At 41.0% G+C, this 65182-nt stretch overlaps 3 protein-coding genes across 4 annotated transcripts; 1 reads left to right on the forward strand and 2 right to left on the reverse strand.

Moving 5' to 3' along the window:
* The first annotated feature begins 11545 nt into the window (after window positions 1–11545).
* On the forward strand, window positions 11546–14960 carry LOC131220960 (LOB domain-containing protein 4). Its single transcript, XM_058215988.1, has 2 exons — window positions 11546–11779; window positions 13630–14960. Exons 1-2 carry the CDS (start codon window positions 11603–11605, stop codon window positions 13957–13959), a joined length of 507 nt encoding a protein of 168 aa, XP_058071971.1. The 5' UTR covers window positions 11546–11602; the 3' UTR covers window positions 13960–14960.
* Window positions 14961–38599: 23639 nt separating this feature from the next.
* Window positions 38600–41966, reverse strand: LOC131220961 (photosystem I reaction center subunit III, chloroplastic). 2 transcript variants are annotated; one of them, XM_058215989.1, is made up of 2 exons: window positions 41166–41964; window positions 38600–38732 (listed from the first exon to the last, which is right to left on the reverse strand). In XM_058215989.1, exon 1 carries the CDS (start codon window positions 41864–41866, stop codon window positions 41168–41170), a length of 699 nt encoding a protein of 232 aa, XP_058071972.1. In that variant the 5' UTR covers window positions 41867–41964; the 3' UTR covers window positions 38600–38732; window positions 41166–41167. The 2 variants fall into 2 exon arrangements, with proteins under 2 accessions (XP_058071972.1, XP_058071973.1); XM_058215990.1 differs by lacking the exon at window positions 38600–38732 and adding an exon at window positions 39024–39045 and having other exon boundaries at window positions 41166–41966.
* Window positions 41967–44457: 2491 nt separating this feature from the next.
* On the reverse strand, window positions 44458–60281 carry LOC131220962 (uncharacterized protein At4g15545-like). Its single transcript, XM_058215991.1, has 10 exons — window positions 59796–60281; window positions 59066–59134; window positions 54768–54821; window positions 54612–54675; window positions 52276–52350; window positions 51840–52082; window positions 51264–51309; window positions 51092–51170; window positions 46394–46527; window positions 44458–44839 (listed from the first exon to the last, which is right to left on the reverse strand). The coding sequence occupies exons 1-9, from the start codon at window positions 60102–60104 to the stop codon at window positions 46435–46437; spliced, it is 1032 nt and encodes a 343-aa protein (XP_058071974.1). The 5' UTR covers window positions 60105–60281; the 3' UTR covers window positions 44458–44839; window positions 46394–46434.
* Window positions 60282–65182: the final 4901 nt, after the last annotated feature.

The following is a 65182-nucleotide window of genomic DNA, read 5'->3' on the forward strand; positions in this document are numbered from 1 at the left end:
ATACGGCTGATTTTAAAGACATCCAATAACTTAAAGAGGATTCACCAAATGCATGGTGTGGATGTTCAACAAAAGTCACAGTGGGGCCCACAGAGCTCGACCTCATTGAAAACTGACATGAGGTCGACTTCATAGAGCCGTCTTCCATTTTTCTCATTAGATTTTTTTCCTGAAGTATCCATACGTGGACCAGAAATTAACCGCTAAGATGATTGAGTGGTGGTGATTTTTACCATGCCACGTGTTGAGAACATAGGCAACCGCGTTAGCGTGCCTCGCGCCTGGCTATTCGCTGGGTCACTTTCACTAAAATGCAGAGAGATCGTGGGTGAATCTTTCATAATATCAACCTGGTCCAAGTACTTTTTGCCTCAAGGTTATCATAGAACTCAAAACAAAAATGGGGAAGCATATTGGGTGGTGACCCAACAGGCCAACACCGCCGGTATCCTCTGTCACCCGATTCTCTAAGGGCCACTGCGATCTATGTGTTTTATCCATGATGTTAATTTAATTTTTTCAAGCTTATTTTAGTGTATGAGCCCAGAATTGATGTATATCTCTATTATATTACACTTATAGTCAGTCTAGAAATTAACTGTTAATAAAAGAGTGACATGTGGCATCGCATGAGAAATAGAAAGTGAATGAAAAGATCTTTAAGATATTTAGAGCACTTTTTGCGAGATTACAATTGGCGTAAATTTAATTTTACACGTCAGAGGATGGTTGAGGTAGTGCTGCGGTCAAGTTATAAGCGAAGAGAGAAATATAGTCGAACTGTTTAAGAAAAGAGGAATAATGTATTGGTGGATAGAAAAGGAACCGTCATAAAAAGAAATGTAACAAAAAATAAAAATAAAGATCTAGATAAAAGATGGATCTAGAAAGATTTTTCAACTATCATTACCATTGCAGTAATAAAAGAATGATTTGAAAAATAAGCTGCAAACTCTATAAATAATAGAGCAAATCAACAAAAAAAAATCACAATCAATCAATCCAACACAACAATCAATCAAATCAAATCTATTGATTTATCTTTTATCTTAGTTTATCTTAGGAGTAACGATGCTTCAGTAACAGTATTTCTTAGCTATAATCTCTAGCTGTAATCCAAATTCACGCTCATATGCTAGACTTGTTCTTTACCTTATGTCACATAGTTCTTTCAAAAGATGCATTCTTGCATTTGCTCCTATATATGACCAATTGTAATTTTTTATTTTGTTTGATTGCATTGGTATTTTAAAAATTCTTTTTTTATGAAAGGCATAAAGTAAATCATCTTTGGATGAAGAACTCCGCCCTTTGATTATTGCTTAATCATTATCAAATTTGCGGACGGTTGAGTAAGAGAGTTATCTTCTTAGAATTTGATATATACGTTCATTTTGGAAGTATCTTTTTATTTCAGTACTTAGAGTCGAAGTTGATCGATTTGGATCAAACCGCTATATTGATTCTAGTACGCCGCACACACCACATGTGACAAAAAGCAAACTGAAGTGTCAATAATCCCGAAAGGCCCACCATGATATTTATTTGTCATCCAATGTTCATTAGCTTATACAGGACCTAGATGAAAGGAAAACACAAATATCAGCCTTATCCACAACTTCTATAACTCCTGCAAAGTTTTCACTAGTAGGCATTAAATTTCTATTATTTCTCATGTGGAAGGATTCATGTCCTAAAATGAGCTAGTAAAATGGAGAAACAATATAGATAAAACACATATATTGTTGTGGCCCCCCAAAATCCATCGGGCACCACCGTATCTACTTTTGAACGAATGGTAAAGAATTCACTGTTGTGTTAGTTGAGCCGCATCACTGTAAAAAATGAGCCACACAGAACATATTTGAAAGTGATTTTGTACTTAAACAAGTGAGCCAGTCAAACATCACCAGGACAGGACCTGGTCGAGTTCACTCCCCCAAAATCATTTCATCTAACTCTTAGGTGGGCTACACATAAGACTTCAATGGGATGCAATCATTAGTTTAGTAGAGGGCCTACCTTGGTGTCTATATGCCATCCAATCCATTAATCTTATGTGCCTCGTCAAAACAAAAGAGTTAAACACAAGAAAATCACAGTATTCCAAAAATAAGGTGGGCTGTGTAACGTAAATGTAGAGATTCTACGTATAATGTTATGGGTAGTCCACTTGAGTGATGAAACAGCCTGACTTTTGGGATCAACGCCAAAAGAAAATTAGTGTACTTGATGGACGGTGTGGATTTCTTTTACGTTTCCCCGCGAGAAAGTAACCCCCAGAGGTACCTATGGGACGCACTTAAGCCTTTTTCCCATCCCATGATCAATGGTTCTCATTGCTCTGGCAGCACGCCCAGAGATAATACAGCCATCTTTTCTTGCGGACGTGTAACATATATAGAATATCATGTCTGTACAAAAGGTGGGCTACACCATGATGATCTCCTTGTACGAAAATCAAGCTGATCCACTCATTGGGTGGGCCACACTTCCATTATACAAAGACCACCGGCTGTCCATTGGTATTGATGCTGTGGCCTGCTGTGTCTTGTTTGGCCTGATTTCCATAACAGGAAATCATCATGGTGTGTCCTCCTCCATCTTGTACGGATAGGACATTCCACACATGTGACAGGATGGCAGAAATGAATGGCTGTATCATAACTTACCCAATCTAACGGTGATCATCGTCTAATTTTGATCAGCATCCCTTATATTGCAGCTCCCACACCCATAGACGGTCCAGATCCTTCGATCCCACTGGCGATGGGTGAAAAGAGAGAAATTATGCGATGTGGGAGACATGATTAGGTAATCAGACCGTTGATTCAGCGGGCCCCACCAGGGATTGAAGAACCCTTCAAAATCTTCTAGCCCGACCGTTGCTGTATACTCGTAGGCCACTGATAGAAGTGTTAGGAACCATCCCTCATATCAAGGGTCCTGATCATCTAACCGTGAGGCCCACTTACAAGACGAACAAAAAACATCACCATGGGCCTAGCAAAATTTCAACAGTGGAAATCATTATCCCTACTGTTTTCAATGGTGTGGCCCACTTGAGCTTTGGAGACGTTGCATATGCCCAAAATGATCCTTAAAAGCGGATGGACGGCGTGGATAAGGCACGTACATCCACGGTGGCCCCATAACGTACTAGTTACTCAGCAGTCAATCCGCTTCCACTGTTCCCCTTCCGATCCATCTGGACCGTACAGTTGCTGGAAAAGAAAGGATGGGACGTTGAAATTTCTCGCGATAATTTAAAAACTCACGAGTTATCGTTTGCCGACGGACTATCAGTCTCCAACTACCCTAATTATCTCGGGCGGTTGACCGTTTTTCACGTTACCTCTCCCAAGGGCCCGACAGAGCCACGTGTCAATGCTTTAATTTTCTGACTTTTTATTATTTTTCTTAAATAATAATTGCATGTTTTTTACCATGTCAGTACGTGAAAGGTTCGTGGCTCGGCTTGGAGGTAAAAACAAGAACCGTATGATCCGGGGCCTGTATCTTTGCACAGTACATACGGGCTGTTAGATCTGACAAGTGGGGTCCATTTTAGGAAATCCAAACCGTTATTTTTATAGATCCTACTGTAGATGAAATACTTACTCAAAACAATATAGTAAATCATTTATTTTAATAAGAGAATGTCACCATTCAGATGAAAATGGTCTTGATTTTGGTTTCCTTATTTTTTTTCATTAATATATGGAAATATTTCATTGAATGATATATCTACGGTGGGATTAAACAGACCAATGGTCTGGATTTCTTAAAATAGGTCCTACTTTTTAGAACTGAGAACGCATGTATAATGTGTAAACATACAGAGAAACGTCTAACGTCTCTTATAACGGCTACTCGTGATGGATAATTCAACTCTTCCCCCCACATGCTACCGTGGAAAACTGGTGAATATCCGGACCGTTCATCATGTCGGTCGACTGTTTCTATTTTTGTAGCCCAAGTACAGGACGAGTCAGGACAGCAGGGTGGTCCACCCGTGCGAAATGAGAACCGACAACACAACCAACAGTACCATGACTTCGGACCAGCCACATTTTCCCGGGAGCGGTTTTGGTGCGAACCAGGACTCACCCAAGACCGTGCGGCCCTTACGTGGGGCCCACCTTGATGTATGTATTATATATCCACACCGTCCATCCGTTTTTTCAGATCATTTTAGGGTATGATCTCTGCAATGAAATAGATTCAAATTTGAGGTGAACCATACCATAAGAAACAGTGATGACTGAAACTCCCAGCGTAAAAAAAAAAATCCTATAGCCCGCCATGATGTTTCGGTTCTGTTTATTTTCCATCCAACCTTTTATAAGGCCACGTAAATCTGGATGAAGGGAAACAATAAACATCCGCTTGACCCAAAACTTTTGGTGGCCCACAAAAAGATTTTAACGTTCACTTCCCAATTTTTCCTATACCATGGTCCACCTGATATTTGGATCCGCTTCATTTTTTGCTTCATACCCTAAAATGATATGAAAAACAAAAAAGAAAAGGGACCGAGGGTGTGGATATAGAATACATGTATCAAGAAGGCCTTGGGTCATATCATCTTAATTGCCATTAGGCCCACCTGATATGCTTTTGGTTCACTCTCTTGCTAGGTTATTAATTAAAATAGCCTTCAATTATAATATTATATAAGCGATAACCTAAGATTTGAAGCTATTATTATTTTAATCCTTTGGATATTATTTGATTTTTTCAAGACAGAAATGCCCCTTTACCGCATATCCTCTCTTAAAGTAGTACTTTTTTTTTTTTTTGGCAGAAGTTGAAATATCCTTTTGAGAATAAAGGATTAGGTCCCACTAAATTAACAATTAAGGCCATTCTTCATCCTATTTAGTCCGTTTACTTTTATTGGACAACCATGAACCCAAAATAAGGTCATTTAAAAAAAGTTAAAGTTGTTTATGGCCCGCAAATACATTAACATTATGTATTAATTCTAAATTGTTTCCTCTGATGCGGTCCATCTGTGATGAATTTTTTCCTCAAACTTCGACAGATGTCATGAAATTAAAATTCATTTCATATAGACGGCTTTGATCTGCTCTAAGATGATTTAGTGAGCCCCCACATAAAATGTGGGATGAGTTCAATAGGTGAGTCTCTTGCGCATGAAAGGCCACTGCACCTTTCTCTTCTTTCCTTCGTTGTTCTTTTTTTTTTTTTTTTCATGAGAAGAGACCACATGAAGAACCGAAGCCTCTTCGACGGTTAGTAGTTGTATGGACCAAAACTGCAGTCCCCTACAACAACAAAAAACTCTGGCTAACCTCTAACTAAGCTTTGGCAAAACTCCATGAGTAAAAAAGAGAGTTTTCTGAAGTTATGGGCCTAAATCTTCGATATAAAAGCTATGGCAGCCAAATGTGAGTTTTGTATATGTTGTATTTGTTTTTTTATGGAAATCAATTGTGGGAGTTTGTAAAGGGAAGGAGGGTGTAGTGGTTCCCTTGGTAGTTATTTTTTATTTGGTTGGCTATAAATGATAGAGTTTGTGAAATGATGGATGAATATCATAATGGATAATAGCGTCCAGATGAAGTGATTCCAAAGCCATTTGAATGTTTATCGAATTACCCTTCGAACAAGTACAAAATCACTCAAATCGGATATGTAACGTGGGAGTTATGATTGTTTCATGGGATAAAAAATCTACGGTGAGTATTGACGACTCATAATAACTTTAAGCTCACTTTTGGATAACCAAATGGTGTCCAAATAAAGTTATTCTGAATCCATTTAAAAGTTCATCAAATTATATTTCTAACAAGTACGAGATCACCTAAATTGTACATATAACGAGGGAGTTATAACCACTTTTGTTATATTAGGGATCAATAACGCACACCAGTGATCCATGGTCCTTAATGAACTTTGTGCCCACTTTTGATAAATTAAATTATGTTCAAATGAAGTGATTCCAAAGATATTTGAAAGTTCATCCAACTACATTTCCAGTGATTAGAAGATCACCCAAATTGGACATTTAACAAGGGAGTTATAATCATTTTTATCAATTTGACGATCTACAGTGCGTATCAGCGATGCACAATAAGGATCGCTGATATTAGCTCTGGTCACCGATATTCACTGTATATTGCTGATATTTAGTGAGGATCATCGATATTTACTGTGGATAATTGATATGTACTGTGGATCGTCGATCCAATGAAAATGGTCATAACTCCCTCATTACATGTCCTATTTTGGTGATCTTATACTCATTAGAAATGTAATTTGATGAAATTTTAAATTGATTTGGAATCACTTCATTTGCACACCATATGATTGCCCAAAAGTGGGCTTAAATTTTTATCATAACTTTCTCACTACATGTTTGATTTAGACAATCTTATACTTATTAGAAATGTAATCTAATGAAATTTCAAAAAAATTTAAAATCATCTCATTTGGACACTATTTAATTGCCTCAAGCTACTATGGGTCACCAATAATCATTGTGGATCCCCAGTCCCACGAAGACAATCATAGATCCTTCATTACATACTCGATTTATGTGATTTGTACTGGTTAAAAATGTAATTTGATGAACTTTCAAATGAATTTGAAGTCACCTCATTTGACACTATTTTTCCTTATAAATTTATCAATTTCAACATTCATCACATTCATGTATTACAACATTCTACCATTATAAAATTTATCAATTTCAACATTCTTCAATTGCAAAAATTCATCCGTTACAACATTCTTCCATACTCTCCTATATTTCACAAACTTTTATCATTCATATCCAACCAAATAAAAAACAACTACGAAGGGAAACACCACACCCTCCTCTATTTCACAAACTCCCACCATTGATACCCACCAACAAAATAAATACAACACACAAAAATTCACATTTGGCCACCATAGATTCTACGTCGAAGATTGTGACTAGAGAACTTAAATAAAAACTCTTTTTTTTTTGTGCCCAGACCTTTGCCGGAGGTTGGCGGGATTTTTTTTCGTCGTCGTCGAGGAGCGTAGTGTTCATCCATACAACTACTAACCGTCGAAGAGGATTCAACCATTCATCCTCCTATGAGAACAAAAGGAAGAAGAAAGAAGAAAAGACAGAAAGGCTTTTCCACGCAAGGGCCTTATCTTTTGAACCCACGCGAAACTATTTGTGGAGCTCACTGGATTGTCTAAAAGCAAATTTAACCTGTTCACAAGAAATGAGTTTTAATTTCATGCTATTTGTTGAAATTTGAGAAAAAAACTCATTACTAATGGACCAAACCGGAGGAAATAGTTGAGAATTAACATACAACATTAATACAACTGGAGACCACAAACAGCTTCATTTTTTTAAAATAATTCTGTTATGGGTTCACAATTGTCCAATAAAAATATGAACGGATCAAATCAGACGAGGAATGACCTCAATTGTTAATTTAGTAGGACCATACCCTATTTTCAAAAAAAATTCTCAACTTTCGTGAAAAGCTACCGTTATATTATACGATCACGAACAAAGAGTAATTCCGTGGTAAAAAAAACTTAAATAATATCCACAGGGCTAAATTAATAATGACTTCATATAATATGTCATCACCTTTATAACATTATAATTAAAGGTTATTTTAATTAATAACCCCCCTCTTGCGTGGGACGTCGGTACTAGACTGATGATAGGCCTTGGAGAGTGCCTGAAAGAAAAACAGGAATGTCTGCTCGTCAGGTGGTGGACCATGGCTGTCGTATCAACGGCCAGCCGACGGTCTGACTCAGCATACAGGTGTCGCCCACATGGTGAGTCGACCTCCCTGTGTTTTGTGTCAGTTTATCTTTATAATGTTGCTTACCATTTGTACGGTACAGATATCCTGTAACAACGGCACGTTGCTGGAAATATTTGGTTGTACCATAAATGCTCATAGACAAGTCTATGGTTATACAATGAAGGAACAGGCCACGTTACTGGGGAAACAGATTGGCTACTCCCCTTCTACCAGCCCATGGCTGATGGTCGGTGCTATGTGGGCCCCACCATGATGTATGTGTTTCATCCATGCCGTCCATCTATTTTTATAGATCATTTTATGGTACGTGACCACAAATGAGATATATCCCAATCTCAAGTGGACCACATTATAGGAAACAGTGTTGAATGAATGTCGACCATTAAAAAAATTTTGGGGCCATAAAAGTCTTGGATCAAGTTGATATTTGTTTTTTCCCTTCATCTGGGTCTGTATGACCTAATCAACAGATTGAATGTCAAATAAACAGTACAGTGGGCCTTAGGAGGATTTTAATGGTGGATATCCAATCACTATTGTTTTACTGTGATGTGGTCCATATGAGATTTATATCCCTCTCGTTTTTGGGATCAAGCCCTAAAATGACCTGTAAAAATGGATGAACTGAATGGATGCAACACATACATCATGGTGGGGCCCACGGAGCACCGACCACGGGGAGTAGCCAATCCGTTTCCCGTTATTGGCATGTGAGGACTACCTGTCCACCCAACAGTATGATTTTGAGGAGAAGGAACAGACCACACCAGACCAACTTCATGGACGGTCTGGATCTTGCACGGTATGTAAGATTGCTCTCTGATATAGATACTACTCGAATGGTCTTCCAATACTCTAATATGCTATTAAGAAAATGAGTACAACAATAATTTCACAATAAAATATTACTTTAAAATAATTGTCCATTAAATAAGGAATAATAATCTCAAGTTAAAGCCCAATAGCAAAAGATCATTGTGGGTGGGACCCAACGGGACCCGAATCCACTATTGTTGGCTGTGGTTAAAACGCGTGACCTCTATAAGGCCCACCAGGTTACACGTGTGACATCCACTCCGTCCATCAACTTATTCTTCTTAATTTCACCTTACATCCCAAAACCCATCTAGATCCAGGATTCAAGTGGGCTACATCATGTGGACCAATGTAAAATCACGACTTAAAACACACTGGGTGGGGTGTCTGAGTTTTATATCAGATTGGTGATTGGGTTTCTTTGTTCATCCTGGTTATTTGCAACTGATGAACGGGTTGGATGGAATATACACAGCACGGTGGGCTCCAACACAGACCCATGTTTTGGGTCCCCTTCCCTTTTCTCCTGTAGTGTGGCCTCTCTTAGGCTTGGATCGAGATGATTTTTTATCCCATCCCTTAAAATTGAATAATTCACATGATGGACGGATTGGATGTTACCCGGACAAGATGGTGGACCCGTGAACTCGTGTGTTTAGCTTTTACCCTGGAGGTACAAGTGTATTTCATCAAAGTGAAGAAGCATCTTGGCCACTTTCGTCGGCCTTAAAGCACTTGATGTGACATATGGGCCATGCATCTGATCACCGTTCATATCAAATAGTGAATTGTTGCTCTGTGTTTATAATGTATGCACAGAGCTTCACCTTAGATATGATCCCTTTCATCCATTTCGGTACGTATATCTATCAGATTATCTTCACCGTCCAATTAATAAACACTAGTGGAGTTGATTTGGGCAACCAATTCTCTATTTGTGGGGACATTGTGTGGGCGATCCAAACCGTCCATCTAATGAATTGGACCACTGATGGGGCTGCCTTAAAAATCTTTTAGATTGGAAGATCCTAGCCTTTCCATCAATGGTCCATATTCAAAGGAAAATAGTGCAACATTCAAAGGGTTGGAGTCTCCCAATTGAAGAGTTCAGTTGGTGAGACCCATCGAATCAATGGTTTGGATCTCTGTGATGTGTATCCAAACGTAAAGAATCCTTGGCGTGCAAGTAGGTAATTTTAAGCTGTGGGCCATTGTACCATGAGAAAAACTTTGATACTCGGGAGAGTTTGATGGATGATACACATGCGCTTAGAAATTACATACTGACCCTACAAGTAATTCAAATTAAATTGTCCAAATTCCCAGATAGCATGTGCCGTGAATTAAAAATTACATTTATTTGATTAACTGGCCATACGATTGGACACTTATTCGACGGTTGAGAATGAAAGCATAGACAAATCAGACGCTAGGATTTCTAAACCAATCTGTTTTTGGGACACTATTACCTGGCAACAACATATTCTACAATTCAGTGGATTTATTTTGAGTTAACACATACCATATATATATACCTTTACAAAGTGCCTGCGTAACAAGTGTCAAGCGCGGCCAGAGTATCAAATAATTACACCAAGGGTTTGGTTCCTGACCTAGGTATTAACTTGCCACACGTGTGTGAGATCTGAGCCATCCATCAGGTGGGATCAATGTAAAATCACGCTCTTGCCCAGGCTGATCTATGATCGTTCTCTACCACATGTTATTCTCACAAACGTGTGGCATTTGTTGCACCACAGGATGTGCAGAGTGGGGCCCACCTGATGTATGACTGGGGAAGTGGATTGGTTGTGACCGAAACCACCAAGCTAGGTAGTGTTGGGAGCTGTGGAGCCCACCGTGAGGCATATGTTTTATATCCACGCCGTCGATTCGCTTTATCAGCTCATTTTAGGGCACGAAACTAAAAAATGAAGCAGATCCAAAACTCAAGTGGGCCACACCAAACCACAGTGGATAATGACACCCAACGTTGAAACCTTCCCTGCGCCCACCGAAATGTTAATTTACCATAAAACCTGTTGATAAGGTCACACAGGCCACACAGATACGGATGAAGGGAAAACAGAAATATCAACATCACCTAAGGCTTTTGTCACGACGATGAAGTTTTTAATGGTAGGCGTTCAATCACCACTCTTTCCTATGGTGTGGTCCACTTGAGATTTTGATATGATTGATTTTTTGGATGATGCTCTAAAATTATCCAGAAAAACAGATGGACGGCATGGATAAAACAAATACATCAAAGTGGGCTCCACAGCGGCCAACACGAGATGGTGTTGGGTTAACACCCAATCCGCTACCTATCTCTCGGACATGTCCCATATTGCGACACGTGGCGCGTGTGAGACACAAAGTTAGCCATTAGCGGAGCCGAGCGGAGCCGAAAAAGCGGAAAGTAAGAGATGGATGGGGTACAATCTCACTGCACTTGTAAAAAGGAAAACATTACATGACTGAAAAAAAGAAAAAAAAAAAAAAAGCCAAATAAAGGCGCCAAAGATCTTGTCAACAGCGATGGTTTTGTCGAGCAAAATCTATGGTCCGTTTCTTTAGTGGGCCCCACATGGGCCCCACCTCAGATATCGCTCTCATACTACTTCTTCTAATAGACCCACCTCCTCCCTCGTTCTTCCTCCTCCTTTCCATCCTTCACTCTCACTTTTACTCTGCTCTCTCTCTCTCTCTCTCTCTCTCTCTCTCTCTCTCTCTCACTTAGATTCTCTCTCTCTTTCCCTCCCAACAGCTCTCTCTCTCTCTCTCTCTCCCCCTCTCTCTTTCCCTCCCAACAGCTCTCTCTCTCTGTCTCTCTCTTTCTCTCTCTCTCTCAGAGACTCTCTTTTTCCCTCCCAATAGCTCTCTCTCTCTCTCTCTCAGACACACACACACACACACTTAGACTCTCTCTCTCTTTCCCTCCCAACAGCTCTCTCTCTCTCTCTCTCTCTCTGTCAGAGAAAGAAATGAGGGAGTCGAGTAGAAAGCAAGGGACATCGTCGCCATGCGCGGCATGCAAGCTCTTACGTAGGCGGTGTGCGCAGGATTGCGTTTTCGCGCCCTATTTCCCTGCGGACGAGCCACAGAAGTTCGCTAACGTGCACAAGGTGTTCGGTGCCAGCAATGTCAACAAAATGCTACAGGTCTTCTCTACACCCCCTTTCATTCACTCGCATTTTCCAACTTCTACGAGGGTATTTTTGTCATTTGGTGAGAGTACAATGGTCATTTCACCGTTTGGTACATGTTTGACACACTCAAAAATCCCACTTGAGTGTGATGCGAGAGGGTGACCAAATACAGAGGGCGGGAAATCCTGATATGATACGTTGGTATTTTGGTAATTTGGTAAGGGTAGAATGGTCATTTCGTCCTTTGAGAAATGGGTCCCACCATTTCGAACAAATCAGACTTCAAATGGTGAGGTTGAGGATATTCAGTGGGTTGGGGTTGGAAATTCCCACCGTTTGGGCTTAGAGGGCATTTTGGTAATTTGGTGAGGTAAAATGTCCATTTTTACCATATGGGAAAACGGGTCCTTGAGTATTCTGTGTTTGGCACACTCAAAGTTGCCATCTGATGGGATGTGTGTGAATGGACCAAATTACCCTCGTCTCTTTTTAGGTATTTCGGATTCCTTTAGGGGTACTTTTGGAAATTTAGTTCTTTTGTGTGAAAATGACTCAAAAAGATAGATTGTCCAAAACCATGTTCTTTTTTTGAAAAATGGTCACATGGGACAACGTTTTTATAATCTTCAAAATTTTAAATTAAGTGCAGCATGACACAATGACCAAAATACCCTCTTCATTTCAACAAGAAGACTGCATTGGGAGGCTGGGGACCCACTTGTACGGCACATGTGTATGATGATCCGAACCATCCATCTCATGGGCCATGCCACTGATGGGCCACCAACCAAAAGTGAGCTTGATTGGATTATCCCAACCGTCTAAAATAAGTGAACATTTTCTCACTGAATATACAGTGTTGCCTTTTACAATTGTCCATTCATACAACGTTAACTAGAGAGTGAGAACCGTCCAAACACTATAGCCTTTTGTCGACTTCCAATTCACTAAGATGTAGTGAATGAGTGCCTTGATCTTGTGGGGCCCACTGTCTGTGGGTTTACTAATGTGGGCCTTTAAAGGGTACTTTGGTCATTCTCTTTGCGAGTGACGACTGAGGACTGAGAATGCTGCGGTGCTTTCGGTTCAGATCTCAAGATCCAGTGGCACTTTCGTAGTTTTGTACAATATAGAGGGTCCACTGTCGAAGAAATATTTGAACATGCTCCCCCAGTTTTTTTGAAGTGGGGCCCTCTTTTTGTAGATTTTATACAAAGTTCGAAAGTGGTTGGTTCTATGCATTGACCAAAAGTGCTTTTGTTAAATCATGATGTCACTCAAAGATCATTAATAGCGGTGGAATAATCCGGTACAATCACCTGCACTGAATTATAGTGACGCACTGAACTGAAAACAGCCAGATCTTGACTAAATAGTTATATCATCTGAAGCCCACCACTTGCTAAGTTGGTGGGCCACACATCTGACTGGTTTTTTAAGATTGGACGGTCAATACATCCAAAAATTGTCAAATCAAGATCCAACGGCTTCGGGTAACCGCTTAAAAATTAGGTAAACGTTAGTGTCATGACTGATTAGTTTCCGATGTACGGGTCTAATTACTGCCATTGCTGGGCCGGGCCGGGTCCACAAGGTCCAAAATAAGCTCGCCTAAGGCTGGCCCGAAAAGCATTAAACCATTTCACCCACACGTATTCAAAATCCGCACCGTTCATTGGGTTGTACCCCACTTGTATGTATTTTTCCAACCAATCTGGCCCGTTTATAAATGATCATGAACTCAAGGCCCAGGCCTAGGTTTCATCTTGGCAGTCCAGTACATTGACAGCCCTAGATCCCATCTTGGGGCCCACTATCCATTTGGGCCTAGCATATTAACCGTTGGCTCGGTGTGTTCGCAGGAGTTGCCGGTTCACCAGCGTGGCGACGCGGTCAGCAGCATGGTGTATGAAGCAAATGCGAGGGTGCGGGACCCGGTTTACGGGTGTGTGGGGGCCATCTCATCTCTACAGCACCAGATCGACGTCCTCCAGACCCAGTTGGCGTTAGCCCAGGCCGAGGTGGTCCACATGCGGATGCGCCAGGCCACGTCGGTGTCTGGCCTGGCCGGGAACTCCGGCGACAGCGGGTCGCCGCCTTCGAAGCTAGTGGCCCCACACAATAGGACCATGTTCGCCCTTGATATGATGGTGGACCAGGCCAACATGGGCGAGTCCCTGTGGTCATGTTAGACATAACATATATTTACTTTTGGGCTTTGCTAAGCCCACTAGCACTTCTCCTTGTGGCTCACACGTGCTATCCAGGTCTTGTGTGGAGCATCCCAACCGTGGATCAAGTGGATCCCACTGTATAGATAACTTGTTCGAGATTCAGGCCGTTCCATCGTCACGTGGGCGACACATGTATGGAAATAGTGGGTGCTTTAGCATTCACCTTTCATACATTGGCCAGGCCAATGTAGATGGGCCTGATTTCGAGCCATGTTATCTATACGGGTTTGGGCCCGTATAATTCACGTGTTGGATCTCACACATGTGATAGGTTGGTGCATGTGGCTGCAAGTAGAAGTGCGTGTAGGCTTGGCAAAACTATATATTTACTTTAATTGCAATGGGGTTTGCTAATTGTACACGCGTGTGGGAGAGCCTTGCCCATCCACACGTGGGCACATGTGCCAATATCGAGTACGTGTGCAAGATCAGATCCTTCCATCAGTTTGGCAATACTGTTTTAGATCTAACGGCTTAAAACCTGTGCCATTTCACTTCTCTACTGTGCCACACATACAAAACAAATGGACGATTAGAAGATTGTGGCTCATCTAAGGAGTAAAACTGGCCCATTTTTTAAGCAGGAGACCTAAGCATTGTTTTCAACCAGATTAAAGGCTCAGATCTTACGCACGTATTCTATATTTGCACGAGTGGTCATGTGTGTCTGGGCATGAGTTAGCAAACCTCTAATTACTAGGGCTGCCACTGCTATTACAAAGGGCTTTTTTTTGCTTGCCTACGATGCATCTCCATGGGACCGAGGGATCATCGTCCCTCAGCCGTCCATTTCGTTTGGGGAGTCTTTATCATTAACAATATTGTAAATATTGGTTTAACATATGAAGATGGATTACTATAGCTATTGATATAGAAAGAGCTTGGATTTGTAGTGGTAGAATGAGGATTGTATGTGATGATCCCTTGTTTACGTGGACATGTTATTTATTGGATGCTTAGGAATGTCCCATCAAAGTGATTTCTGTTTTTCACCTGATTTCACACCCGTCATGTGCATGAAAATAGAGTAAATAATAACTTACCAAGAACATCATTCAATGTAAATGCGGAATCATTCAAACGGGTGTCATATCCACACATATCCCGTGTAATAATAATAATAAAATTTATGTGCGTATGTCGGATGTAGGACGTACAGCAAAAATTTAAAATTATAATCTTTAACTTTTGCTATGGGCCCATGTACAACAAACGCACATGACAATTTTGACGGATTGCGTGTAGATACCTATTAAATGCAACTAGTGTCCAGTAAGTACACACTAGCCTCACATGGTGTTGCCATCCAAACATTAATAATCACATTTTTCTCAAAGCTTCTCATTTTCTCAATGATTCTTGTGACCTCATCGCAAAGGATCTCGAACTATGGTTTTTTGACTTGGTGACTCATCTTGACTCATTAGACTTTAAGTTGCATCTCACCTAAGTTAGGGATGAATCAGTCCGACTTGATTGAGTTGGGTGTAAATAAACCCAGCTTACCTGAGTCATGGGTGTGACTCATGCTACACACCCATCTAGTCCTGATCGAGTCTGAGTCAACTCGGATGACACGAACTAATCTCCTATTGCGTGTCGGGTTGACTCAAGTCGATTAAGTTTTCGCTTGGCTTGACTGGATGCTTGATGGGTCGGTTCAAAATCTCTTTGAGTCGAGTCAACTCAGCTTTGTTCTGAGTTAAAGATCTAGGATGGAAATTAAGATGGGAATGCCCACCATTAAAATCATCTAAGTTGTGTGTGGGGCTCACAAATGGTGGGTATATTCCATCTAATCCACTCATCTAAAGTACTACACTACAATGAACGGTTTCCAAATAATGACATTCTTAGGCTCATATTAATCACATCACATGAATTTAGAGTTTTTAGTCATGATTTTACACAATTTCTTATGGTGTGGCCCACCTAAGTCTTGGATCAGACTATTTTTTTAAGGATCTACAATGAAAATGTGATGGCACATCTGATGTATGTGTGTTGGATCTCATGCACATTCTCTCCCACATGGTGTTTAGTTGTAGACATGCCCTCCACCAAGTTAGGCTTTGGCAATGAAAACTTGCAGGTAAATCACAACGATAATTCATTAATAGAAATGATACTGCAGATTCAAAAAGTTCTTTTAGTATGCCAGTTATTGATCTCTCACTGAAGTTTTACCATATTTCAATTCTACTTGCTCTACTTTATCATCTTTTCGTCCATATGAACATTTGAATATGAAATGAAATGTTTTTAAAATTTTCTTCTTCTACGTCATTGATAGGTGAAAATGATGCATGCTTGGACAAGATTTCCTAAAGATTTTATTTTTCAAGAAATGCATGGGTCCCATGGACATTGATGGATCCCCTTTGGCATTTTGCATAAGGTTGCCACAAAATGCGCCAGTTGGAATGTGACATGTACCTGAAGGGACCATGTTCTCTCGAGGGATATTTTCGCAGAATTTTGTCCAAAAATAGCTTATTAGATTGGGAAAAAAAAAATAGAAGAAGAAGAAGAAGAAGAAGACAGAAAAAGTGGGTCCAAACCCAACAAGAATGACTTAGAACACACCCTTCAAAAGTGATGTTGGACATTTAAATGTGCTTTTGAGCCAAGCACTAGTTCGCATTTTGAATTCAATACAATTTTAAACATACCCATTTATAAACTCCCATCTAATCTCACATTCTTCAAATGAATCGTTACATATACATATGTACATAGGTCATATCGCAGATACCATCTTTCATTGTGAGCCGTCGGTGGGCTAAGCTTTTGAAAATTCGGTGGGCCATCCATGGGATTCCCCTGCACCACTAAGGACCTGTTTGGGCAGGCGGATTAAGAGGGATTAGGAGGGATGGGATGGATTTTAAGGTAATGATGGTGGTGTTTGTAAGACCCGTATCTTAGTCCGTACTGTTCCGTAGGTTTCCGTGGTCCTCCCGGTCGAATTCGGGCGACCCGCGACGTGTAAACTGCATTTGCGCGCAACCCTAAGTCATTTCCCGTAGATCTGAGTTAGCTCAATCCGAGACTTATACTATTGCAACCGCACTGTTGCCGCGGTTCGAACGGCACGTCTTGTATACCGTTCCGATACCCTGGCAGGGAGATGTGGACCCACGTTTAGTTCGAGAAAAACACCACGCGTTTACAATCCAAAGAGAATCTCTACAACATGTCCCATCAATCAATCAATCACCTCATGTCAAGTACAAGTGCAACCCTAAAGTCAACTCTCTCTCACCCTCTCTCTTACACACCCATACATGTCAAGTACACTTATCACCTCACATCCATCACTCGCATCTATCACCTCTCCCTTACAACCACGATCTCTCTGTCATTTCTCAAACTCATTTTCCAAGCAAGAAAAGTGGTGCACGTCCAAGCTCTTCCAAGAAAGAAAAGAATGTTGTGTGGCCCACTTTCCACCCCAAAATCCTTCATCCTAGCCCTTCATTTTTCATCACCCTCTATTAAAGTGAGACACAAGGAGATTGGCATTCCATTGGACTAAGAAGACCGAACGGTGGGTGTTCTATATGCCTAGATTTTTATATTTTGATGATGGGCCAAGTGGGGCCTACCGATTGATGGTATGAATCTCACTTTGGACCCTAGGTGTGGCCGATGGCTCACCTTAATTCTCATGATCACTCCATGATGGGGCCATTTTTCATGGACCCCATCATGATGTTTATTTTCCTTACATAAATAGGGTCATCTAGACCTTCCATTTTGGTGGAGAAGGAATCTCCACCATTGAATCTTGATTTGGTGGGCCCACATGTATTGGGACCCACTTGATGTATAATTGATTGCAAGGGAGGGCCATAGTGGCGGAGCCCTCCATCATCACATGACCTTCTCTCTTTCTCTCTCTCCCTCTCTTTTTCATTTGTTTTTGTGTGTGATGATGTAGCCGTGTGGCCCACTCGGATGGACCACACCTTAATGTATGTCTTACCCACACCATCCACCCATTTGGTGGCCCACCTGAGTAGGGCCCACCTTAAACATATGTGTGCACCCAAACTGTCCAGCGTCCAGGGACGTTGGATGTGAAATGAAAACAAAAATAGCAGTTTGATTTAAAACTTGGGGTGGGCCACTTGTGTAGGCCCCACCTTGATGTATGAACCCAATCCATGCCGTCCATTCCATTCCCCAGATCATATTAGATGTTGAGCTGAAAAATGAAGTTAATCCGATTATTTGGCAGGCCATAGCATAGCAAACAGTGTTTTCTACCATTGAAATTCACTTTAAATTTTCTACACGTCAAAACATACCGCATATTGGGCTTATTTGGTCTGTCTTGAGCCATGGAATATAATGGCTAGATTGAATTTTCCAGATACACGCCCTACCTAGGAAAAACCTTAGAAAAATGAAAAAAAAAGATGCAGCAGCGTCCTGCTGCTGCGTAAGCATTAGGGAGCTAGGGACGTGGGTCCCATGTGTGGCCCCCACCGTGATGTGGTAGAACATCCACACTGTGCATTTGGTAGGCCCCTTAGGGCAATGGGCCCCCACCTAAAATCAGTCGTATGAGGAACTCAGGTGGCCCACATCATAGGAAACAGTAAGGGGTTAAACGCTTACCATGGGAACCCTTTTGTGGCCTAAAAGTTTTGGATCATTATTAAATTTGTTTTTCCTTTTCATTCAAGTCCGTGTGACCTTAGCAACGGATTGGATGGCAGAAAGACGTTATGGTGGGCCCCACGTGGGACCCACTATGGTGTATGTGTTTTACCCACAACGTCCACACCATTGGACGGTGGGACCCACTCTGACGTATGTGTTTTATCTATGCCATCCATCCATTTTGACTGGGCTGCTGGACAATAAGGGACCCCACCATGAGGCATGTGCCTTATCTATGTTGTCCATCCCTATGGGACCCACCATGATGCATGTGTTGCATCCAAACCATCCAACCATTTGGCAAGCTTATCTTATAGGGTTGAGACTAAGAATGAGTTAGATCTAAAGTTCAAGTGGACCCCCACCATCAATGTGGACAATGATATCCACCGTTCAAACTTCTAAGGGCCACAGTAGTTTTCACTTCATCTATTACTATGTTAACTTATGAATTGGTTGGATCTCAAATACATTATGGCGGCCCACACCATGACGTGATCATCCATTGATCAGGTGGACCACACCACAAAAATAGTGGAGGATTGAACGTCTATCATTGAAACTCATTTACCTCACGGAAGTTCTGGATTAATAGGGAATTTGTTTTCCCTCTTAATCCAAGTCTTTATGACCTTATGATTAGATTAATGGGCAAATAAACTTTATAGTGGGCCCTGTAGTTTATTTAATCGTGAAAATTATTATCTCCATTGCTGTTTGTGGTATGGTCCAGATGATCCTTCCATATGATTCTTTTTGGGGATGTATGAGAGGCCCACCTTGATATATATATATATATATATATACATATATATATATATATATACACATATATATATATATATGTATATACATATATGTATATATATATGTATATACATATATGTATATACATATACATATACATATATGTATATACATATATGTATATACATATATACATATATATATATATATATATGGAGGCCCATTTGAGGAGGCCCATCTTGATGTATTTATGGCCTTCCGTTGAGACCCACCTTGATGTGTATAGGGCCTGTTGTCGAGGCCCACCTTGATATATATGAGGCCCATGTGATACGGCCCATTTGATGTATTGGAGGCCCATGGGTCGAGGCCCAATGGGATGTACATAAGGCCCATTGTAATGTGTGATTCCACCATGGTTTGTGTAATGATGTTTATGATAGGCCGTGCCTTAGGAGCAACGATGGTTTAACGTCCACATTGTAGGAATAATGTTGGTTAAATGTCCATATTGTAACTCTCCCTAAGGCCCATTGATAGGCTTATACTTGTTGTGTGTAAGCCGTCTAGGCCCATCCTTGTTGTAAGGATAGTTCATCACCATATAACATGCTTAGTATAACTCCATGACTTATGCCCATATGCATCATATGTATGCTTGATATGAGTAGTGATTGATCATAGCATATGCCATTGGGCAAACTATTTATGCGACTCACTGATAGGAGTTACTCACACGAGCACGTGGTACACGCGAGATTGCTACATGACTGGATAGTGTAACTCATGCATCTTGCATTGTGTGACTGTGATTACTGTACGCCCTAGCGACATCAGGGTTGTGACCTCCACAGGCATGTCGTGGATGGCCAGATGGGACACTGGAAATGTTTAATTCGAGCATCTAGACACTTTGGATGTCCGTGGGTGAAAGTCCCTAAACCTCCGAGGCCAGGAGACGCCCCAACGTGTAGACTGAGTGGATATATAAGCGCCCAAGTGTCGAATACCAGTAGGCCATGTCTCCCACTATGTCGTGGTCGGTTGGGAGGGGGTGTGGCCTTATCCGCCCGAGTGAGGGAGCTGTAAGCTAGGCTAAGTTTGACCAGCTTGCAAATGAGTCCGTTATCGACGAGTCGGGTAGGTATTGACAGACTACTGGTCAGGCGGATAGTGTGGTCTCTTCCACTCGCTGGCTGTGCAGCTAAGGAGGCGGCAGTTAATGTGGAGTGTAATAGACCCCGGTGATTCCCTAGAGAGAAACCGTACTGATATGTGGACTTGATATGAGGACTGACATGATATTATGACACCCTGTCACTGTTGCACATGTGGGCGGGTGAACGTAGGCGGGCACACATGAGTAGATGCTGATGTGGGCGGGGCTGAGGCTTGGGCGAGCTACCAGTGGTTGGTAGGCTACTGTACTGGCAGGCTACTGAGAAGGAGTTGTATACTCATTCATTCATCCATTCACTATCCACTCGGGCTGGTGGTGCACAACTATTTGTTATGTGTACCTTCGCAATGACTAGGATTTCGGTTGGGGTGCACGACTAACCTGAGATCAGGAGTTTACCACATTCTATTTGACTATCCAAATTTTGATATGGGACTGGTTTGGATAGAATTCCCTTGTGATGGACCCCATAGCCTGCGATACTTCGTATTATCATCCCGACTTCACTCCAGCTTGGTCATTTCATTCGCATCGCATATTACATTTCATCCATGGCATATGGCATTTTGGATTACTACGTTTCTACACTTATATGGCTTAGATAGACTTGACAGGATCTACATATTGCATTGCATCCGCAGTATATGATATTTGGCTCATTATGATCTGCATTGTATACTCTGATATTATATGACTCATGGACTTACCAGTATATTTCTGCTTACTCTAATATCGTATGATTCATGATCTTGTCAGTATTTCCATTTATTCCGATGATGTATGATTTGTGAATTTTATTGTATACTTGGCACTTACCTTACCCACACTTTCACCACCCTCTAAACTTTCTATAAGCTTATGCACGATAGATGCGTGCAGGTGGCGTTAGGTTGCAACAACATTGAACTTGGAGCGTGCAGCGGACTTATGGAGCTTTGATTTCAACATATGTATTTCCCTTTCAGCATTGTATTCAAAATCTATATTAGTGGATATGTGATAATGACGTTGCCTTTGAGATTTGGGTAAACTTGTGGTTATGCTTATTATAAGACAAATGCACGTTGAAAAATCCTCCTTGTAGGATCCCAGGATCGGAATATAGCGTATGCACGCTAGGAGCCGAGAATGGGGTACTATGGAAGTGTCGGCACCGGATTCGGCGATTGAAAATTTTATGAGCCCGACTTCCGGGTTTGGGGCGTGACAGTGTCGTGGATTAGTTTAAGATCCATGGGATTGGTATATCCCGGGACAAGTTCACCGAGTCTATTTGGCACGCCCGGCATATCCCGGGATTTTACCTTCCAATTGCTTCCAATCCATCCAACCAAACACGCCCCAGGCACTATTGAATGGGATTAGGAGGGGTGGGATCAATTTTAAGGTAATGATGGTGATGTGAGTGGATTGGTTTAAGATCCATGGGTTTGCTATATCCCAGGACAAGTTCATCGAGTCTGTTTGGCTCGTTTGACATATCCCGGGATTTTACCATCCCATCCCTCCTAATCCCATGGGATCCGTCCAGCCAAACACGCCCTAAATGGATGGATGGATGAAGTAGATATAATAGATGGAAGGACAAAGTGGATATAACAGAAACATCATGGTGGGCCTCAAAGAGCTTCGGGTTACAGGCAAGTCGGGTCCTAAAACTTAGTTTCTCGATTGATGCAGGACCTAATCAGGTTTGATGCCATGAGCCACCACAGACTTAGGCCAGTAGAGCTGATTCAGTCCTAACTAGGGCATGTCCCAACTCAACTCAGGACCAAATGAGTCGGGTTGGCCTTAGCTCATGACTAGACCGCACGTGAATTTCTATGTTTTTGGACATGTCTTATTTATTTTCTATAGCATGGTCACCTGATGGTTGGATCAGTTTGACTTTTTGGGGTTTATTTTTATAGTGGGCGGCTTTTTAATAGGTTAGATGTCAAACATATATCATGTGAGCACCATTTTGAATTCATCCACGTGCGACACAAGTGTGGAAGATGCCAACTTTCCATTGGGTGGGACACTTTTTTAGATATTCTAGCCTAAATATTACTTTCTTTAGTTTCGCAAGTGGGTCATGGTGTCAAAGCAAGTCCAATACTATAATTTTTTACCTTAATTATCACCTTGCAAGAAACTAAGCTTCAATCAATTGACTGTAGAATCATGGATTCTATTTGGAGAGTGAAAGCCATGGAAATGGCCCTGGCAGCATTGGGGGTCTCTAATAGGGTGGGATTCAGCTTTATAATCTAAGCAAGTGGAGTTTATAGGGACTTTTAGTTGTTGGCATGAGTTGTTTGCTGAAGATTAGAGGAGCAAATTAAGGGATGAAAATCCCTACATCATAGGGTCAACTATAGCCCAAATCAACAATTATAGCCAAGATTTTATATGGTTGATAGTGAGATTTGTATACATCGAAATAGGAGTATTGTTTGCTGTTATATATTATCGCTGTGTAAAGGAAAAAATACGAAATATAGAATCTGAATTCTTCCTCCAAAAACTTGATATGGTATCAAAGTGGTTCTTTCTTCCCTATCCTCTGTCATCCGAAACATAAAACAGAGACAAGCACCATGCATCATGGCTGATGCAAACTCGCATTCGGACGAGTCTCTCTCGTCTTCTATCTTGTCCGAGTTCAATACAAAAATGGCTAAGGTGTTGTCCATAACCTCATCTCCGACCCAGACTACCAACATGGCCACCGCACCAATTGGGATTAAGTTAGATGGGACTAACTACGCACTTTGGTCTTAGGTGGTGGAAATATACATATCTGGCAAAGATAAATTGGGGTATATCAACAGTGATTTTCCCTAACCTCCATCGACAGATCCAAACTTCCGCAAATGGTGCACCAACAACACCATAGTGAAGGGTTGGGTGATTAATTCCATGGATCCATCATTGATTGGAAATTTCATCAAATTTCCAACAGTAAAAATGGGGTGGGACGCCATAGCAATGACCTATTTCGATGGGAGTGATGCCTCCCAAGTGTATGACCTCCGGCGTCGAGTAACACGTCTAAAGCAAGCGGGTGGCTCACTGGAGAGATACTACAACAATCTGCAGGGATTGTGGAGAGAAATTGACTTGCGGAGGCCAAATCCGTTGCAGTGCCAGGCAGATATTCAGAAGTATAACACCATGGTGCAAGAAGACCGAGTGTATATCTTCCTAGATGGCCTGGATGATCGACTAGACGGCATCCGGAGGGATATTCTGCAAATTCAACCGTTCCCTACTGTGGAGCAAGCGTACGCCCATTTCTAGCAGGAGGCAATACAGCAAGCCATGATGACAGGGACCACAAGCGAAGAACCACCGGGTGCTGTGATGGCCTCCAAAAGCTTGAAGGTTGGAGCTCCTGCACCGAATTTCCTCTAAAATGGAAAGCCGATTTCCACTTCTAAGTCAAAGACTGCATCTGATGGGCAGAAGTGCTCTCATTGTGGAGGTTCTAAACACACTCGGGAGACATGTTTCAAGCTTGATGGCTATCCCTAGTGGTGGCATGAGTTACAGGCAAAGAAAAAACATGATAGTGGCACAGGCAAAGGTGAGCCAATGGTTACAGGCCAAGCTACCCTAGCAGACTAAGGTGCTTTGGTGGGCCAAGCTTCAGTTGCTACAAGTGAGCCGACTCTTTCTTTAATTCCAATTATAGCTCATAATGCCACTGTAGGTACCATTCTACTTAGGTCCAATATGGAGGAGGCCCATAATGAGTGGATCCTTGACTTAGGGGCCTCTGACCATATGACCTATGATGAAAAGGATTTCTTCCAATGGTCTACACCTCGGAGATTGAGCATTGGAAATGCTAATGGAAAAGGTTGCTCGGTAACCGGGGTTGGTACCGTGGTGTTATCACTGGACCTACCTCTGTCCAATACGCTTCTTGTCCCTTCTCTTTCCCATAAGTTATTATCTGTGAGCCAGATTACCAAGGAGCTAAAATGTGTTGTGATTATTTACCCTAATGTTTGTTTTCTTCAGGATATTCTTACCCAAGAGATCATTGGGCATGGTATTGAGAAGGGGGGACTCTACTACACGGAGGATTTGAAGGTGGGCCATGCATGTCAGACTACCCATCAGAATAAATCAAAGGAGGAACAGATTTAGCTTTGGCATCGCCGGTTAGGTCACCCTTCATTCGGTTATTTAAAGCATGTATGTCCTGGTTTGGTTTTAGATATATCGAGTTTGGAATTTAAATACAAAACATGCATTCTAGCTAAAAGCCATCGGACTACTTACCCTTTGAGTTTTAATAAGAGTGTGACTCCGTTTACATTGATTCATTCTAATGTGTGGGGTCCGTCACCTAAATCTACTATGCTTGGCTATCGGTGGTTTGTGATATTTGTAGATGATTGCACTAGGATGATGTGATTATATTTGTTGGATGAAGTTTTTGATATATTCTAATCCTTTTAGGAGATGATTTGCACCCAATATTCCACCAAGCCTCAGGTTCTTCACTTCGATAATGGTGGCGAATATGTGAATGCTCAGTTCCATGATTTCTTTCGCCAGCATGAAATGATTCATGAGACATCATGTTCTCAAACTCCGCAGCAAAATGGGGTTGCCGAGCAGAAAAATCGTCATATCCTTGAGACTGCTTGAGCCCTTCTTCTTGGAGCCAATATGCCTAGTCATTATCGGGCGGATGTAGTCACGACGGCAGTTCATGTTATTAACAGAATGTCGTCGAAAGTCCTCGAGATGCAGACTCATCTCCAAGTGTTATCCACCTTTGTTACCTTACCTTTAGTTTTAATGATTTCACCACGTGTCTTTGGTTGTGTTGCCTACATTCACCTCCACATGGACAAACGCACTAAAATCGATCCTCTTGCAATTCGGTGTCTCTTCTTGGGCTACCGCATACATCAAAAAGTGTATAGATGCTACAATCCTACTCATCGATGCACATATGTGTCGATGGATGTCACGTTTCTGGAATCCGAGACTTTCTTTACTTCCAAGACATCCACTTCCTCTCTTCAGGGGGAGAATCATGATGAAGAGATGAACTAGTTGCAGTTTGATTGGTCAAGGTTCAATGACCCAGATACAATTGAAGGCTCTGCAGAGACAGAGACGACGCATAGAGTCCCCTTTCACTCCTCAGTATCCATTGACCCTTCTCCTGAGAATATCACTGAGGTCAACTCTCCAAGCTCCCCTGAGAATATCACTGAGGTAAACTCTCCAAGCTCTCCGGTTACACCTCAAATTTCTAACACCATCGATACTCCTGCTCCTATTGGCTATGGGTTGCCTTTCAGGCATAATCATGGCAAGCCACCAAATTGATACTCTCTTGAGGTCGAAGAGCAACGGTCGAAATATCCTATCGCCAATTATGTATCCACTGAAAAGCTCTCAGAACCAGAGAAAAGCTTTGCCGACAATCTTTCATCTCATCACATTCCTAATAGTGTTGAAGAGGCGTTAAGGGATCCTAGATAGGTTCAAGCCATGAAGGAAGAGATAGAGGCCTTACTAAAAAAAAGAGACATGGGTACTCGTCTCATTACCCGAAGGAAAGAAGACGGTGGGATGCAAATAGGTCTTCTCCATCAAATACAAGGCAGATGGGTCAATCGAACGATACAAAGCAAGATTAGTTGTCAAAGGTTATACCCAGACATATGGAGTCGATTATCAAAAAACCTTCTCACCAGTGGCTAAACTGAACACGGTTAGAGTTCTATTATCTCTTGCTGCAAACCTTTGGCCATTACATCAGCTCGACGTAAAAAAATGCATTTCTTCATGGTGATCTCGAAGAAGAAATTTACATGGATATCTGTAAGACCCGTATCCTAGTCCGTACTATTCCGTCAACTCCCGCAATCCTTCCCGTCAAATTTCGGCAACCCGTGACCTATAATAGACGTTTGCGTATAACAATAAGTCGTATCCCATAGATTTGAGTTGGCTTAATCCGAGACTTGTACCATTGCGACCGCACCATCGCCGCGTTTCCAACGCCGCGTCTTGCATACCAATCCGATACCCTAGCAGGGAGATGTGGGCCGGCGTTCATTTCTAAGAAAATGTCATGCATTTGCAATCCTAAGAGAATCTCTACAACATGTCCCATCAATCAATCAATCACCTCATGTCAAGTACACCCACCCATACTTTCTTTCTCCACAAGTCAAGCAAACCCCAAAGTCAACCAATCTCTCACCTCACCCATCACTTACCTCACATCCATCACCTATCACTCTCTCTCCTTATAACCCTCTCTCTCTCATTTTCCAAAACACAAATTTTCAAGCAGCACCAAAGAAGAGAAATGTGGTGGACGTCCATAGTTTTCCAAGAGAGAAAGTGTGAGTTGTGTGGCCCACTTTCCACCCTAAAAACCTTCATCCTAGCCATTTATTTCTCATCTTCCATCATTAAAGTAGGACACAAGGAGATCAGCTTTCCAATGGACTAAGAAGATCGAACGATGGGTGCTTATTAGGCTAGATTTTTCATGTTTTGATGATGGGTCAAGTGAGGCCTACCAATTGATGGTATGGATCTTACTTTGGACCCTAGGTGTGGCCGATGGCCCACCTCGATCCTCATGATCATTCCATGATGGGACCATTCCATGGACCTCATCATGATGTTTATTTTCCTTGCATGAAAAGAGGTCATCTAGACCGTCCATTTTAGGTGGAGAAGGAATCTCCACCGTTGATCTTTAATTTGGTGGGCCCACTTGTATTGGGACCCCCTTAATGTATGATTGAATGCTTGAAAAGGAGGGCCCATAGTGTCGGGGTCCTTCCATCACAAGTGTGTGTCTCTCTCTCTCTCTCCCTTTCTCTTTCATTTTTTTCCTATCGTGTGCGATGATGTGGTTGTGTGGCCCACTCGGATGGACCCCACCTTGGTGTGTCTTATCCATACCATCCATGCATATGGTGGCCCACCTAGACAGCACGTCTGAAGGTGGGGCCCACATTAATATTGTTGTATCCAAAAACCGTCCAGCGTCCCTGGACGTTGGACTTCAATGAAGTGTGAATTGACGGGCGGTGTACCGTCCAAGGAAAAAATATATACATATCCGTTGGATTTAAGAAAAATTGGGTGGACAGCTCATACATGCCCCACCTTGATGTATGTTTTTAATCCAAGTCGTCCTTCCCTTTATTCATACCATTTTAGGCGTTGAGCCGAAAAATGGGGCCAATCCGACTTTTGAGCGGGTCATAGTATAGCAAACAGCGTGTTTACCGTTGAAATACCCCCTGTCGTTTCTATACACCAAAATATATCAAATATTGGGCTTGTTAGGCTTGTCTTGAGGTATGGGAACCAGTGGGCGGGGTGGATTCTTCATATACGGGCCCCTCGCATGAAAAACCACGAAAACACATAATTTCAAATAAAAAAATAATATATACAGCAGACGCTGCTGCTGTCAGAGGACGCCCAGGCAGCGCCTGCTGCGTTTAGGCGGACAGACAGTAGGACCCACGGTCCCAGCCGTGGGCCCCACCATGATGTATGTCCAACATCCACTCCGTGCATTCGGTAGGCCCCTTCCTGAAGTGGGCCCCCTCCAAAAATCAACCATTTACATGGCTCAGGTGGCCCACATCACAGGAAATAGTGGGATTGAATGGCTGCCATTAAAACCCTTTTTGGGTTGTCTCAGAGTTTTGGATTAATATGAAATTTGTTTTTCCTCTGCATCATGGTATCTGTGACCTTATCAACCGCTTGGATTGCAGAAGGATGTTAGGGTGGGACCCACTGATGTGTGTATTGTACCCCACACTATCCGTGGGACGGCTGGTGTACCTCACTCCAGCGCATAGCTGCTGGAGTGGCGTCACCAAGCTTTGTGGGTCCACCTGTATCATCCACGCCTCCCAGTTATGGGACCCACCGTGCATGATGCATGTGCTGCATCCAAACCATTCAACCATTTTAAAAGCTCATTTTATGGCATGAGCTAAAGAATAAGACAGATCTAGGATCAAGTGGACCACCTAGCAAAAAGGCAGTGGGGATTGAGCTTCTGCCATTAAAACTCTTTAGTTGTCACAAAAGCTTGGATCATTAGGAAATTTTCTTTCCTCTTAATCCAGGTCTGTGTGACCTTATGACCAGATTGGATAGAAAATAAATATTATAATGGGCCTTGAGAATTTAATGGTGGAATTCATTACCCCCCTCTATTATTTGGAGTGCAGTCCAGTTGATCTTTTAATATGATTCATTTATACACACACACACACACATATGGATGTACTTGTGGCCGTCCGTTGAGACTCATTTGATATACATGAGGCCCATGTGATTAGGCCCATTTTGAGTACTTTAAGGGCCCATAGGTCGAGACCCATTATGATGTATTAGGGCCTGTGGGTTGAGGCCCATTGTGCTGTATTTGGGGCCCATGGGGTAAGGTCCATTGTGATGTATTAGGGCCCATAGGTTGAGGCCCATTGTGATATATAAGGGCCCGTGGGTTGATGCCCATTGTGCTGTATTTGGAGCCCATGGGTTAAGGCCCATTGTGATGTATTAGGGCCCATGGGTTGAGGCCCATTTGATGTATTTAAGGCCCATGGGTCGAGGCCCAATGGGATGTATACAAGGTTTATTGCATTGTGTGATTCACCATGGTTTATATAATGACATTTATGGCGGGCCATGCCTTGGAAGCCATGTTGGTTTGACGTCCACATTGTAAGAATAATGTTGGTTAAATGTCTGCATTATAACTCTCCCTAGGGCCCATTGATAGGCCCATACTTGTTGTGTGTAGGCAATCAAGGCCCATTTTCATTGTGAGGATAGTTCATCATCATATAAAATGCTTAGTATAACTCCATGATTCATGCCCATACGCATCATATATATGCCTGATATGAGGAATGTTTGATTATAGCATACGCCATTGGGCAAACTATTTATGGGACTCCTTATGAGACGAAGTGCCCAAATTATCGCGTCATACGCGCAGGATTGCTGCATGACTGGATAGTGTGACTCATACATCTTGCATACGTGTGACTTGATCATTGTACGCCCTAACGACATCAAGGTCGTAGCCTCCACAGGCACATTATGGATGGCTAAATGGGACACTGAAAATACTTGGTTCTAGCACTATGGCCACTTAAGATGTCCTTGAGTGAAAGTCTTAAAATCTTCCGAGGCCAGGAGATGCTCTAACGTCTAGACCGAGTAGAATATGAGCGTCGGTGCCTATAACATGAGGTTGTATCTCCCACTGTGTCGTGGTCGGTTGGAAAGAGGTGTGGCCTTATCCGCCCGAGTGAGGGAGCTGTAAGCTAGGCTGAGTATGACCAACTCGTAAATAGGTCCACTATCGACGAGCCGAATTGGTATTGCCAGACTGCTAGCTAGCGGATAGTGAGGTCTCTTCCACTCACTGGGTTGTGCAGCTAGGGGGGAGGCAGTCGGTGTGGAGTATAATAGACTCTGGTGATTTTTCCAGAGAGCAACCGTACTGATATGTGGACTTATTGAGCAGGAATTGTATATTCATTCATTCACCATCCACTCGAGCTGGTTGCGTAACTATTTGTTATGTGTACCTCGCATGATCAGGATTTCGGTTGGGCGCGCGACTAACCTAAGATCAGGAGTTTACCACATTGAGTCGGACTATTCAAATTTAGGTATGGGACTAGTTTGGATAGAAGTCCCTTGTGGTGGACCCCGTAGCCTGCGACACTATATACTATCATCCCGACTTTGCATTCTAGCATAGTCATTTCATTCGCACAGCATATTACATTGCATCTGCAATCTTAGCATTTTGGGTTACTATATTTTTTATACTTATATGGCCTAGATGAGGTTGATGGTATTCGTGGCTCATCAAGATTTGCATATTGCATTGCATCCTCAACATTTGTTATTGTCTTATTATGTTTTGCATCGCATAGCCTTTATACGGCTTATAACACTCATGGACTTACCAGTATATTTTTGCTTACTCTGATATCGTATGATTCATGATCTTGTCAGTATTTTTACTTACTCTGATGATGTATGATTTATAGGCTTTATGGTATACTTGGCACTTATCTTATGCACACACTTTCACCACCCTCTAAGCTTTTGTAAGCTTATGTACGATAGATGCGTGCAGGTGGCGTTAGGTTGCAGCAACGTTAAGCTTGGAGCGTACAGCTGTCCTCTGGAGCTTTGATTTCGATATATGTATTTCCCTTTCAGCATTGTATTCAAATGATTATATTAGTGGATATGTGATGATGATGTTGCCTTTATGATTTGGGTATACGTGTGATTATGATTCTTATGAGACAAATGTACGTTGGAAAATCCTCCTTGTAGGATCCCAGGATCGGAACATGGCGTATGTACGCAGGGGGCCGAGAATGGGGTACTATGGAGGCTGTCAGTACCGGGTTCGGCGATTGGGATTCCTATGAATCCGATTTCTGTGTTTGGGGCGTGACAATATCCCTCCCTGATATATGACTAATTCCGAAGCCAAGGTTGTGTGCAAATTGCAGAAGACTCTATATGGCTTGAAACAATCTCCTCGAGCTTGGTTCGGGAGACTGAGTTTGGCAATAAAAAAATATGGCTTCCAACAAAGCAGCTCTGATCACACCCTATTTCTTAAACGTCGACAAGGTAGGATCACAGCACTAATTGTCTGCATTGACGATATGATCATTACAGGAGATGATGCAGACAAGATTGCAAGACTTCAAGAACAGTTAACATCTGAGTTCGAGATGAAGAACTTAGGGGGGCTCAAGTACTTCTTGGGGATCGAAGTTGCTAGAACTAATCACGGAATATTCCTTTCTCAGCGGAAATATGTTCTGGATCTACTAGTTGAGGTCGGGCTACTAGATTGCAAGCCTGTTGATGTACCAATAATCCAGAATCACCGACTTAGGGAATATCCAGACCAAGTTCCAATAGACAAAGGTAGATATCAAAGACTGGTTGGCAAATTGATTTATCTATCGCACACGCAACCTGACATTGCCTATGCGGTAAGTGTGGTTAGCCAATTCATGCATTGCCCGAGTGAAGATCATATGAATGCTGTAATGCAAATTCTCAAATACCTGAAGCCGTCCCTTGGAAAAGGACTTCTATTTTCAAAGAATGGTCATCTAAATGTTGAAGGCTATACAAATGTTAAATGGGCAGGAAGCATATCAGATAGGAAGTCTACTTCAGGTTATTTCACATTTGTTAGAGGGAACCTAGTCACCTGGAGGAGTAAGAAACAGAAGGTAGTAGCGTTATCAAGTGCAGAAGCAGAATTTCGAGGAATAGCCAAAGGACTATACGAGCTTCTCTAGCTCAAGAGACTTTTATCTGAGATTGGGTTTACCCCTAAATGTGAGATGAATCTATTTTGTGATAATAAGGCGGTGATTAACATTTCACATAACCCAGTTCAGCATGATCGGACCAAGCATGTAGAAGTCGATCGGCATTTTATCAAACAAAATCTCGAAGAGAAGATAATTCGTTTTCCTTTCGTGAAATCTAAAGACCACGTAGCAGATATTCTAACAAAAGCTGTATGTAGTAGGAGTTTTCACAACTCACTTGGCAAGGTGGGCATGATAGACATATACGCACCAACTTGAGGGGGAGTGTTGGCATGAGTTGTCTGCCACAGATTAGAGGAGCAAATTAACGGATGAAAATCCCTACATCATAGGGTCAACTGCAGCCCAACGGAATCAACAATTATAGCCAAGATTTTCTATGGTTGATAGCGAGATTTGTGTACACTGAAATAGGAGTATTGTTTGTTGTTATATACTATCACTGTGTAAAGGAAAAAATACGAAATATAGAATCTAAATTCTTCCTCCAAAAACTTGATATTGGTGTCTTGTGGTTCAGATGGTTTTCGATGGATGATGTCTGTGGTATATGGCTCAAATGTGTCAGCCAAATGTCTGGCATTTTGGAAGGAGCTCTTGATTGTGTAGTTAAAGTTTGGGGCCCATGGTGTGTAGGTGGTGACTTCAATGTTATCAGGTTTGCATAGGGGAAATCTATCGAGGGGAAATTAACCATTAACATGAAGGCTTTCTCTTTATGGGTGAGTAAGTGGAGGATGCTTCACATGATCGAACGGTTAAAGTAACAAAGTCCTTTGTAGATGGGATAGGTTTCTTTTGTCTTTAGACTGAGTGGATAGGATGTCGTTAGTTGCTCAATGTGCTCTTCTAAGAAGGAAGATGTCGAACCATAGCCTTATTATACTCGAAGTTGAGGAGGAGAATCAGGGTCCTAAACCTTTCAGGTTTGAATTAATATGGTTTGAGGTGGAAGGTTTTCCTTCCTTTGTGAGGTCCTAGTGGGATTCTTTCCTAGTTCATGGCTATGCGGGTTTTGTTCTATGTCACAAAATGAAACTTCTTAAAAATAAAAAAGATTCTTGTTTCAAAAAAAAAAGTTATGGGACAGCATTAAGTGGAAACAGACTCTATGCTATGTAAAATTCAGGTTCTAGATTTGAAAGCAGAAGGGGAAGAGATTTTGTGGTGAGGACATCACTTCACGTCGTACACCTTTACATGCTTACGTATTAGAGGAGGAGGTGGGCCGCACCGATTTTCCTAGAGCTAGGCGAGTACCCGTGATCGTGCTAAAGACCCCATGTGCATGTGCAAGCATCTGTAAGACCTCACACTAAGAAGATATACATGGTGGTCTATACTATTTGTTACTTAGACTTCATCAACTTATATGATGTAATTTTGTTTATGTTATGTTTAGACATCATTATGAGTATTTTTAGTTGATTTTATTTTCGTTAAAGTTTACACGACATGGTGGTTATTGTAATTATTGAAACTTCTTAGAGCTATAAAAGAGGGTGGGTGTGTGACTCTCTCCCTTATTGGATTTTTATATTTAAAAAAATAATAAAGAAGCTTTGCTCCTTTTTCTTCTTCTTCTTCCATCTTCATGAGATTTGAATATACTTTCACGTGATTTGTAGTGAAGATTGGTGTGGGCTAATCTTCATCAACAGAGGTGTGAGGTCTCCATTTATCCCCACATCATCATCCATTTTCACTCCGTTAATGTATTAATTGTCTTCAAAGTTCTTCGATTCTCCCATCTCAAATCTTCATCTTCTCTTAAACTTAACTTTCTCATACTCATCCACAATCTAAACCCTAAAATACCTAAACTCATTCAACCAAGCCACACGTGTGATCGTAGAGCCACACGTGTGAACTCCTCGCGTTGGCCATACAGTCATACCTTGCCCATTTGGGTTTCTCATTACCCTTATATCAAAACCCTCTTATTCCATTCTCAAAACCTTAACCCTAACCCAAAAATCCCTATCTCTCTTACTTTCCCAAACCCTAACTTTTCTCACTCTTTAATTCACCCAAAATCCTTACACCCCTCCTATCCCAAACCCTAATTCCTATCCCAAACCCTAATTCCCACATCCTAACCAGTAAATCTCTTAATCCCCTCACCCAATTTGATCCCAAAAGCCTTAATTCCTATATTTCCCCAATTCCCTTAACCATACTTTTACCTTAGGTTGTATTGGGCATTTTACTTTGAAATAAACTTTACCCTATGCTAATTGGATGTCCTTACATCCATTAACTTATAGTTTCATTTTATTTAATGATCTTGTGTGGCGATGTTGGTAACCTATATGATAGGATTATGCGTGATTTTCTTTTAGTTTTCATGGTATTTGTGATGACTAGCAAGGTTTGTATTTTTTGTTATTTATTTTAATTTTGTTACTTGATCACACATGGTATTTGATTCATGCATCGGTCCTACATCATTTTGGAGGAGCAATTTTTGTGATCCAAATTAACTTTTGACTACACTAATCGGCTAGAAGAGGAGAGATTAATGGAGGCAAAGATCATATCCTATTTTGCTTAAAGCCATAATGTTGCTAGTGAGCGGGCTAGAAATAACAAAATTGGTAGTATTGTGGTAGGTGGTGAAAGAGTTGATAATAAAAATAGTGTTTGCATGGAAGAAGTTAAATTCTTACAGGCACTTCTAAAAAGGAAAAGCTTACCTTGGATAACCTTAATTTTAGTTGCCTATCGAATGAGAATTCATTTTCACTTAAGCAGCTATTTTTGGAGGAAGAAATCAATGAACCATTTTCAGTTTTGGTCGAGATAAAGTTTTGAACCCTGATGAATTCCTACTTGATTTTTTCCAAGTTTTTTTGGGACACGATAAAAGGTGATTTGATGAACTTTTTAAATGATTTCTTTGCTAGAGGGCACCTCTCTTAGAAAGTGGGTGCTTCATTTATTGTGATTATTCTAAAGATTGTGAGGATAGAAAGACTTGGGGATTTTATAAGTCCAATTAGTCCCATTGATGGGCCTTACAAAATTCTTGTTAAAGTCCTTGCTTCTAGATTTCATTGTATTCTTAGTAATGTCATTTCTATGTATAAAAGTTCTTTTGTCAACGGAAGGTAAATCTTAGATGGTACCCTCATTCCTCATGAGTGCATTGATTCAAGATAAGGAAAATATAAAAGGAGTGGTTTGGAAGCCTGATATTGAGAAAGCTTACGACTACATCAACTGAGGCTTTTTGGATTATATGCTTGGAAGAGTCAGGTATAGGTTTGTTTGGAGAAAATGGATAATGAAATATATTGTTTAAGCTAGATTCTCAATTTTGGTGAATAGATCCCCCGAAGGATTTTCCAAAAGCATAAGTGGCATTAGACAAGGCGATCTACTCTCTCCATTCCTCTTCATAGCTATAGTTGAAGCATTAAGCAGGATGCTTTCCAAGGAGTAAGATGTGGGTTTGTTTAAAGGTTTCCTAGTAGGTGATCATTCCCCTAATAATCCATATTGAGCTTGCAGATTATACGATTATATTTTGCAATGAGAACGTAGCAAAGGTTTACAATCTTGGTATGATCCTCCGTTGTTTTGAAGCAACTTCAGGTTAAAAGGTAAATTTGGCTAAAGGTGAAAGGCTTAATAGTCCATATGAACAATGACGAAATTGAGCACCTTGCCGGTTCATTTAGATGCAAGGCGGGTTCATTCCCTTTGTCATGTTAAGATCTTCCTCCATACATAGGAAAGGCGCCCATCCACCTTTGGGATAAAGTGATGGAAAGATTTGAAAGGAAAGTGACGGGTTGGAGATGGCAGTATGTCTTTAGGCAGGCAAATTGCCCTCATCAAATTAGCATATCCAATTTCCCCATTTACTTCGTATCTCTTTTCAAATGCTTGAGAGCGATCCTGGCTCACCTTGACAAGCTTCGCGATTTTCTTTGGGAAGATTCGATCGAGAAGAAAAAGTTCCACTTGTTGGAGTTGGGTGAATTGTGCAAACCCCATGATAAAGTTGGTGTTAACATTCGTTCTTCGGAGGTGATGAATTATGCCTTTTTGGGCAAGTAATGGAATAAGTCAATTAATAAAAAGAAGAAAAGAAATTAATTTTAGAAAAAAAAAAAAACAGGTCGAAGTGATATAAAAAGAACTCTGTTCGATTTTGTTAGTCCTATCTATAAGAGGAGAGCATACGAAAAATGTAACCGATTCTTTCGTTTCGTTGGGTTACTAGCCATCCACCAGGAGTTTCGGGTTGAATACCAATATGAATGGAGAGGGGGCTCTTTGGAGAGAGGTTGTTGCTAGTAAATATAGTTGTCCGATAGGAGGTTGGTGGACCAAGAAAATTTCCAACTATAGAGCTTCGGCAGTTTGGAGAGGCATCTTAAGTATAAAAGCTAAGTTCTTGAAAGGTTAGGCCTTTTCCTTGGAGAATAGGGAGATGAGTTCGTTTTTGGGAAGATGTGTGGAGGAGTGATATATATACCTCTCTAGGACATATTCCTAGTCATTGCTAGCCTTCCTTTATATCGTAACATTACGATTAGAGAGTGTTTTGAGCTTCATGGTGAGACCATTTTGTGGTCGCCTCCTTGCCACTATTTCTTGCAGGATAATGAGGTGGAGTATGTAGCTCTTTTGGAATGGTTGCATCCTTGAAGGTTGTCAATCGGTGAGAGTGACAATTTGGTTTGGTCCAAGGCAGGTTTGGTCACTTAACAGTTAGATCTTTCTACTTCATGCTTTGCAAAAGAGGGCGCCCCTCTAAAGATCGAGGCCTTCGCTTGGCTTGCGAGAAGAAAAAGAATTTTGACAATCGATAACCTTCAGAAGAAATCTATGATTATCCCGAATATTTGCCTCCTTCGTATGTCCAATGCAGAGTGAGTTGACTATCTTCTCATGCATTGCTCTTTTGCTAGCCAAGTGTAGGTTTCTCTTCTCGCTAGATTCAACGTAGCCTGGTCTATGCCCAATGACATTGGCAACCTCCTTTTAGCTTGGCACGAGGTTGCCCTTCGCAAGAATAATTGTGTGGTTTGGAAAGTGTCACCTTGTAAGTTTATGGGTGATTTGGGAAGAGAGGAATGACAAATGCTTCCATAATGCCTACCAAAACAATGAATGGGTAGCTAGTTATGCTTGGGATATTGTTGTCGAACGGTTTGTGGGAAAGATGTAATTTTTCTATGTTTTGTTTCACTCTTGCTTTTTTCTTTTTTTGTTTATTGGCATTATTTCAATCATGGTGTGTCGCAACGGCTGTTATGGAGCTATGATATCTTGTAACCGTCGTTACGTAAAGTTAATGGTATCAACCGTTACACGTTATGAGGTCGTAGTGGCCGTAATACTTGTTACATTTGGTAATCCATTTCGGGCTTGGGCCTAGATGTTTGGCCAATTATTAGCTGATCTAATTCGGGCTGACCCTGAATGGGCCCATCAACCATCAGGTGGGCCACAATAAGCTGATCAAACAGTGGACCCATCATGGACTGGCGGGCTGATCACTGTCGGACACAGGTTCCATTAAACAAAGCTCGTGAGTTGTTATCCGTCCATTTACAAGCCAACAAAAAGATGGTTAACGTCACTTAATGGGAAGCACTCCTTTAAAAGGGTTCATCAGTTGATGAGGCCCAGCAAATGAACGGTTTGGATCGCCAAAATTGCACAACCTCCATCCAATGCAGCCCTCCAATGGTCCTTGGTATAGGGATTTCCATCCATAACTAATTAATGGTGGGAGTTGTTTGATACAGATTCATCTGTAGCAGTTGATACAAATATCTATTTGTGACCCACTCATCCAATGGGAGATAGAGAAAAAAAAAAAAAAAAGATACCATAGGAACTTGGTTACAAAATCATCCCACCGTACATCTTGCGACCAACTTCGAGTCCCGCTGTTGACCGTGGACACCCCCATAAGGAATTTTAATTGGATGATCACTTGAGTCGGACTGAGTTAGGGCTGACCCAACTCAATCTGGTTTTGAAATAGGCCTGACCCGAACTCGACCCGACTCGGTACCAAGTCCAGCATGCCTGACCCGATCCGAGTCCAGGTCTGGTCTGGACTAATCCGGACCAAGTCAGACCAGGTCATAAGTAACGAGTCGGGTCGAGTCAGACCAAGTCAAGTTGGATGCAACGGGTATCCACGAGCTGAAATCACAACTCAAAACTGAGATTCACTTGCTAGAATTGCGGCCTCTCCATCAACTACATGCCATCTCATATCTGAAACGTCATATCTGAGCTTTTTTAAATATATATACAAGTCGAGTTTCGGATCAAGTTAAGTCAGTATCGAGTTGGATTTCAGGTCGAGTCGAGTCGAGTCACTGGGTGACTCGAACTTGACTCGGTTTGAGTTTGGATTGGATGAAGTCAACTTGATTCGAATTGACTCACCTACTTGGTTCGGATCGAGTCGGACAAGTCGAGTCATTCCGTGCCCAGCTCCAATGATCGCATAATCACCCCACCCATTGATGAACTTTTTGCTCCTTAAACGTGGATCAACGGGCAAAAGACTTTGATCCTAAGAACACTAATTAATATACAAATGAAATTGATATAATCAAAATGCATGAGAAGATGAGAAGACTAAAATACAAATACAAAAGAAAATAGAATGTCTTTTACAAGTTCAGCTCTTCTCTCTTTAAAAACACATTCATATATGCTTGTGGAAGCTCTCTCCATTTCTCCAATCACATCTGTTCAAAACCATCAGAAACCCATTTCAAATCAACCCATTCTCATAGGTATAACCAAAGGAATTAAATTTTTTTTATTTTTTTTTTTAAAAAAAAAAACACTCCATTCATCACTTTTTAGAGCCACAATCACTCGCCCAAGTCGACTCGGGCTTGGTTTGTTTGAAACCATGGGTTGTAATTAAGAGTAGGGAGCGACTCAGCCTGATTTGGCCTAGAAACACTAACATCTTCGCAAAAATGCCTCATCATGTGGGAATCTTTATCATGAATCATTTTCTTTCCATTTAGGAGAAAAGGAGATCATTTGGGCCTGTTTGGATAAGAGTAAATGGAAGTAAATGGGAGGAATTGAGAGTAAATGAAGGTAAATGGCCTCTAAGGTGCGTTTGGATGGAGTAAATACATGGAAATGAAATGAATTGGGAGTAAATATGCCTGCAAATGAAATCCTCTCTTAAGGTAAAGATTTGGAATGAAGCGGGGAAAATGTATTTTTGAGCTCCCTTGGAGAGTGGCATGAGTAAACAAAGTTGTCACTATGCTATGAACATGTCCACCATATATGTGGCACATTTTATCGGCTATGTTACTAAAATCAGACTACTAGAATGATCTAAATCATTCAAAGGTTGGCTATCTAAATAGACCAAGGTATTCCATAACGGTAACGATACACCACTGTTACCTTTACGATACGGGACATACGGCTGTTACGGCCCCATAATGGCCTTTATGATCTCCTTTTTTTTTTAATTATTGAAAAAAAAAAAAAAAAACCTCCCAAGAAACCTCCTTGTAATGTTGATTAAAAAATATGAAAAACTTGTATATGCCCTATAATAGACCATTACGGGGCTATTATGTCCTTTATAGGGGATATAACATACCATTAACAGTACGGGTCATTTTTTTCAAAACGGTTGTTACAGCCTTACGACCCCGTAACGTGTAACGGTTGCCACCATTACCTTTATGTAACAGCTTTTATGGCCTCGTAACGGACTTTACAGCACACCATGAAATGGACGGTTGACAAAGTTGACAAGTTGCCTATTTGTTATGGGTGCCTACTCATAATTCAATGGTAGACTATGCATTTCAACAATGAGATCATAGGTTCAAGTGCCCCTGTGGTGTGCATGGATGTGAGTGTATATGTAAAAAATAAAAAACAAATTACTTGTTTGTCATCCTTCTGTGGCCCACTTGAGGCTCAAAATTTTCACATTTTTGGTTAAAGTATATATTTCAACTGGCTTATTATAATCATTCAGTCAAACATCACATATGTCCACTAATTTGAAATATTAAAGCTGATTTGAGATATCACATATTTTCATATGAATATATTAAAAAATTCTAATGTATTTCAATTACTCCCATCGAACATTATATCTGGATTTCAAATGCATTTCATTTATCCAAACACAGCAAAGTCATTTATTCCCAATTCATTTACCTCCAGCTGCACTTCTAATCTTCGGACATTTTGAATGCACCTTCATCCATTATGAAGTGCTTAAGTGACAACCCACTTTGTGCAAGATCTGGGCCGTTCATTAAGTATGCCACATCATACTTAATATAAGACCAAAAATACCCTTGATATCCTAAATAGGCTGGGCCAGGCTGGACTGACGGGCCCATAACCAAACTTCCAGCCCAGCCCAATTATTAAATGGGCTTATATTTTACGACCATGCCAGGCCCATGGGCCTAAATTCTAGACCAGCCCGCACGAAGTGGGCCAAACTTGAACTGGCGACAGCCCATTTATAGGGCCCACTTGTACGGGCTGAAAAGCCTCGGATATCCTCAGGTCGCCTATCATATGACATGGGGACATCAGTGGTGTCCTAAAGCTCCTATTTCATACAAGCCCAACCCACGGTTGGATCATCCAGACCGTTGATCGCGTGGACCCCCACTTTGGATGGAGAATGCCCCACAAATTTCACAGATCAGATCTTCCTAGCCGTCAATCTCTGGCCATTGTTCGAGCATGATGCACATGCCCTCTCAATCATGCATCCCAATCTGGATCGACACAATCAGGGACTTGTGGATGGAGCAGGCGAGATCACAACCGTCCAATTGATGACCATAAAATGGACGGTTAGAAATGAAGTAGTTAGCAGGTCCCAATTCAAAGGCAAAGTTCAACGGTTAAGATCATCCAATAATCAACAGATCCACAACAAATCCCACAATTTGAACGATTCAAAATTGGCATCCGCATTTTTCAATCCTTTAATGTTAACCACCTATTTATAGGCCACAGATAGAAGGATTACAATGTTCCAGTATGGGAATTTTGATGATCTCCCACATCCATAGCAGGGCCCATCAGATCAACGGTCTGGATCAACAAACAGTAGGAATGCATCAAGACCATACAATTTACTCACAGAGAGAGAGAGAGAGGCCCACCTTCACACAACAGTAACATCAGCATCATCCACCACCAGATCACCGTTCACAAGCTCCCGGTACGCCGCAACGGGCCAGATGAATCCCCTGAAAAGCAGCCCTGAAGCCAACGGCACGTCGATGATAATCTCCTTTTGGGTCGGCTTCTTGTCGTCCCTGATCGCGATCAGGTAGCTCCGGCCCACCCACCCGATCCAACCAGCGATGTACAAGAACAAGATCCCAGGCGTGATGAACTCTCCCCAATGCCGTTGATCACCGCTCACGATCAGGTGGGGAAGACCATCTGTCCCACAGAGTAGCCCCTGTTTGCCGTAATTATCAAATCGCCGCTTCGTCTTCTCCATCGTCGCCTTGATGGCGAGCGCCGGAGCCGAATCAGGTGCGTAGAGCTTGAGCGACGACTCGAGCTTCTTCAAGGACTGCTTCTCACGCTTCGCAAACGCCTTGGATTCCTTGCATGGTGTGAGGCCTGCGATATCGGCGGCGGCGGGGAGCGGAGCCGATAGGAGAATGGATGAGAGAGCCAATGCCGCCGAGAAGGCCGTAAGAGGGGAAGATGATGGTTGTGATGATGGTGGGGGAGAGATTGATGATGAGATTGTGGTGGGCCTGAATTTAGTTGAGAAAATGAACGGTGAGGATTTGGGTTTGGTGGAGAGAGGTTTGGAGAAGGTGGTGGGAATGGTGGTGAGAGACATGGTTGGGTTTTTTTTAAAATTTTGAGGTTTTTCTGGTTTTTGGAGGGAGGGAAGGGGGTGTAGGATAAGAGGGGGTGAAGGGGGTGTACGATAAGAGGGGTGAGGGTGGTGTATTTGGAGGATTGGTGGGAGATAAGGGAAAAGGGGGAGAAGAGGATGTGGGTTGAGAAGAGATAAGGTGGTGGGGTTTGAGGATTTGAGTTGGATGGCTGTGATTGGTTGAGGACTCAAGGTATTGATTTTTGAAGCTGTTTGTTAGATTTTCAGTCAGATTTGTGGTAGACAGTGTTTTGGTATCTTTTGGGTGTCTTTAATGGTTTTATTCAGGAAGGGTGATAGGATATGTGGTCTATCTTTTCACGGTACATACAGGTTTTCAGTTCTGACAGGTGGGGCCCACAGTTTGGAAATCTAGACCGTTGGTCTGTTGCATCCCACCCTGGATGGACCATGTCTTAAAAAAATTTCTTAATAGGATAATGTTAACCTTTCAATTTGTGGACTACAGATGGATGGTCGAGGTGAGAAATACAGCAATGGTTCAGATTCAACTAAAAATGGCCGTAGGACTCGTGGGTGGCCCACCGTGGAACTCGATAGAGAAATGTTCTGGTTGAGAAGTGAAGATCATGATAAGATGATCAACGGCCAGAAGCATAATGGTTTGAGCTTGTCCACATGATCAATGGCCTTCTACTGGTTGGACCAGCAGGTGGGCCCTACCATGGCCCACAATCTGATGGAATAAGGCTTGCAGTTCGTGTCCAATGATACGAAAGGCATTCTCAAGACGACTCTGTTGTAGGAGGGCCGTGCCCTGCACGCGCCACAAGGGGGGCATGTGCCATGCGCGTGGCGTGCATGCGATTGTGATGTGGAGTGGGTCGCGGATGGTTTCATGGCTAAGATGGATCAGAAAAGGCCCGGTCAATGATAAAAGTGATCCAAACCATCGGAACTTAAAATGGGCATATCTCACGCCCTGAAATGAGTTATCAGGCGTAAAATATATGATTTTAGGGTAGAACGAGCTACTTTAGCCAACCAACCCCGTTATGCCGAGTTGTACAAGCCGGATTTGAAATACTCCTGCATCGACGATTGTTTCCATGTTTTAATTTCGTTTTTACTCTAAATAGGAAGTTTTAGTTTGATTATAAGGGCTTTAGGAGTTGTGTCGAATGGAAAAAACGCTTAGAATAATTAGTAAAACGGTGTGGTGAAGCCTAATAGGACACTTACTATTTTTAGCCGAAAACCTTACTAACATCACAACTATCTATAAATGATAAGTTTACTATTCATAGTAAGTTGCGAATTATAGGAGTTTTAATTGTAATTTGCCTCTAATTTCTCTTTCATTGCTTAGTGCTATCTAAAGGGTTGTGAACTCGTTTAAGAGAAGCTCCGCGGATTCGGAGTAATTATCATCCCGAGGAAGATTGTGATCGACTTCGTCCCGTTCATGCGTCAGTTTGGCCAAATTCAAGGTCCTGATCAAATGCATGTGTACTGATGAGGCAATTTTGTACGAGTGGGTAGTGATTCGGCAATCTGAACCGTTGATATGATGAGATCCATCATGATTAGACTATCCATCCATCCAAACCATCAAACTTGTGGCCCACTGATCCAGGCACGAGAGTCTAATCTGGGAGATTTTTGACAAGTCACCCGTGCTTTATAGGGAGCGGATTCCGTCAGGCCATGACCGTGGGGCCCACCCAGATGTGTCTTGTATATCCACGCCGTCCATCCCTTTTGCCGGTGGCATGGGCCGGAAAAAAAAAAAAAAAAAAAACAGATCCAAATCTCAGGGGGACCACACCACAGTAAACAGTGGTGATTGACCATCAAAAACTTCCTGTGGGCCATATAAGTCCTGGATCAAGCTGATATTTGTGTTTTACATGTATCCAGGCCTGTGTGAACTTATCAACAGGTTGGATGGCAAATAAACATTACAGTAGATATTAAGTCTTTAATGGTGAGTGTTCAATCAACACTATTCATGCCTAAAATGATCTGGCATAACAGATGGACAGTGTGGATATACAACACATAAATCAAGGGAGGCCCCACGGTCACAGCCTGACCACCTGTCTGAATCCGCTCCCTGCTTTATGGGCTCCTCAACTTCAAGGATCAGGATCCCCAAAAGCATGGGCTCACATGTACAGTGTTCCATCGTGACCCTACAATTATTCTTTTGGAATTCCTTTGTTTTGAAAAAGGAAAGGAGGTTTCAGCTCGTAGCATATATACCCAACATTCTGTATACATGCCATACACCGCATCAACCAAGGTCTTATTTACCAAGAAGAATGATACACCAATCTTCTGGTGTATATGCTACACTACAAATCATTCCTTTGTAGACAAACCTCCCTACATCCTCATCCTTACAAGCCCGTCCAAATCTAATGGGTCTGGGGAGAGAGGAAAGCTAGTACAGTGAAGCATGAGAGGCTAATCTTGTACAAGTGGGGCCCAGTTAAGGCATCCAAACCGTTGATCTTATTGGCCCTCTTTAAATGGTCCAATCACCGAAAGTTCACCAGATTGGAAGAAACCTAACCACTCAATAGAAATCAAAAAAGAAGGCAATGATTCACATTTAACTAGAAAGAGGGCCGAAATGATATAGAATATTCCAGAACGGGAAAGTTCTGGTGTGTAGGCCATCAACAATAAGGTCCCTCAAATCAACGGGTTGGATTACCGAACCATGGTCCCACTTGTACTAACTGAAAATTCAAGTCCTGCAGAATTTTTTGCTCACAAGCATTGGAAACATTACTTCAAACTAACATTCCCCAACATTACACCTTTCCAGAAAGAGCATCACACAATCTCTCCACAAAAGCACTCCTGATCTTCGCTCCAATGCTGTAGGCTGGGGCCAAATTCATCGCACCTATTCATGGTCGTCGATGGCAAAACAGCTGCAACAAACCAAGGACTCGAATCTACCTGCAGATTGGATTTTAAAAAAGATCCAACGGTTAGAAACACATACCAGAATGATCTCAAATGGGATTCAAAATCGTTATCAATGAGTTAGGTGAGCCTATCGAGTGTTTGGGCCCACAGATCTCAGTCAGGTTTTGGGTGGCCTGATTTTTGGGCGAAATAAATAAATGAGCCATCTTTGGTCTAAACTCCAAATATGACAACAATTTTTAAGGATTTTTATAAACAAAACCATTAAAAGTCTTGATTTTATGAGAAAATGACTATAGTTCTTAATTTGTGAAAGGATATCTTGACCATACAGATGGGGAAGATTGACCAAAATGTCCTTTAATTTCTTTTAAGAAAAGTATCTGAGATGGGCATTGCAGGCCACATGGTATGGGTAACATCCAACCTATCAAACAGGTGGACCCCACCATGATTATCATACAAATAAAAAGTCAGGCCACCATTAGGTTAGCTGGGAAAAGGTACAATGAGGTCGACCTCATGGGAATCCCATGAGGTCCAGCTCTTTGGACCCCACCGTAATGTGTGTTGGACATCCACACCATCAATTAGATGCACCTTTACATGGTGAGCCATAGGCCAGAAAAAAGGCCAATCCATGACTTAGGTGGGTCACACCATAGAAACAGTTAAGATTGGATGCTTACCCATTGAAACCTTCCCAATTGTTTGTAGGTCCCACTTGGATGAAGGGTGAAGGGTCACACCAAATTTCAGGCCATTCCAAAACTCAGGATTTTTGGGACATCCCATAACCTAGAGGGGACCTACTAAATACAGTGTGGATGTCCAACACACATCACAGTGGGCCCCACAGAATTGGCCACGCACGTGCACGGGCACATAAAATGTTTTTTTTTTTTTTTTTTGGTGGGGGGTTATATACAGAAATCAATATTATTTTATTCAGTACCATGCCAGGCAAAATCAAGGCCCATATATCCTGCCATTGGAGTGGGATTTGGGCCTTCTTTGCAGGCCAATCTTCCGTGCAGGTATTTCAGGCCATTGAATGACCAGGATGAGCGGAGCAGGAATCCAGATCCACCCTGGGTTCTTTTTTCATTGGACATCCTGATTTTGAGGCACACAGGCCAATTCTGGGACTCAAGTCCATGCCATATGATGGCTAGCCTCAGTCACCCCATATCCAAACCAAATAAAAACCAACTGCCTCAACCACCATCTAGTGCAGCAACCACTCTTCCTCAATATACGCAGAACCAAATGAAAACATCGAGAAACAAAAAAAGAAATTTACCATTCAAAATGACGACCAGCCAACACCCATAATTGAAATTTGAGAATTGATAAGGCAACATCATGGTCGATGCACACATCTCCCACCAACCAAAGATTGGGAGTGGGAATCCCAACACTTTTTTCCAAAATTGAATTTTCAAAACCTTTTTTTCTTTTCTTTTTTGACATACATATGCATCCAATTGAGCATCAGGAATCCACAATTCCTCCCCACCAACAGCTTCTCAGGAGGAGAAAGGAAAGGATTAAACTGGGAAGAGAGAGAGAGACTATGATTACCTGTTATCACATATCATTTCCCAGAAGCAACTTAAAAACTTCTAAGCCAAGCTCCGATTCAGCAGCCCTTGAAACGATAAATAAAGATCTTTATTTTCAATACCAAAGATCTCTTCAGCCCTCCTTAGAGTTTCCTGCACGGAATAAAAACATTTTTTTAAGTTCAGTAATTATTCAATGCTCAATAGAACAAACCGAGAATCCTATGATCAGTTGACCGAAGGACATGCATGGGATGATCAGGTTCTCAGTTTGCACCATAGTTTAAAAACCTGAAAACTCGACTCGACTGGATGTCCAGCAGGGTTGACTTGAAGACTTGGGCTCGTCTTGACTCAATATTTGATACAAAAATTTAAATTAGAATTATTTATTTCAAATAAATAATATAAAATGGCAAGAATAATCACCACCAAGTGTGTGGTGCATTGGTAGAACCCCTTGCCTTATATAAGATGTCACAGTTTTGAAACTCCAGCCGCTCCTTTTTATCTTCATTAGAATCAGATTAAAAGTTTGACCAGATGTTTCCCGTAAGCGACGCACTACGTAGGAACCTGGGTGCAATGAGAAATGGGCAAGGGTTGGCTAAGGAGTTCCCTGGAAGCGACGAGCCGCGTAGCACCCAATTGTGGTGCCAAGTAGGCAAAGGTTCCCATGCCATTTTGGGCGAGTGCAAATAGAGAAGTTAGTCCAGGAGAATAGGATTAGTCTTACCACAAATGAATGTAGGAACATGTATGGAGTTAGTAATGCAGGGGCATTTTCACACCAAGCTCAAGTGGGGTGGTCTGTGGGATGCAGAGGCACACTCGGGGCGGGTGGCTCGTGTGAAGCAGTACCCATGTGATGTGGGGCCCACGATGGGGGGTTCGACTAAGGTCCCAACCCATGGGATGTGGGGCCTAGGCTATGAGATAAAGGGATTGATTCGCCATGCTCTATCAATTCGAGCTTTTAAAGCAAGTGGTTAATTGTCCTGCATCAAAGTGGTATCAAAGTGGGAAGTCTCGTGTTTGAGACTCATCACCAGGGGTGATTAATACAAGGGCATTTTCACACCAGGCTTGAGTGGGGTGGCCCCTGGGATGCAGGGGCAGACTCGGGGTGTGTGACCCGTGTGAGGCGGGTGGCTCGTGCGAGGCGGTACCCATGTGATGTGGGGTTAAGGAATGAGATAGTGAATGTTATTCTTGATTTTGCTATGGCATATGATCTATAGATTTAATTAACCATGGTATTCAAAACGGTTGCGTATCAAGGCCAGTGCGGCCATAAAGGACCCATTTTGAATCATTAATTTTTTTTCAAATTTTCTCTTGCTTTTACATTTCTTTCTTCATTTCCACCATTAAAATACCTTAGAACTAAGTTTAAACTAGATCTAGGCCTATTTTGAGGATCAAAACATAACATTTGAGCAAGATTCTATAAATCGAAGAGGGGACCATTTGCAGAAATATCAGAAGGGGTATTATCGGAAGGATGTTGCCCATAGAATTCTGGGTGGAAGAAATGAAGATGTGACTCTAGAGTTTTACGTGATTGCCATGTATCACTCACATCGAAAGGAAAAAATTATAAGCTAGCTATAAGACCAGCCATGCTTTATGAGCAAAAGTGTTGGGTAGTTAAAGCACAACATGTTCATGGCATGAGCGTAGCTTAAATGAGGATGTTGAGATGGATGAGTACCAAGACGAGGAAGGATAGAATTAGAAATGAATGGACTCGAAGGAAACTAGTAGTACCAAAAAGTAACAAAACAAGGAAAAGTAGATTTAGATGCTTTGGTAATGTTTAGTGGAGACCAAGAACTGCACTAGTTAGGAGCAAGGTATCCCGTATCGGTATCAGTTAGCGTAACGGTGCCCTCCGATACCGATACGGATACGGGGGTGTAACGGCGATACGGGAGCGTAACGGCCCGTAACAGTGCATTTTTTTTTTTTGCTAAAAAAATATGAAAAAATATGGATTAAATCCGGAATATTCTAAGCATTCCAATATGCATTCATTTATAAATTGGAACATGTTTATGGTGGTGTAACGGTCCACTCTTTGGTGAGAAGTTGTATCGCACTGTCTGATGAATTTATGAACCAGACAACCTAGATTTGACTGCAAAACTCATATATTTAATTTTCTAACTATCTACTATCAATGATAGATATATTAGAATGAAGGTAATATGAAAATATCTTATATGTGTAGGTGAGTAAAACAACAATCTGTAAAATGCACATTAACATATTCTACTATGATTAACACATCATATTCTACCATTAAAACAGCAAAACATTCAATAAAAAATGATTTTTCAAATTTTGCAAAAAGGGCCTAAAATAGTACGTAAATAGAAAAAAAATTATAAAAAAAATATAAAATGACAACAACAATCTGTAAAATGCACATTAACATGTTCTACTATGATTAACACATCATATTCTACCATTAAAACAACAAAACATTCAATAAAAAATGATTTTTCAAATTTTTTTTTAAAAAAAAGGCCAAAAATAGTGCGTAAACAGGAAAAAAATTATTAAAAAATATAAAATGACATCAACAATCTGTAAAATGGACATTAACATCTTCTATTATGATTAACACATCATATTCTACCATTAAAACAGTAAAACATTCAATAAAAAGTATAAATACCTATTTTTGAAGAATTTCTGAAAAATGGCCCACGGAGCTTCGAATTAAGAAAATCCTTAATATAAGTTGTTTTTATCAGAAATATCAAGCTAAGATTAGTCGAAAATAGCAATAGAATAATCTAGGAAGAGTTTGGAAGAAAGAAGTTTCAAAAAAAGTGAAAAAAGGGACCTTAAAAAGCCAAAATATATATATATATGACCGTTTTCTGACCGTTACGCCCTGACAGTTACTGGGCAGTAACGGCTATCACCGCTACAAAATCGGGGGGGTGCCCGTTACGGCCCTGTATCGCGTAACGGACACGGCCGTTACCGATACGTAACGGCCTATACGCCCGTATTGTAACCGATACGGGACACCCTGGTTAGGAGTGAGTTGGTCGAAGTTGAAGGCTTTAAAAGGGCAATGGGAAAAGGACGTGAATGGAGGTAGTAAGAAAAGACTTGAAGACCTATAGTCTAAACGAAGGTCAGGCCCTTGATAGTGTGGAATGGCGGATAAGGCTTAGATGATGATGATGATTGGAAGGAGGGGTATAAACCATCAATGTGTTTATTTTCCATCTTTTTGTTGTATTCAGTGTTTTAAGTGTCAACGATATCAGCCAATATATCCCACGATATATCTTATATCCCACATGTGCGATACAAAACGCACAAGTAGTGCGATATATTCCACATGTTCGATCTGATGAACATTTTTTATTTTCGATCCTGTTTTCTGCAAATCATCTTAAATTAGTATCAAATTGTTACAAATCTATTATTTTTCATGTTTTACATGAAAAATCATGAATTGGGAGCTTCAATTTCGAGATTTATAGGAGATGGGCCAAGTTGCGGAAATTTTAAATAAATAAATAAATAAATCAAAATCAAAATTTCCCATTTTCTCACAAATTGTTTGCAATCTGTGTCCAAACATAAAATCAAAGATGTGTGTAACCTGATTTAGTGATTCTTCTTTTGCTTTTGAATGTGTTGCTTGTGTTTCCACACGTCTTCTTACATTTATAAATTATATGAATCGACTTTGAATATACTTGCATTAATTCGATTAGACAACTCATAGATTAGGACCGCATACAAAGAAAACATATTATGTGCACTTGTTTTTTTTGTAATGTTTTGATTTATAAGTGTGTATTGATGTCTTTTTTAACAATCATTGAAGTTTCATTGAAAAATTCAACCAATTTCCCAATGTTTCCCCATGTCTCCAACAACAGCGATACATTACGTGATACTACCGATATATCCCATGCGATAACCGATACCAAAGGTGCAATACATAACGCGATACAGATATTTCAAACGCTGGTGGTATTTATATTTAACAGGCCCTAATCCACCAAATCATGCTTGATTTGTGTTCCATCAGGGTCTGTTTGGTCAAGCTCACACTGATGGACACCATTTGTTTACCACTTGTACCAAAAAAAGGCGCGTTACACCATAAAATACATGTCCGAAACCAAATGACTACATATTTGGCATCCTCACATCAGTCTGACTTGACGAGTGTCTCAGAGTCAGGACGAGTCGAGTTGACTAGGCCAAGTTTCAGGTTGAGTCAGTGAGTTTTAGAACTATGGTTTGTACTAATGGTGCCCATTGTTTAGTGATCTGGACCATTGGTTTGATGCAAACCGCTAGTGGATCATGCCCCAAAAATCTTCAACAATGGAAGAACCTAGGTCCTAGATGCAAACATTCGGCTGTTTTCAAATGAATGTGAAGTTTCTACTTTCATGCCAAAATTGAAAGGATAGGATTGTACTGTTGCTATTCAGGGCATTGTCCATGCACAAAGGAACCCAACAGACCAATTGTCTGAATCACTGTACCATGGGTCCCATTTGTGAAAAATGAAAACTTGAATATGCCGTGCAAGTCCTTGGGTCAAGGATCTAAGAACCCCTCACCCAGCTCTAGAGAATGACAGCACGAGACACTTCGCTACCACACAAATGAGTGGTCCTGCAATGGACTCAAATATTTCTCAAGCAAGGACTGTGAGACAGCAGATTACCTCGCGTGATTGCTTTTGAGCATTGAGCTCCTTGATGTTGGCTAAAAATGCACCAAACTGTTCATATGATAGACGGCTCCTAAATCACAAAGACACCCAAACACCATCTTCAGAAATGATTCATTGTTATTAACCGAAACAAGTATCGGGAAGTTTGAATGCATGTACCAACCTGGCCTGACGGAAAAACTCCTTTCCATCTATTCGAGGAGTGCGTGCTGGAAAAAAAAATTTTGTAGGACCCAAAATTACCAATTTATGTAAGGAAATCCAGAGTCCATAACAAATACAACAGATGCAAGTCATGTCCATAGAAGAGTGCAACAATGCCACTGGCATTTTTATGCAAAGTTGTAAGCTTAAAATTTGAGAAATGCAACATGTGTGAGATCCAATCTGCTCATCAGGGGGCCTGGCTGTGAAGTTGATCATCATCATCAACTAAGCCATATGCCAACTAATTAGGGTCAGGTAATTGGGCCTGATTATGAAGTTGTCAGGCCGGTCCACTCATTTGGTGAGTCACATGTGTGTTGTATGTGGACCATTGGTCAATTTTATCTGTTCATTTCTCATATGGCCCACCTTCTGAGTGAATTGGCCAATTTTTGAACCAGGAATTCTACATGGTGGAGAGAGCCTGATGAGTGACTTGGATCTTGCCATGTTGGCACATGTGAGTAACAAGTGTACAGGCAAGTATACTTGCACCGAGTCCAATTGCCAAGACTATGTAAGCATTTCAAACCTGCTAGTGATCGTCCTTGGGGAGGAGAGCTTGGCATAGAAGACTGCTGACTAGCCGGGTACCATGATGACAATACTCCCCGTCCATCAAACTGTGACTTTGTGGGCGATGTGGTCCCAGATGCCAGTCTAGGAGATCCTGTGGTAGAAAACCCTCTAGGGGAACCGCCAGTTGATGCAGTTGGAGTTACCCGCGATGACATGTATGGAGATGCAGAGAATCTCTGACCAGCATGGCTTGATACTGTAGACAATAAACAGATTAATGACTCATGAAAAAAATGCAGGTTTTTGTGGTGCTGAGTATTCAATAACTAATGCAATGAGGTTCTGCATTTGGGTTCCCACTCATGGCTCAGTGGTAGACTCACAAGAGTTTCGACATTGTGGTGTGTGTGGGTGTGAGTGTGGGAAAAAAAAAAAAGTTGTACACATACCATTTTGAACTGAATCCCTCATTCCCGTCGAGCCACTGAGTAGATTTGGCGCCACGTAGCCATTAGATCCTTCATCTGAAGCATCACAGGTATGTAAAAAAAAAAAAAAATACATTATCAACCATCAAACAATGGCCAGAAGGCTTTCCGACAAGAGAAATTAGAGAGCCAACCTCAGTTAAATTTTTTACTTTGTTGAGGTGCAGGATTCTGTACATGTGAGGCGTATGGAACAGTGATCCAGACCATTTATTTCACAGGCATAACATTGATGGTGGACACGCTCCCACATTGGAAGATCCCCATCCATCTTAAGCTCTGTTTTTGCTGTTTTTTTGAAACCTCTTGCTTCCAAATTGTTTCTCAATCCTTCTACTACTAATTTCGACTAATCTTGGCTTGGTATTTGAGATAACAACACATTATATTACGGATTTTCTTGAATCGAAGCTCAGTGGGCCATTTTTCAGAAATTCGTCAAAAATAGGTATTTATACTTTTTTTAATATGTTTTGCTGTTTTAGTCATGCCATATGATGTGTTAATCATAGTAGAACATGTTAATGTGCATTTTACAGATTTGGGGTGCCATTTTATAATTTTTTTTATATTTTTTCTATTTACGCATGAATTTTGGCCCCCTTTTTTTTAAAATTCAAAAAATCAATTTTTAATGCTTGGTTTGTTGTTTTAATCATGTCATTTGATGTGTTAATCATAGTAGAACATGTTAATGTAATTTTACAGATTTGGGGTGTCATTTAATAATTTTTTTATATTTTTTTCTATTTACGCATAAATTTTGGTCCCTTTTTTTAAAATTCGAAAAATCAATTTTTAATGGTTGTTTTGCTGTTTTAATCATGCCATTTGATGTGTTAATCATAGTAGAACATGTTAATGTGCATTTTACAGATTTGGGGTGCCATTTTATATTTTTTTATATTTTTTCTATTTACGCATTTATTTCGGCCATTTTTTTGAAAATTTGAAAATTCATTTTTTAATGATTCTTTTGCTGTTTTAATGATGTCATATGATGTGTTAATCATAGTAGAACATGTTAATGTGCATTTTACAGATTTGGGGTGCCAATTTATATTTTTTTCTATTTACGCATTTATTTTGGCCCTTTTCTGAAAATTCAAAAAATCATTTTTTAATGATTCTTTTGATGTTTTAATGATGTCATATGATGTGTTAATCATAGTAGAACATGTTAATGTGTATTTTACAGATTTGGGGTGCCATTTTATATTTTTTTCTATTTACGCATTTATTTCGGCCATTTTAAAAATCATTTTTTAATGATTCTTTTGCTGTTTTAATGATGCCATATGATGTGTTAATCATAGTAGAACATGTTAATGTGCATTTTACATATTTGGGGTACCATTTTATTTTATTTTTTTATATTTTTTTCTATTTACGCATGAATTTTGACCCTCAAAAATAATTGCAAACACCTAAATATAAGATATTTTCATATTACATTCAGTCTAATATATCTATCATTGATAGTAGATAGTTAGAAAATTAAATATATGAATTTTGTAGTCAAATTCAGGTTATCTGGTTCATAAATTCATCACCGACACAACTTCTCACCAAAGAGTGGACCGTTACACCACCATAAACATGTTCCAAATTATAAATGAATGCATATTTGGAATGCTTAGAATATTCGGATTTAATCCATATTTTTCATATTTTTTGAGGAAAAAAAAATTTCCGACAAGAGAAATTAGAGAGCCAACCTCAGTTAAATTTTTTACTTTGTTGAGGTGCAGGATTCTGTACATGTGAGGCGTATGGAACAGTGATCCAGACCATTTATTTCACAGGCATAACATTGATGGTGGACACGCTCCCACATTGGAAGATCCCCATCCATTGATCTTTGGAAATTTTCCATTGAATTTATACATTTGCAGTATGGTGGGACACATCAGAGCAATCGTTTGTATCACCAACCAAGGCTTCCCATGCAGAGAATCTTGCGCCTCAGCAAACTCTGCATTAGCTGACACTCACGACCCTATAATTTATCTTCCAACAAAGAGAACTAATGCCTGAGACATGGTTTCAACACTTGGCCAGTTGAGTCAACTCAATTTCAGGGCTTACCAATACATGTCACCTGCATCAATACTTTCCAGGTATGGGCCAAGTTGACCCAGATGCACCCCTAGAGGTGCCAATACCATTTCTTGATAATTGCTTCCCCTCTTTCACTGTCTATTTCTACGTGAATAGGCCTTTCAGTCATAAAACTATGGCTGAAAGGCATCACGTGTGCAAATAGTCAAAGTTTCATCAACCAAAATAGAATGTACCCTTCACTGAAGATGCTTTTGCAACTGATTGGTCACAGGGTCCTATATCAACAGTCTCTGCCTGCTGCTAGCACAAAAACCACACTTCAATGTCAGAACCCAACCTATAAGAGAGAGAGTAAACTTCATAGGTACAACTAAGTCATTAAATCTTACAGATGAACTGTCCTCCGATAATGACTGCATCAATTGCCTCTTAAATGTTTCCAACTGTCAGAACAGCAACCCTGATTATGCTATGCAACGAAGAAAGAAGACAACAGAAGGATGAAATGAAATGAAATCAAACAGACAATCACATCCACAATCATCCAACGGAGCTACGTTACGAATGATGGAAACTCCACTCCAAATAGACCTAAATGTTTGTTATATGAAAAGTGCAAATCCACAATCCCTGCCATATCAACTTACATAACACTAAAAAAAGAAACAGATGTTCCATGTTTTAGCTATGTTATACTCGTGTATGAGTACAAGTGTCAGGTATGGATAAGATCTAGGCATTGAACTTACTCGATCTCCAAATCTCAAGGTCAGATAATCAAGATCATTGATAAAATATGACCCAACGATGGATACGGAAATGCCCAGAAATCCCCCAGATCAAAGATCCCAACCCTTCGATCAGTGGCCTAGAAACAGATGGTTAAGAGGAAAAAAAAAAAATACAGCAATGGTCCACATTCCATGGAAAATTAGCAAAAATTATTTAAGGGTTAGTATCTTCAAATCTGGAAGACCTTTTGGGGCATGCCCTATCCACAATGGGGTCCATCAGATGTGGTCAAGATCACTGGACAAGGGTCCTGCATGTATGGAACTGGGAGCCTTAGAACGTGACCAAGCAATGGTCCACGTCTACAGATTTGAGTGCTTCAGGAAGCAGTGCGCTTGCTGAGGCGCAGACCCAACAATTTCATCTATTCTATATACATTAAAAAAAGCTTCCTTAAGAGAAAGTCATAACTTTCACCGGACATTAATTGGCAATAATTCCTACAACATGTTCATTAAAAAAGGTTGCTTTTTTGCTCGTACAAAATGATACTTTAGGGTGTGTTTGGGAGCGTGGATTTGGAACCCCCTGGATTCAGAACCCCCAGGATTGGAAACCCCCTGGATTGGCAATCCTCCCGGTGTGTTTGCACCCTAGAGTGTGAATCAACTTTAATTCAAAAATACCTATGCATGGTATATTTACAGCGGTTTGAATTTAATTACTAAATCAACTTTAATATTCCTAATTAGTGAGATATATAATTTCTGACACTATGGTTGAGATAAGCCCGCTGAAATATATGCTTTGCCTGAAAATGATGAAATTCCAAGTCTCGGATGGACCGCAAGCACAAGATCATGTCTGAGTGACTAACCAACAATTTTTAATCGTTGATTAATATGGACAATGTTTGGACGGTGCTGATTTACATGGACAATGTTTGGACGGTGCTGATCATCATTAGTGGGCCATGTGCCCAATAGAATGATAGTGTACAGTGACACACATGTTACACCTGCAACTATTGAAATGATTTTAGGTGTAATCCAAGCTCTCACCGTGGATTGCAAACCCCCTCAAAGAGGGGATTAGAAACCCCCTGGATTTGAAACCCCCAGTTACTTTATGCTGCCAAACAACCAAGGGGATTTGAAACCCCCTCCAATCCACAGTGCCAAACGACCCCTTAATATCAAATAAACAGTAGTTTGTTGAAGAAGACTTTTCTGAATTTTCTCTAGACAAACAAAACGCTGTGTTGTGTCTGCAAATTGTGGTTGTGCAGACTATTTCCGCACACCATGCACACACAAAGGACAGCCGCCTAACTAGTTCTACTTGAAATCAGTCAAATAACAATTTGGGCCTAAACCTGACAGGAAAATTTAAAAAAATAAAAAAATAAAAAAATAAAATTGGGCCTAAATCTGACAGAAAAAAAAAAAAGATCCAAACCCACAATTTATGAAGTGAGGTGGCGTCAGAACAAGTCAGCTTGAAATGTGATTTGAGCATACTTCCAAATCCATCCTTAAGCTACCAATCCTCCATCACGGTTTTATATTGGAGTTCTAACCTTGACCTTTGAACAGTTATTTTCTGAATACTGCTGGGCAAATCAAGATTTCCTTATATAGATAAGAAAAATCTCTTCATTGTTTGCAGAGCACAGACTGGCAAACATGGGCTTGGTTGAATGCACGCAAAGTGGATAGAGGCAGATATGCATTGCAATGCATCTGCATTGCTTCTATTTCACGTCACTCAATGGGTACAGGTATAGAGTTCAACAAGGATCACAAATGGCAGAGCCTACGAATCCAAATTCTCAGGATGCAGGTATAGCAAGGATTGCTTACAACACAAGTATAAGCATGTTAAAAATGTGGCTCTTGCGATACACAAATTGGGTTTGTAGCCCATTTGGTATCATTTTCTATATATTTTAAATGACCAATGTAACGAGTTCAAAACCAAATAGATATTGAGTTCAAGTTTTAAGAAAGAGGGAAACCTTATCCTTAGATATCCGTGTATCCAACCCAGATACTTCAATCTTGAAGGATAAGAGTGGCATAGCTTCTATCAACACTGGGGTCCTTAACTCCTTACACATTTCAGTAAGTGCAACTGTGCAAATGATAGATTGGTATTTTCACGCAAACAATAACTGAGAAGTTTGGACTCCATTTGGGGGATTCAGGAAAATCCAGATTAATCCTTAATCTCGATTTTGGTAGGCCCCATACCCTCCCATTGCACCATTAGAAAAAAAAAAAATAAACCTTGAAGAATACTCTTCTTTCACTATCCCTTTGCAGGAGAAGGGAGAACCTCTAGCAGATTCTATTTGTTTGGATATATATATATATATATATATATATAACTCTTTTTACAACCATAAATATGGCCAATATATAGGCTTGTTCATCTGTAGGCTAACTCTCTCTAAACTAGCAATAAAGACTAGGAAAACTAGATATAATTTGCTGTACAAGTTAAACAAAATTGGAGATTAACCTAAATTTTTGCATGAAAATAGGAAACTAAATACTATCTGTGCTAAACAACCCAAATGTGTGGTCCTATGGGTCCATATGAGCCCACGATGTAAACTTTTACTCAACTGATAGCATCCACAGGCCACATAGATGAATCAGCTCATACAATAAAACTAACTGCATATGCTAGTGGATCCACAAACAGATCATACTGCTTGTTAGGCCCCACGGGTTGATCTAACAGCCGTTGGGACCTCATTATTAATCAAAAACTGTTTCGCCCAACTTTGATTGCTGTGTGTCTACATGTATGAATGGTGGTCCAGATGAAACATTGATGCTCTGTTGAGATCATGGGAAACAGACCTTTACATAGGCCAGAATGAACTGTCAATTGCATGAATCTTCTACATAAATCTGCTGTTTAATAGTCTAGATTCCTACATCAGTTGGATCTTAACATAGCATATTTAATTCTACCTTTTGTTGTTACTCTTATTCCCACAGCCACAACCACTTCTAAAAAGGATGTATATACTTCTTACATCATGGAGTATAATTATGTGCTAAAACTTTCTCATCCATGAGATTATAGCACTTGCTAGTGGTACTAACACTTTCTCATCCATGAGATTATACCACTTGCTAGTGGTACTAACACTTTCTCATCCATGTGATTATAGCACTTCTAAGTTGTAACCCTTTAAGATAGAAATACCACAAAGAAGACACTTAGCTAACCAACCCATGTCAATTTTACTTCTCTTATGATCCTGGGCACACGAAACAAGGATATATGATCCTTGACCATGGGATATGCATACTATCCTTGTTCTTCAGTTCACACAAGTAGGGCCCATGTATCCATGGTTCAGATTGCTGATCTGATTGACCAACCACTGATGGACAATGGCCCAAAGTATCATTGGAAGATCCTACCATCCAATCTTTGACCTTTTCTTAGATGAACATCAACCATTCTTAGGTTTCTATTATTAACTACTTATTTGCAAGCCCTCAACTGAAGGGCTGCAATTGTCCTATTGGGTAGATTTTGGGCCGTCTTGTCCATCCGCTATGGAGGCATCAGATCAATGTCTGATTTTGTTAACCATGGACCTCATTTTTAAAAACTGAAAAGCCAAAGATACTATGCATACCCCTAGAACAAGCATCAAATAATTCCTCATGAAAAATTAGCAATCACAAATTCTCGTCTAGCAAAATCTATAAACGAGAATTATCAACTAATATAGGAGATACCAAACAGAGGAGAGTTTTCTTGTATGGTACATTGGAGATGATGAAATAAATGCAAATTCTAACTATACGGTCCAAAATCATATACAAGAGAACATATAATCTAAACAATGAGAAAGACGGAGAGAATGCTACCAGTCAGGGAGAGAGAGAGAGAGAGAGAGAGAGAGAGAGAGAGAGAGAGAGATCACCTTCACCAAATCCCGGTTCAGTTTCTTCGCCGTTGCAGCTAATGAATCTCGTTCGTTTGTCAGATTCATCTTCATATATGAAAAATTATCCAAACAGGGAATTAGAACAGAATTAAAATACAGCTAATCAACCATCATTTCCAAATAAAATGAACAAATCAAAGAAATGCAGGCACTCTTTTAGGAAGAAATACATAATGCCCGCCTTGAAAAAGATACAATTTAGTTCAGAACCCACACCACATACAGGCGGGGGCCATGCCATTCATCAGGTGGGCCCTAGCTTGAAAAACCGCAACTCTGGATGGCTAAACCTAAATCATAGCCAATGACCCACACTCAACAGCCAACAGGAAGAAGCCCACATATTGGATGGAAGTGATTGATTGATGAAGTCTTGCGGTCCTCCATATGAACATTGTGAATCACCAAAAGGCAGGGCCCACCTGCACCGAACGCTGACCCGAACCAAAACTGCCGCTTGTTCGGACAGAGTGCGTTCCACCCACCCCTATCATGCAAATGCACTAAAGCTAAAACATTTCCAACAGTCCAAATTCATCAAGAAAATTCAACCAATCGAATGGCAACGATTGCCCGATGGAAGTAGGAGATTTCTCGCCCATCATCTCCCTCCTTCCTTCCAACGACTACAATCGCCCCGACGGAAGTAGGGGAATTTTCGAACATCATCTCCCTCCCTCTCTTATTTGAATTCAGAAATGCTTACATTTTCATCTAGAGTGGCCCGCAACCGTTCATCAGCCCCCCGGCACGCCACCTCCAGCTGCGCGATCTTCTCCTGCAGCTCGTAGATCGTACGGTCCCTATCAGCGACCGTCTGCCGCAGCCTGCCGGCCTCAGACTCAAGCCTCGATACACGGGAAGCGATCGCCATGGACGTGATCTTGCGGGCCAGATCGAGCTGGTCGTACGGATCCGTTGGAATGACGGCCAGGATTTCGTCTGGGAGATGGAAATCCACAAAGCCATTGCCTCCGCTGCTGCTGCTGCTGTAATTGCCGATGCTGTGGGCCATCTTATATAGTAAGAAGAGGGGAAAAAAAAATTACACAGAAGAAAAAAATCAATGGCTTGGATTGAAGGAGAGGGAGATTGGTGTTTTCTCGGTATTTGAAATCTCCATCGGAGAAATCGGTGGGAGGGATTTGAATGGGAATGGAATTGAGGCACAGCGACAGATGAAGGAAAGAGGGTTTTTTTGAAGTAAAGTTGGGAATCGAGGAACGGGAGTTATTTGATTCGCCGCGCTAGCGTATCCCGCTCTGGTACGTCGCGTACGGACACTGATTGACTAAGATCTGGTGGAGCCCACCATGATGTTTTTAAGAAATCCACTCCGTCCATCCTTTTTTCTAGATCATTTTCGGACATTAATCCCGGAAAGAAGCAGACCCAAAACTCAATTGCGCCACATAATAGGAAAGAGTGCAAATTGAATTTCCACCGTTGAAATATTTTTCGGGCCACAGAAGTTTTGGATAAGATAATATTTTTGTGTTTTCTGTTAATATCAGTGGGAATGATCTTTTGAACGGTTTGGATGGCTAAAAACAACCCATCGGACCCTAGGAAGGTTTCGCCGGTGTGCATTTCCTTCCTCACCTTTTCCTGTCGTATAGCCCGTTTGACTGCATCATTTTGAGACTCATGCGCTAGTATGAGCTGACAAAAGGGATGGATGGAGTGGATTTCTCGTAAACATTACTGTGGACCCCACCTAGCTTCCAAATTTCCTCCCATCAGGCTACAGCCATTCTTTTCCAACAACTTTTTGTTGGAGGTGGTAGAGCCACTGAGTGGATTTCTCATGAGATCCACACCGTCCATCAAGTACGCTGCCATATGTTTATCAAGGAGCCAAAAAATCATGACCATCCAGTACTGAGATAGACCACATCCCAGGAAAAAGTTGGGATGGGATGCTTACCGTTAGTTTTGTGTAGACCCACCGCGGTTCCAATCCACATGACATGCCTCTCATAGTGATACGAAAGTTATTCAAAAATCAATTACGAAAATTTAGAAGTTTTCAGGTAACACATCTATGAAGTGGCCCACCTCAGCATTGAATCACCTGATTTTTTAGGATCAAAGCTAAGCAAGGGGTGCTGCAACTGATATACGGTGTGGATTTCATACACATTGCGTCTTTTCCCACAAGTAAGAGAAAGTGACCGTGATACGTACCTACTCGACGTACCCAAGCGTTTTTTTATTTTACAGGGAATTTTACAAAACACCTCCTACTTTATAGACGATTTTACTTTGTGCCAAATGGTTTGATTGACAGCCTCTTGGGTCAGCAGCTTAAGTGGACCCACCATAATGTTTATGTGAAATCCAATCCGACCATTGGGTGTATCCTCCTTATACTGAGGATTTATTATCCAGCTCCATCTTTGATCGTGGTAGATCACATCGTTGAAAATAATGTATAGGACAATGCTAACCCTTCAAACTGTCTTACTTTAATGAATGGATTGGATTTCATATAATCCCGTGTGAGTTAATTTTTAAGCTATAGAACTAAATTTTAGTGTGCCATTTAACTAATGGAATGGATTTTATATAATCATCATTGTGGACCTTGTAAAAATCAGGCACATCAGTTATAGGTGGGCTAAAATGGCAACATTTTAGAGGAGGAGCATTTCCTTGTATATTGTTTCCAGTCATATGGTCCATTTGAATCGCAGATGAATTTGCCTTGTGCCTGACAAGGGCGTGGTGGGGTGAATTTTGTCTAAGCATCAAGTGGACCCCACCTGAGTCACGGACCGGCCAATCCAAGGTAAGGTGAGCATATTCCATGTGCCCATGAGGCTGTGTGGGGTCCACAGAGATGTCTGTGAAAAATCCACTCTGTCCATCTGGTTTTAAATCCCATAATAGGACAGGATTCTAAAAATTAGGCATATCCAAAATTCAGGTGGGCCACACCAGAACAATAACGTCAACCGTTGAAACCTTTCTAGAGCTTACATGATGCTTATATACCATCCAAACCGTTCATAGAATTATTACTAAGATAAACTGTATGATCAAATATCATCTTGATACAAAACTTATGTCGCTGCCAAGTGTTCAATCCCTACTCTTTTGTGGGGTATGGCCCACATGAGTTTTGGATCTGTCTGATTTTTTAAAATCATGTCCATTGTGGTCTTTCAAAACAGATGGACGGAACGGATTTACAACCGACATTTCTATGGGGCCCACACATCCCCGGGCAGAGAGATGTCTCTGTGCCCGGGTAACAGGCAATCCCCACCCGAACCCTAGCCGGCTAGCCGCCGTCATAACCAGAGATGGTGCTCTGAGAATGACTGGTCTGATGAGGTACTCATTGAAAACCTTTCTAAAAGGTACCGTAATGTAAACTTTAAAATGATTGGGTAGTGTCTTGTAAATCTCTCTGTTGTATACTCTGACCCTTCATACCCTGGCAAATGGAAACTGTACACGTGGAATATCGACTCAAATTAGACTGATTGAATTTTGAAACCCACTGTCTCAAAAGTCACAATCGTACAACCATATTGGTGGAACGAACCTAACCTCTTGTTTCATGCACTTTCTCGTTTAAACAGGGCCATTGGAAATTTTCATTCCAACCGTCCAATTAATGTCCATCAATCCCATGGTCAGATCATTAAATATGTAAATTTTGGTTCAAGATACATCTAAACTGGGACCCATGATTTTGGACAGTTTTAATTGAACTTGTGAGATTCGACGTGTACATTTTCCTACTAAATTCTAAGCGCCTGTGTATCATCCACCACACTCTGCCAGAGTATCAAAGTTTCTCAGAGGAGAACGCTGAAGAACTGGAGGGTTAGTAGTTTAGTGTGGTCCGAGAGACCACTTTAAATTGTAGTCCTTGTGTCCTACAATTAGTAGCGAATCCTTAATTAGTGATCTAAACCGTTCATCTGCTGAGAACCTTTGGTGGCCCATGGTGAAGAAAAAATATCATGGAATGAACGGTTATGAGTGCATTTCAGGTAGAAAATGAAGTGTTGGCCTTTTATAGCTCTAATCAGTAGCTTGCAGGCCATAGTGGGACACTATGCATCATTCCATCAGTGCAATTTTCATGACTGTGGGGCCATATTGATGGATTATTTTTATATCCACACCGTCCATACATTGTTTCAAATCATTTTATGCATGATCCAAAAAATGAAACAGATCCAAATCTAAGGTAAACCACAACACAGGAAACAATGGTCATGGAATGCCCACCACTAAAAAAAACTTCATAGGACCCAACATAATTTTTATTTGCCATCCAACCTGTTGATAAATGTCACACAGACTTGGATGAAGGGAAAACACAAATATCATCTTGATCGAAAACTTCCATGGCCCCAAGAAGTTTTTAATTGTGGGCATTCAATCACCATTGTTTGCTGTGGTGTGGTTAACCTGAGATTTATATATGCCTTATTTTTTATTTTATGAACAAAAATGATCTGTAAAAACAGATAGACGGCGTTGATAAAACACATACATCACAGTGGGACCCACAGAGTCAAGTCACCAAAGTCGTGGCTGTGACCTGGTCGAGGCAATCCGCGTCCGACGGGGCTGCACGACCCGCTTAAATCCAAAGCTGAGCATATGATACTCGACAACACACGTGGTTGACTGAGTGAAAGATACCTCGTTTCAACACCGAGTTCTTGTTATCGATCCGTAGTTGGGGTGGCTCACAGTGAAGTGTGAATGTGTACTAACAAGCTCATCAAATATATATATATATATATATATATATATATATATATATATATATATATATATAGCGTAGTACACTTGATGCACAGGCACTCGAAAATTGTATAATATATTTACTCCAACTAAACAATATAAAAAAAATGCAAATGTTGTCTCTAACTCAAAATTTTTAAATGGTAATATTGTTTGATTCGTTGATAACTTTTTGTTTAAACATTGGAAGTTTTTCACTTTCAACCATCCAATGAATGTCCACAAATCCTACGGTCAGATGAGCAGAAAACCTAACTTTTGGTTCCTGGGGCCCACATGCTGAGAATCATGGTGATCGGAACCACCCATGTTGTGGAATATATGCTATAATGTCTACTTTATGAAAATTATGCTGAACGGATGATTTTGACCGTTCATATGTTTCAATTAATTTTTGATGGCTTCAATTAAACTGTAAAAATCAAAGGGTAGGATCATTATTTAAGTGTGGTTTTCTTCAATTGAATTATTTACAGTATGAAAGAGAATATGGACGGTTCAAATTATCATAAAGACTTCTTAGTGTGGGCCCCAATGAGCACCGACCCAACACGTTGGATCTTTTCTTTTTGAAAAAGGGTACACGTTGGATCCTTAGTTCGTGACAATTGCAAAAAGAACCTTTCTTGGCTTTCTTTGCTCCGAAGGAAGCTCTCTGTGAGACAATGGTTGCATGCGTTTCAGGCTGGCATAAGCTTCAAGCCATGTGGGGCCCACCGTGACATGTGGCTTCATCCAAACCGTACATTAGGTAAGACCGCCTAATTTAAGCCGACATGCCTAGACCCAGCCTAATACAGAACTAAGTGGCCACTGTGGAGGGAGAGAGGGACATTGGGGAGGGTTATGACAACCATAGAAACTCTAAGATGAAATGTGGGGTCCACCATATTATGATGTGTCATCTCTTGGCTAAAGCCACCTTAAAGTGGATTCGGTTTGGCTACCCTACTAGCTGGTGTCAAAGCTCTGGACCCTCACCATGATGTATGTATTGTACCCACGCCACATGTTCGTATTTTTCATATCATTTTAGAGGATAAGCTAAAAAATGAGTAGGTCCAACTCTCAGGTGAACTGCACCACAAGAAACAGTGGTGATTGGATGCTTACTGTTGAAAACCTTTTAGGGCCACTTAAGTTTTCGATCAAACTGATATTTGTGTATTCCCTCCAGGTTGTCAGTGTGAACTTAACAGCAGGTACGATAACAGATAAACAACACGATGGACTTAGGAAGTTTTTAATGGTGAGCGTTCAATCAACACTCTTTTCTTGTAGTGTGATAAACCCGTTATTTTGATTTGCCTTATTTTTTTG

Source organism: Magnolia sinica, chromosome 12 (genome assembly GCF_029962835.1).
Source record: "Magnolia sinica isolate HGM2019 chromosome 12, MsV1, whole genome shotgun sequence".
NCBI classification, from domain to species: domain Eukaryota; kingdom Viridiplantae; phylum Streptophyta; class Magnoliopsida; order Magnoliales; family Magnoliaceae; genus Magnolia; species Magnolia sinica.

What these genes read in the sequence shown, in the direction of transcription:
- LOC131220960 (XM_058215988.1), top strand. Translation starts at nt 11,603, where the DNA reads ATGAGGGAGTCGAGTAGAAAGCAAGGGACATCGTCGCCATGCGCGGCA. An exon ending in ATGTCAACAAAATGCTACAG is followed by an intron (nt 11,780 to 13,629) that starts GTCTTCTCTACA and finishes GTGTGTTCGCAG; the next exon opens with GAGTTGCCGGTTCACCAGCG.
- LOC131220961 (XM_058215989.1), bottom strand. Translation starts at nt 41,866, where the DNA reads ATGTCTCTCACCACCATTCCCACCACCTTCTCCAAACCTCTCTCCACC.
- LOC131220962 (XM_058215991.1), bottom strand. Translation starts at nt 60,104, where the DNA reads ATGGCCCACAGCATCGGCAATTACAGCAGCAGCAGCAGCGGAGGCAAT. An exon ending in GGGCCACTCTAGATGAAAAT is followed by an intron (nt 59,135 to 59,795) that starts GTAAGCATTTCT and finishes TCATATATGAAG; the next exon opens with ATGAATCTGACAAACGAACG. An exon ending in GAGGGATTCAGTTCAAAATG is followed by an intron (nt 52,083 to 52,275) that starts GTATGTGTACAA and finishes TATTGTCTACAG; the next exon opens with TATCAAGCCATGCTGGTCAG.